This window comes from Trachurus trachurus (assembly GCF_905171665.1).
Source record: "Trachurus trachurus genome assembly, chromosome: 1".
Taxonomy (NCBI): Eukaryota; Metazoa; Chordata; class Actinopteri; order Carangiformes; family Carangidae; genus Trachurus; species Trachurus trachurus.
The window spans coordinates 17707025-17764068 of NC_139891.1; the positions used below are offsets into that span (position 1 = coordinate 17707025).

General features: G+C 41.0%; 1 protein-coding gene across 1 annotated transcript; it reads left to right on the top strand.

The window, feature by feature from the left end:
* Positions 1 to 724: 724 nt before the first annotated feature.
* tacr3a (tachykinin receptor 3a) lies at positions 725 to 29368 on the top strand (the record flags this gene model as incomplete). Its single annotated transcript, XM_083983404.1, has 5 exons — positions 725 to 1092; positions 7670 to 7858; positions 8417 to 8567; positions 24846 to 25042; positions 29035 to 29368. 5 exons carry the CDS (start codon positions 725 to 727, stop codon positions 29366 to 29368), a joined length of 1239 nt encoding a protein of 412 aa, XP_083839530.1.
* Between the last annotated feature and the right edge of the window lie 27676 nt (positions 29369 to 57044).

Here is a 57044-nt window from a genome sequence, read left to right on the forward strand (position 1 = left end):
GAGTCACACAGTCATCCTCTCACCTCTGTGCACTTCTACAGTATTCTCTGCTGCTCAGTGATGATGATTAGACCTTAATAACAGAAGCATTGATCCAACTGAAGATGATGAGTCACACACAATGAAAACTGACTTTATCAAATCTTTTGAGGGCAGAGGAAAAACACCCATTGTGCACACAGTGGATCCGACCTGAAATATTTCAATATCCTGTTTGTGGCTCATTTGAATTGCTACAAGATCATCTGGAGGGGCTGAGAAGATAAAGCTGCACAGTGCGCCTTGACTGATTATATAGCGCAGACAGTATCAGCGCGGCCCATCTGTTATTCATGAAGTTTAAAACAGCAGCTACAAGTATCAATCAATCTCTTTCACCATTTGTGCCACTTGCGCGTCACTGAGTGCGCACGGCTCCCTGCCTGTTGCTGCTGCTGCTGTTGGAGGAGGAAGAGGAGGAGAGGCTGTGCGCTCACACCCACATTCAACAGGCACTGGCGAGAGCTCACTTGTTTTACATGTAAGGTGTCACCGTGTTTTATTTCTTCAACTTGAACCTCTGAGGAAGATCTGGGCTTGTTAGAGGTGTTGCGCGCGCGATGGTGCCCATACGCAAATGCTTTCCCAGTACTCTGGCTTTGCGCCTCAGGAGGTAGAGCAGACTCTGAGACAACCAAGGCACTGACTACAGTCTCAGGGAGAGGAGAGGAGAGGAAAGGAAAGGATGGCTGCTCCACATAACGGATCCAACATCACAGCGAACTACACCAACCAGTTCGTGCAGCCGCCCTGGCGCGTCGCCCTCTGGTCCATCGCCTACAGCTCCGTGCTGGCGGTGGCGGTGTTCGGGAACCTGATCGTGATATGGATCATTCTTGCACACAAACGGATGAGGACAGTGACCAACTACTTTCTGTTGAACTTGGCGTTTTCGGACGCGTCGATGGCCGCGTTCAACACTTTGATAAACTTTGTGTACGCCGCCCACGGGGAGTGGTACTTCGGGGAAGCTTACTGCAAATTCCACAACTTCTTCCCGGTCACGTCCGTGTTTGCGAGCATCTACTCCATGACCGCGATAGCTGTGGACAGGTGAGTTCATAAAGTGCTGCTGTGAGCATCACAGTTAAAGAATGACAGATGATACGCCCCTATTAAACTTCCACTATCTGTCTCGCTATCAGCTCAATGTGTGGATACATCAATTATGCATTAGTATTATAATTATTATGGGAACAATAATTTAGATGTTAATTATTTCTCTCTGTGTGCTGGAAATCCCTTGATAGTCAACAGCAGTGTGTATCGGAGTAAAAATACACAAACGGTATAAAGATATTTGCTGTACCTCCACACAGCCATGGAGGTACAGTATACATAAATATACCATTTAAATTCAGACAACCTTCAGCACACCTTTATCATTAAATAAGCAATGTAACATCCAGAGAACACAGGCACACTTTATGAATATTTATAACTAGCTCCAGCATGTGTAAACATGCAGTCATCCAGCCACTTTAATCTCAGCTGTTTCATGCATGATGTTTTGGACATGGTATCTGATCTTTCCACATGGCTATGCTGGCTTCCACCAGCAGTGGCGGAAAATTGAATCTTGTGCTTAAGAAGGGGAAAAAAGAAGCTCTGATCAGTGTTATGTCTCGCTTGAAGACTGTGCTCCATTTGGTAAGAGTTATGCAATAAAATTTGATGTAGCTCCACTAACTTGTGCCCTCTTGCTCACAAGAGCTAACTTACACAGTATAGGGTCCCCATCAGTGACATTTAAACTGTACTGATGGCTTATATAATACAGGCCCATAAGCTTTGGCCCCACATTTCTTTGTGCCTCCTGATGATCTCAAAACATACATTTGCTTCTTTTTCACAGTGGTGGAAGAATGGGCAATTACTTATTCGTGATTTGCGTTATTATCCTCGTGGAGGGGCGGTACCCCAGCAGGGTGACTGCCATCTCGCACACCACAGGCCTGTTCCACACATTTATTTTTATGTTTCAGTTCCAGTGAATCATGGACTAAAGCGGTTGTCTTCCAGAAAGCCTGCACTGCAGTGAATTACTCTGTGTGCCAACACCCTAGAGAAGATCACTCGGTCGCCAATGCTTTCACGCTCTCTGACTTTCTTTCTTTCTGTCACATGCACTCACATTATTCATCTGCTTTTTCACACATTTGATTCTTTTCCCTCTGTACCTCCTCCACCTCTGCCTCTTTTCTTTCCCTGCTGTAGTTTCCATTAATGTGGTGATGGAGTCGTCACAAGCAGCCAGGCTTTGATACTGATCAGCGGACCGTCATACGTCATAATGTTTGAATAAAGGGATTAGACTGATGAAGGAGGCAGCCACAGGCCGGACATAATGAAAATAAAAAGCACGCAGGAGCTGTGTGCAGTCGCAGTGTGTGTCTCCAGCTCGTGTACGCACGTCACAGTGTGTTGTAGCATTGTGCGAGGTGTTTTCCTCCTCCAGTACTTCTCTTTGACACACAAAGGGGAACAACTGCATTTCCTCGGGCCTTGCTCATTTTGGCTCCTCTACAGAAACTTCCATGCGTTCGTATTTTTGGTTTGCAGTGTCCATTCGATTCTGTCAGCCGTGTACTGAGAAAGAGAACATCGCCATGACCTACATAATGTAGATGTAACCCCCGGTCATGCTTTCCCTAACCCCAGTATGGTGCTGTCTCCGCTCTGATGTCTTGAAATGGCATGAGGCCACAGTTCACGATCATCTGTGAATTTGTCCTTCCTGCTGACTCTCTGTGTTTCCTTGGGCACTGCAGAAAAATAAACTCAGGTTGCCGCGTGAACGGTAACTGGCCAAGCCTTACAGCTTTTTATGACGACACTGCTGGTGGCGGTTTTGGATTTCTCACACCTTTATGTTCTCACGTTGAGGCTGTGAATTAGGACAATACAGTCACATCATCAGTGTCATGACCACATACAACACTCTGCTACTTCACCATCCCATCTGTTGGTATAATAATATTTCAGTGTGTGTGTATTTGCAGCAGTAGTGTGTTACACGACCTTTGTGTATTATTGCTGCATGTAGACATCCATACCGCATGTGATAATGAAGACAGTGCTGCACGCTGACAGGTTCTCTGCACTGGAGTCACTCATTACAACAACAGCCAATCAAAAAATATTCACATTACAGTATGCACTGTGTATGGAATAGATTTGTAATGAATATGTTTAAAATCTTTTGTGACACTTTGTATGCACATACAGTATGCTGCATTATATGTTTTGGCACCGTTCCTCTATATGTCCACATGTCCCCATTACATTTGTCTCAGTGAGTTTTTCTATTTGAATCCCTCTCACGCTTCCTATCTGATCAGTCACCAGCAGTGGTGACGTTTACTCCCTTAGTGCAGAAAGAGCTGCAGGAGACAAATATCACTGATTACTGAGAATGAGTGCTGTGCTCTTTGAAGGATCTGTGCAACTTAACACATGCAGGTAGTTTCAATTGAATTTGTCAAGGCAGTGAGATATCCACCTCTGAGATTACAAGTCTATTAGAGTCTCCGTCCACCTGGGTAAAAAGGGAGATTGATGGGATTTCTTTGTTGCCCAACAGCAGCGAAAACCGTAACCATAAGCAGCAGTTTGCTCTCAGAAAAAACGTCCTCATCATCCCTTTGGGTGAGAGCAATTTGCAGACTTTGCTGTGAACTTTTTCCATTGCAGCTACCTTCCGGAGAAGAAGAGTCTATTTAGAAGGAGCTGACAGATCTGTGGTCTCTGGATTACCCAGTGTAATGATGGTATTGTCCCTAGGAGAAGATGTTGTTGATGTTGTTGAACTTTTAATCACTGCAGTTTCAAAGCAGTCAGCGACACAAACAAATATTTATTCCCTTTTATTATATTCTGGTGACAGCAGGAATCTCAAAGGTGGATGTAATCTAAAAACCTGCACAAATGAAAAAAACAATCTGTATGGCAAGATGCCACTGCTGGTACATGTAAGAGTAAATACTTCTCCGATTGTCTCCTAAGTGAGTGTGGCGAACATTAAACATAGCCTACTCCTCTCATCTGAGGAAACTGAAGCCAACACTTGACATTTAGCTGTATTATGTTTAGCTGCTTGCCCTGGAAGTCTCATCCAAAGTAATCTTTGCTAAATCAACACCAGGGGCCCGTTGTTCGAAACCTAGATAAGGGATTAAGCCGAATTTAGCCTCAAGTTATCCTGGTCAAGTTGGTGATTTATTCTCTGCAGCTAGCCTGCTCCAGACCAGGCTCACGGCCAGGCTTAGTTGATTCTGTTGTCTTTATCTGTGAAGTCAGCAGTCACTCTGATCAGAAATCACTGTGTTTCATACAGTTATTCCACGTTCTTCTGTATGTATTGGCCTGATTTTTAAAGGGATAGTTCAACATTTTGGCAAATTGGCCCATTGCCATGATCCCTATAGTTTTAGGAGTAGGTTCATTAATTGTCAGTGCAAGCTATTTTTAAAACCGGCGGAGCAGAGCTGCCAGCTGCTCAGAGCTACGCTACGGAGGCTAATGGGATTTCTTAGTTTCCCTCATCAAACTCATCAAATACACAATCCAACAACTCCAAAACGCTCCCGTGGACAAGTTGTGACCTGCACATTCACCACGCTGTGAGATATTGAACGTTATGAGACAGAGTTGTTTTCGAAGCAAATGCAGAGCTTGCTGAAAAACTGCCCCTGACAGGAACGTGCATCAGCTGTTTTGCATGAATTTACCTTGAAAACAACTCTGTCTCGTAACGTTCTGTTATTATCTCATAGCGTGGTGAATGTTTAGTTTATAAGTTTATTTGAAAACAGGGACAGTGCACATTAATAACATCACTGTAAATGCGCCAGAATTAGCCAAGAGGCTATTTTTCATCTGTAGTCCCCAGAATGTGCAGGTCACAACTTGTCCACAAGAGCGTTTTGGAGTTGTTGGATTGTGTATTTGATGAGTTTGATGAGGGAAACCAAGAAATTCCATTTGCCTCCTGATACATTTACATTTACAATAATCAAAAAGCATGAAACATTTACAATATTTATTAGGCATATTCTTGTTCATTATTAGGCCTATCCATGTGTTTCTTGATTTCCAGTTCCAATTTTCTTTAGTTTTATTTTTTATTTTTAATTGTCTAGCTATCCTGCAGTTTGTTCTTCTCACACTGAATCTTTGCATCTGCCAGTGCTGCCTGCTTCTTCAAATGCAGGGCAAATATCTAACGGTTTGTGAATTCTGTAAAACACATATCAAGCACAGAATTGTGGACACTGCGGATGTTCTTATATTTAATTAATGTTCACCTGTTATGCTTTTGGCCACTTGTATTTGTGGTGTATGAACTTTACTTTAGATTATAAGAAAAGAAATGTGCAATTAATCAATTTCCAATGTTCATCATTAAGGCAAAGTGCACAACTGCTTGTGAAAGGAACTTGAGTTGTGATTTTGAAGGATTATAGTTTTGGATTACTTTCACATTCAGTCAGTGGCGGTGTTTCCTTTACTTTCTTTCTTTTAAGAGGTGTGTCACTTTACGTCAGGATTAAGATCCGCTGTTCATTGGAGGACAGTAGCAACACCTGTCCTCTCATCTGTGAATCTGTCATCAATCTCTGTGGTCTACTGACGAGAGAATTAGTTACACCTGGCTTGACAAAGCCGCCCCTCCTCAGCCTGTTTTGGTGTTCGAACAACCAATGGGATCTTTGCACAGTTCCACTACTTCCTGAACTTAATGCTGCTCCTTCATTTCCTGTCTTACATTATTGGACAAACTGATTAATCCAGGTGTGTCTGACCATTGTGACTCCTCAGACACACCTGGATTAATCAGTTTGTCCAATAATGTAAGACAGGAAATGAAGGAGCAGCATTAAGTTCAGGAAATAGTGGAGCTGTGCAAAGAGCCCATTAAACCAGGATGGACTTATTAGACTTTGTCTAACCTGGCTTGTTCACTTATTCTGGATTTCTTTATTCTACTTTCGAACAACAGGCCCCAGGTGAAGTGAGTGTTTACTCAGTAATGTCACACCATGGGGACACGGTCTCCAAACAACACATTGTCCAAACGCTTTTCTCTTCATGACTGACTCCCAGGTCGACAAAGAAAAAAAGGAGATGATTCATTATTCTGCTGCTGTACTGTCTCCATGCCCAATCAAAGCCTCTGTGAGTGTGCTTTGATACTAAAAGAACGAGACGAGTCTGTGTGTGTGTGTGTGTGTGTGTGTGTGTGTGTGTGTGTGTGTGTGTGTGTGTGTGTGTGTGTGTGTGTGTGTGTGTGTGTGTGTGTGTGTGTGTGTGTGTGTGTGTGTGTGTGTGTGTGTGTGTGAATGAAAATCATAGAGAGGTGCTCATTCTGGAGGTCGGCTGTACCTTTGATTACAGTCTTGAGGAGGCCTTTCTGACCAAAGTACTGAAATACCAGCAGCTGAAGCAGACCATCTCTCAGCTGGGCTACAGATGTAAACTTCTAGTCTTTATATTTGGTAGTCTGGGGCATGTGCATAAGTTGGTTGTGAGGGGCCTTCAGATGGCCGGCCTCCCTAAAAGAAGAGCTAAACAGTTGGCCAGGTACTGCTCAGTCTCAGTTATTATTGGTAGCCGCTCAATCTGGAGGAGACGTTGTTTTTTGTATCCTTAAATGTCTGTTTTCTATCTGACCTGTGGGTCATTTTGTATGTAACTGTGTTCAGCCGCACAGGCGCTTTGTGTCTGACCGTCTTCCATTGTCAACTGCACTGGCAGTGTTTATGTCCCTTGTGCAAGAACCCTTGTACTTCTTTATATGTGGGCATAAATAAATATTTCAAATGTGTGTGTGCGTACGTACGTGCATGCCTGCGTGTGTGTGTGCATGTGTGTGTGTGTGTGTGATCCTGTTTAGCTTATTCAAGTGTTACTGGTGTTGCACTGTGGTGATTGATCAGTGGTTGCAAGTCTATTAGATCAGTGTGTGTTCAATCCCAAATAACTCGCACTGCTCTGGCATATACTTGATGGGACATCTAACAAGCTATTCTCATGCTGCCATACACACAGGGCAAGTGAAGACTCTTAGAATAAATGCCAAGCAATTACTGGTGAAAAGACGAGCCATCTTAGTTGTTGTCCCTCGGAGAGCTGCAGCCACTGAGGTGACAGGACATGGCCTATTCTTTACCATCGTATGAGGATTGAATTAGTGTCTCTAAGCCTGCCTTATCAGCTACTGAAAATCATGTAGCATCCTGAGTTGGGTTCATGTTCGGTTGGTAATCGCCTGCTGTTTCACTGTGTCATTCAAACAAAATCCCATCACAGCTTTTTGGAACAAATCATCCGTCAGTATCTAAGTCAAACAGAGTGTAATGGACTTTTATGGGGAAAAAAGGTTTGAATTATATGTTGATTTTTAGGTTGGAGAATTTCCATTCAGGTTTAATCACATGCTGCAGAGGTAGCAAAAATGAATCCAAGGGCTGACAAGGTGACTCTAGCAGTAGATGAAATACACAAAAACAAATATTTAGAGATTTTTCTATTACTTGGACGCAAAAAGATGAAATCTGGACAATTAGTAATTTGTTGAGGCTGTAAATAAGTGTGTTTTTTAACATATTTAATTCATTCTGTCCTATAGGTACATGGCCATCATCCACCCTCTGAAGCCTCGACTCTCAGCCAAAGCCACCACAGGAGTGATCGTCTGCATCTGGAGTCTGGCTGTAGTTCTGGCCTTTCCTCTCTGCTACTTCTCCACCACTAAAACTCTGCCTCGCAGGACTGTCTGCTATGTGGCCTGGCCCCGCATGGCTGACGACCCCTTCATGTGAGAAAAGTTGAATTATCTTTGATGCCAGTCTCGGCAGCTCAGGTCTGCTTCACTTGAGTAAACTGCTACAGCTCGCCTGAGTTCAAGTGTAGCTTGCTTTAACTGGTTGCTTCATAAAGGTTAATCACAAGGTTGCACTCAACAACCATTGAGCCATTAAATGTTTATCTAACCATTATAACGGTTCAGTTAGAAAGATGGTACAGACACAAATGTTGGAAGAGCCAAAGAAATGTCCTCTTGTATATATTTACACTTTTTGCATGTGACAGACTACAACCTTTTCCATTTATATTAACACCGACATACACACTCTTGATTGAACAACACATCACTGTTGCTTGCAACAAATGAGGATGTGAGTGTCTTGTAATGGAAAATTATGGGTCAGTGTTTTTCTAATTTATGGCGATACAGCGCTGTGATGTCTGATACAGCTGGTATCAGGAACACACAATCGCGACCTGTGTTATACGAGAACATAAAACACAGATGATGAGTGAATATTTTATAAATGTGAAGACCCTTCAGTGTTTTCCTTTCTTTTCTCCCAAGGTATCATATCATAGTGACAGTTCTGGTCTACCTACTGCCTTTAGTGGTGATGGGCATCACTTACACCATTGTAGGTGTGACGCTGTGGGGAGGGGAGATCCCAGGAGACTCATCCGATAACTATCACGGGCAGCTCCGGGCTAAAAGGAAGGTAAGGCATGCTTTAGGGGAAAGTAGTGCTCCATTCATTCAAGGATGCAGATATAACCTGTGGTGGTCCAAGTAGTAACTGTGAACATTACAATCTTTAAACGCTAGAAATCAGAGAACCAGGAATAATCAGTAATTTTCTGCCGCTGAGCAGCCGGTGGCTACAGGTAATTATTATCTCATTTCTATTTCATATTCTTACCGAAATAACCTAAATAAAAGAGGGACTGTTAGAGACATGTCAGTTTGATACTTATTCTCATTAAGAAATAATATTTCCCAGCATTCTGCTGCTGCACATCTAGTAGACCTGTAGGAATATGATTTAAACCTGTGTCTCTGATGATTCAGTCACTGTGGCTACAAGCATTTACTGTCAACTCAGGGAATCCCGGACAGACCAGCAAATCTAATTAATTGTTCTTTGACCTTTTCTGTGGTCTCTTTATATTCATGTTAATCTGTTGTTAAGTGTATGAACCCACATAACTCCCTGTGAACTTCTAGTTGTGGTTAATCTCTGGAATTAATATTAATTTTTTGAATATGATGTCTCTTGTTGGCACTGGACAGTAGCAGCAGTACAAACATAGAGAAATATATCTAATTCTTGCTGGTGAAATTAAAAATAAAATCATGTCTACTCAGCTCAACACTTAATGAGTTGTAGGTTATAATTTTCATTTTCAGCAACTGATAACAGTGAGGAAAAGTAAAAAGAGCAGCAACAGCACATTGAGCAAGAGTAATGACTTTTGTCTCAATTATGTCTGCGTGCCTGCGTGCGTGCATGCATGCGTGCCTGTGTGTGGAGGATAGACACACCTCAGTGAGAACATTGCAGGGAAGAAATCCTTGATTCCACACAACCTTTGTGGTTGTCACTTGTCCTCAGTCAGCTGCTTGTCTATGCCTCCAGACAGGCTCAAGCTCTGAAAACCAGCAGTGTCTTGGGGCATAATGCGTTTGCCCACACTCTGGTAGACATGGTGTCTCCTGAGTTTGGAGCTTATATGCAGTATCACTAAATAAAGATACTTGGCACAGGCAGGTTCATTTAACTACAACAGATGATATGATGTATTACACTTCTGTTTATCATTCATACTATAGTAAATGTATGTACAACTTCACTGATGCCATCCATCATTTTCCCACTGTGTTCATTTAAGTGGTATAATTGTTAATGACCTATTAATTACTAAAACCGGATGGAGGTGGTAGTGACTCATAATGGAAATGCAGAAATTTGGTCTCTTTTTCAGTAACTTAACATCAGACATCGGAGTTCAGATTTTCTATAGGTACTGTATGTTAGCACGTTTATAGCTCTAATAAGGTTTTGTTGTCAAGAGACCTCTGTGGTAATTATGACGGAAGCAAATGAGGACTTGAGTTGATGCCGTATAAAGACAGAATAAATGTACTAAAGGTCGACCACTCCCCAATCTGGAATCCAACAGTATATTCAAGTCCTCAGTCTCTCGAGATACCCTCAGCGAATCAAGAAGTACCTCCTGATGTGCATCTAGCCTTGTTTGGCAAACAATGAGATGAATGAATATCAGCACCACATTGATTTTCCCCCATGTGGTACCACAACCATAAAACCCACAGCGCAAGCCTACAAACCATTTAAAGGCCATTACTTCACCATAGTGGGAAGAAAAAACCAACTGCCTGCAGCTAAGAGAAACCAATGGACGACAAGATATGTAACAAAACAGAAATGCAAAAGGACCATGAAGTTATAAACACAGCCTGGAAGGTCCGGACGTTACCACACTCAAATCAGTGCATTGAAGTTATTTAAACGAGAGCCACTGGATTTTAAACAAAGTGCTTTGTAGCTAGATGCTGTGATGCAGCTTCCATTACGAGCTGCTGCAGCAGTGATTTATGTCAGAGGTCTGGGTGTTAGTGGGCAGGATGTGTTACTGGTAAACACACTTTGTAATAACCTCAGTTTGAAAGTCAATGTGTGTGTTCCCTTGTGCAGTTCACAGGGTGATGCAGCGGCAAATTCCTGCCCAGTGCTGCATAAAACCAGTGGTCTGTCAAACCCAAAGAGGACAGTGATATAACACTGTAGAAAACTGATATTGAAGCAGACATAGGTGTAGCTCCTAGCACTGACATCATGTCAATTGCTCTCCATGTCTTTTCTGGAAAATATTATTTTGCTGAGGTCTGACATCCCTCAGTTTGCCCCCTCGTAGGTGCTCATGAGACTCCCAAGTTCTTGTTCACCTATAGAGCTGTTGCCTGAGGGCAGGATCCAACATTTTTTGCCTCTCTCTCTCCGTATGCTGTCATGTTTTCCTAAAAACCTGTATTGGCTTCACTGTGGTGGTCATTATTTCTGAGTCCTCATGACAGAAAATGGTCTGCGGTGGGGTATCCTTCTCCCCAACAGCTGCTCAGATCAATAAGTGAACAGGAATGTCCAGTTGATTCCATGATTGCACTCAAAACAGACTGTTGCCACCTTCAAAAGCTGTTTGCATTGTGTGAGTGTTTATAGCATTTCAACATCACAGAGATAAAGTGTGCTTTCTAGTATATTTATGTTTCAACCCCTTTCATGTCCTTATCACCGCTCACGTGGTGCAGTGTCTTTTTCATGGGGATGAATGTCATGCGGGTTGAGGGTTTACTGCTCACAGGCTCTGGTCAGAACAGGTCGCAGAAAGGAGCAAACAGCCGAGGGCAAAACTCGTCGAGCAACACAGAACTAGGCTACCTCAAACAGTAATGTTTTTATTGTAGGAAAAACCCCAATAATCTAATCATATATTCAATGATTAATCGTATCCATCCTGTGATTATTTGCTAATTAATCCAGTTGTTTCAATAACAAGCAAGAGAGAAGCATATTATTTTTGGTACTGAACTGAAGCAATGAAGCAGGAAGTGGTAATTGTTTACAAAAAGCAATCTCTGAAGACTGTTATTTCTCTCAAGTGTTTTCTAGTGTTTCACCTTAATGACACATCCTGTGCAGCCATCTGTGAGGTAGCAATGACAGCTCAATCCTTCATCATCCTCATTGACACAAGATTCACTGGTCCATTGTACTGAGTAAATCCATTTTTCCGCAATCACTGTGTCACAAGTGGTCTATTCAGTTCTTACCGAGGGCTGTGCATTTGAAATGTCAGGCATAAGTGCAGGACCAAGTACAGTACCTGTCCTATGATTGACGTACAGCTCTTTAAGATAACCTGCGTTTGACTTGTGTTGAAAGCACCATCAATCATCTGGTACTTTGTGTGGGTGTCTGCCCATGTGGATGTATAAAGGATTGGGTTGGATTACGTGTACAAAATCAGATTTTTTCAGAAGTGAAGTACAACGGTGTTAAACCACAGTGGGATAATGTGACTGTTCTAATCCCAGCGGGGCAGATGTCAATAACTTCCTCTATCCTGAGAGAGACATGTAGGTGTGAACAGAAGAGAGCTCAGACTTGTTCCACAGTGAGAAACCACAGTAGAAGCCATTTTGAAGGGTCATCCAAAAGCCACATGTAATACAAATTGGCTGCTTTCCTTTGAAAGGCAGCTTTAAGTACCACGGCTACAGTCACATATCTCGTATGCACTCTCTACTTGTCAGTCATTGTTCAGACAAAATTTGAATCTATGTCTTTGTCACACTCTGACAAAGGTGCTTTTTGTTTGATATTGGTTAAGTTTCAGGAAAGATTTGATTCAAAGTAAATACCGTGTGTCTCAAGTCACTGTGCCTTCTGTAGAGTTGAGTGCTTCACAACTGGGTGTTCATAAAAAAAATATTAAGGAATCAAGTTTTGGATGTCATGAGTTAGTAATGAGAAGACAAATTAATCATGCCGTCAAAATTGCAGCATATTAACTTTGCTTTTTGAAAAACAACCCTCTCTTTATTATGTGGATAAAAAGGTGGTATTACATTTTTTCATAACACATTTATCTCGCAAAGTTGTGAATGAGGGATTTTTTTAATAGTTTTGTTTGTGAAGCAAAGACTCACTCCAGTACCGTACTACTTTGGATTTGTTTCTCTTTATTTCTCTATTTGTGTTTTTTGGTTTGTTTCATCAAAATCAGTTTCTCTTCTGTTAAGTCACTCTGTGATACAGCTTGCAAAGGTGTGTCATCATATAACATTTCCAATTGTTAGTGGTGGTAGCCTACTGCTAACTAATGGGGAGTCATTTACTGGATTAATGAAGGAACATAAATCAAGTGCAGGAGCAAGCCTGAAACTGCTTTGGTTGGTTGTAATTTAACTCAATATCCATTTTGTGCATTAAAAACCTCATTAGTGTGTTTCATTGTTTTCCCTCCAAAAGTAAATCAGCATCAAACTAATAGGTTGTCTGCATCTGCTTCCATTTGTTTCCCACTGCTCACTTTAGATGTGAAATACTGTGTTGGTGCAGATCTTGATAGCAAGGTACAACAGGTTTGTATTAAGTGTTTAGTGCAGTTTCTTTTAAGTAGTTTTTTTCATTGTTTTTACACCGCTCATTAGGCTCTGTCATTATGTTCCTTTAGCAACAGTATTAACACTTTAACATTCAAAAACATTAAAAACTCTTTGATGGCTGCCACTGGTGCTGTAAACTCAAGATGAGCAAATATTCACATACTGCTAATGGTTCATAAAGTTCAAGTGTAGGCCTGCATGAGGCATTTGTTAACTACACACTGAGGTGCTACTTTCACATGTAAAGGCCTCTGACTAAATAGTAAAACCACTGGATTTTGACTATTATGGTACCTCTGGTTTGGTCTTTGTGTATGTACAGTGTGTATCTCCCCCACTCTACTGTCTGTCTGTATCACATGGTAATCTCCTGTCATGCCGTACGGCAGTATAGTAGTATGGCTCCATCAACCTTCAGCCTTCGACCCAAAGTTGTAATCAGTCAAAATAACTCATAACTGTAATAACAACATAAACAATCCAAGGAGTATTTGGGACCTTAATAGCAAAGCAAAGCTTCCTCTCAACAATGCACCAAGAAAATCCCTAATAAAACCCTTCTCCCTTTTCATTCCCCTAAAGTAGTCTTTAGATTGCAAAGACATGTTCCTGTGGGCCAGTTTGGTGTAAATTGACATTGGTCTGTATCTGAGAAGTAGGACTGAACAGACTTGAGATTCTACTCAAGCTGATATTCAATGCAGGGCTTAGCCACCTGCACGCAGTTGTCGCTCCCAATTAAAGGAGTAGATATCCTCGAACAACAAAGAGCAGTGTACATTTTCCATGTCCATTTATGAGACATAGATGGATTAATCATATCGTTTTCCAGAGATTCTACCCGAGGCATCTCTCATCTGCTCTTGTGTCTGTTGCTCATATGAAAGCATAGCCATAAAAAATTGTCTTGTTAAAAACGATAGACTCACTCACTAACAAACTTACTCACTCACTCATCTTGTAGCACGTAATAGATTTGCAACAAGGAAAAGCTTTCAGCTGTTAAGAGGCTCTTTTTCTTTGCACGGCAATTTAGGATTTTACTGTGAACCAATGCAACATGTCAAATGTTTGTTGTTGTCAGTAACTGTGACTATCCAAGAGGCACAAATGAGCAAATCACATGCATAGACTTATGATTTGTTATTCAAAGATAACGGTTAGTCTTCTCAAAACAATGTTGGCTTGAACGGTTTTAAATTATCGAAAACCTGCTTATTTTTTCTTGTGCTGAGACTGATTAAGTAGATATGAAGCTACACCAGCAGCCTGTTAGCTTAGATTAGCATCAAACCATAAACCTTGCTCAATCAAAAAGAAACTAAATTGTTCGAGTAGCATCTCAAAAGTTCACTTAGTAACACATAACTTGGTGAATTAGTTTGTTTTTCAGCCAGTCATCTTGTGTAGAACAGCCTGAATGTGTTCAACAATAAGCTTGGCATCTAGAGGTTGACCTTGTCAACATCCAGATACCACACAGCAGTGAGAGGGATGCAACAATATAAACTTCTCCCTGAGATGCAGCTGTATATTCAGTTAAATAAACAGATAAATAAGAGACTGGCATCTTGTCTAACTCTCAGCTATGAGGTGAATAAGAATACTATTCAACATGTTGAAGACTTTCTTGAAACTACGTCACTGCACCAAAACCCCAAGAATCCCAAAATATCCTTTCATTGTTCTTGCAAGAATTTGATTTATATCTGTAGATTTTTTTCAAATATAATTTTACAATGCAGAGGATGACCAGTCCAGAATTCATCATATATGGTTTGAAGTTTAAAATATTGGGTGTCTCCAGATTGAGGATTTATTTTGTGTAAATAAGGGTTAGTGTGGGATTATTTTGTGTAGGTTGGGGTTTGTGTGGAATTATCTTGGTGGCCAGTTTTCTGCCAACAGTGAGAGATCTATCCTTTTCCTTCAAAATCTCCCACACGTTTTTTTTTCAACAGGACTCTGGGATCTAACAGCACATGTAAAACGATCACGAGTCTCTGCACAGACCTCGTAACTTTCATGGTTATATTACATTTCCTGTTGCCGTTTATATCTGAGCACCAGTGATCCTGCTCCATGGGACTGTTGGTCACGATACGATTACCATTACAATTCTTGTTATAAGACATTTGATTTTGTCCTTGCTGGCCTTTGTAGAATAGCAATCATGACACATCAAAGTGGTACAAAGAGATAACACATCACCCCTTTGAGGTCTGGTATGCCGTATGTAAATTTCCTTTATTTGCTCTTCACTCATCTCTTATTCTCTCTGCTCTGTCTGTGCCCATTTACTCTGGATTTTCGAGTCCAACCTAATAAGAAAACCACCCAAGATTGTCTGAAATTGCATACGGATATAGTCACACAAAAATCTGTATTCAACTGTGCACTGATTTTTTTAATGTAACTTCTCCTATTCTGTCATGTATTATAGTGTTTTGACTAAATGAAAGCTGATGTCGCTTTTATTGACTTTTATTCTCCTTTCATTTAGCTTATTGTGTTTTCCCCACTAATTGCATAGAGTGTTGATAATCTCTGATAGACAAACTATTTTTAAAACAAACAAATTCTGGCTTTATAATCAGTGCAAGCCTTATAGCAACCAAGAAAGTAGCCTAATCTTTCCAATATACCCTTCTCATATTTTCTAATCCACTACACACACAACAGCCTTTAAAGCCAGCAAGTTATGTTTGATAGATATGGATTATTTTTATTTAAGTGTCATGCACATTTTCATTTGTGCCCAGCCCACATGGGCTTATACTGTAAGACACTAAATATAAATACATACATTCAAGAATAGCTAGCGTGTCGTTCTAGAGGAGGGAAAAAGAGAATTACAAAATGAAACAAACAAACAAAAAAAAACAACAAAACATTTATATGGGATATACAGTATAATCCTCCCTGTCTCAATTTCCAAGCTCCGTCAGTGAATCTAGCTAGAGCATAAATCTCCTCTTTAAAAAACCAACACAGTATATCATGTTCAGACATCCAGAATAAGTCTGGGTTCTTCATCATGGGCTTTCTCATACATGGAATGTCTCAATTTATCATACAGAGGGCAATGAAACAGAAAATGCAACTCATCTTCAACAGTGCCAAGGTCACACAAAACACACAATCACTGCTCTTCTGGTATACCCTTGTACCTCCCTACTTCAATTGCTAAAGACAAAAGTGCCAAATCTCAGTTGTGCACACAGGGACCTCCGTCTCCTCCCCAAATTAACATCAAATAATGGTTCCGTACAATAATCTTCTTTGATTTGAACATAGTTTCTAAGTTTAGGTGAAATAAGTTCAAAAAGAGCTTCTTTTTTTGTAGATCCTTTCTGGTTGCCAGTCTGTTCACTAGCAGACCATTGCTGGATGTTTTAGATGCATGATGTGTATTCATGTGGATCTCTCAACAGTTAGGCCTCTCCTCATTTCTTTGTCTTCCAAAGAACTACATCCACATCAGACAAGGACTTGGAGAGTGCGATAATGACTTCTCAGGCCCACAGGACAAAACAAACTAGACACTCTTGAGGGAGAAGGTAGGGTACAGAATACCAAAGTGTGAAATTGTCATTATTATAACTGATTTACATTCTTTCTAATTATAATTAGGCAGATGTTTCACATGTTAAAAGAGGCATATCAAGTGCAATCAAGCGCCGCTCTCTCTCCCGTTAAAAGTTAATCTAGCTCACCCAGTGGACCTCTCTCTCTCTCTCTCTCTCTCTCTCTCTCTCTCTCTCTCTCTCTCTCTCTCTCTCTCTCTCTCTCTCTCTCTCCTGTTACTTATGTGTCCAAATGCACGAAAAGCCAAATCAAATCAGAAATGCGTAGCCCACATCTTTTTAACTCACAGACATTTATTTTCATAAAGTAATAAAATATCTGGACATTTTGCCATCGTTAACATTGAGACAAAAGGCTGCAGGAATGGAAGAATAATTCGGCAAATCATCTTATCACGCAAAAAGTCACAACAAACAGGTTTTGCACAATGGTTTGCACAGATAAGTCTTAAAATATGCAACACTTCTCATCACAATCCACGCCATCTACACGTTATCAGCTGTTATTAAAACCCAACTCATCAGGACGCGATGACCACCACTCACATTACACAACAAACCGTTAACAATTAATCCACACTCAAACCGAAGCAACAATAGTGTTAACTGTACTCAACAAGCTGTTATTACAAGGTTTACAACAGATATGACAGACTGTGTGTGTGAGTGTATAAAGAAAGAGAGGGAGGGAAGAGAAAGTATGTAACCTGCTAGCTGTTAGCTACCGTAGCTCAGGCGTCGGTCCGTTAGGTAAAAGCTGCCGTTTATTCCTCAAATGAAGCTCATGCAGTTATTCAGCCTCTCCGGTACAGTTATCCATCACTGCTGTTGAATTAGCCGCTAGACTGCTGGAAGCTAAAACCGAGGGGGCGACTGTTTGTTTACAATTCACGAAGGCAACGTGAACGTACGTGTCGCTCACACTCAGTAGAGTTACGTTAAGAGGCTGCGTAGCCTCAGCCTCCCTCGGCGTACAGAGGCAACGCACCACACTCGCTGCCTCTCCTCTGAAATACAACGAGACGGCTAGTGGTTTCTACGGCCGCTGCCTGACACATGCTGACACATTTAAACCTACGTAATGACGCAGGTAACCAGTCAAATACGACCGAAAATTCTAAATCTAAATCTAAATTTTCCATTTTATTATTTGTGATGATTTTTATTTTATTTTCTGTGACAATCTAGGGGAAGCTAAGCTTCCCCTAGCCTATTGATAGCGCCGCCTATGGTAACTATGCTACATTTTTACCTTAATTAAACAGTTTTGCAGTAACTGTGATGGTTTAATAAATAGCTTAACTTGTTACGAGGGAGAATGGAGACCTATGCCTTCCATGTGCGTGTCATTTATTGAATCTCTTAGCTGAAAAACAATTTTGCAAGATCAGCGCTGCCGCCCCGGTGTCCCAGCTCTCGTCTCTGCGCACTGCGACACAAACGCACCCCGTAACCCGTAATATCTTGTTTATGACAGATTAAACTAGACAAATATACATGTTGTAACATCATATATAAAACTACTGATTGATTTCTCGCCGGCTTGATTGTAAACAAATGCACATGGCCAGGACGAGGGTTAGCAAAACTACACTTAGTTCCTCTTTAAAGATATATGTTTGAAAAAAAATACTTATACAGTATATCCTTAAGGCCAGTTGAGTTGTGATTTAATCAGACTCAAAGCGAGATTGTAGCAGTCTAGAGAAATTCAAGCAGAAGGCATTCATCCATTTGTCCATGGTTTCTTCTATTATCTACACAATTTTCCTTGCTGAAAAGATGAGCTATTTCTCACTGTAGCTTTGTTGACAGACAGGCAGTGATCAGGATTTGACCTCAGGGGATAGCCTTCAGTTGAATTTTTCCCAAGACTCAAATTTTCTTCGATTCTATTTTATTATACTAACAATATAGAACATGAATGCTATTCTGTGTGTGTGTGTGTAGCATGTTGTCAGAATAAAGTGTTTCATTCAGGTAGTGCAATCTTTCAGAACGCCATAAAATACACATGTACAGAAAATAAATAATGCATGTGGAAAGAGACAAAAAACTAGAATTCTGGTCAACAGGCGCCTGTCACCTTCAATAAGAAGCTTTTATGTTGTGTTTGGAGAAAATAAATTGAAGGAGCACATTTAAAATCTTCTGGCAGGCAGTTCCAGCTCACAGGAGCGTGAGAACAAAAAGCTGCTTCTCCAAGTTTGGAGATGACTCTTGATATTTTAGGGCCAGCACCAGATGACCTGAGCAATTTGAAAAGTCGTGACTGATGATTACTTTATAAAACAGTGCGTTGTAGCAGAATATTGAAAGCTTTGTGTCTGAAAAAGAGCTGTTTAATAATCAAGACAAAGTTTTCCTGGAAAAGAGTGATGCAATTTAACAGCAGGAGTTGCGTTGTATTGAGGGCGTGTTCCTATCTCTTTGTGCAAGCGTAGTGTCATGCACTGCAGTGCATCTTTAGTCATCAGGCCTGTAAGATTCATTTATGATAATAATGTGATTTAATATGTTTTGCGCTTAGCTCTCATTATCATTGTAAATAAGCAGAACATTCACATCTTGTATCTGTTTGGCTTTTATGGCAAGTCAGACCATTAGTTCAGTGATCAGTGCATCTTTTATCCAGTTTCTAAAAGCTACCCATTCAAAATGTTAGGACTTTTTAATCAATTCATTAAAAAAAGATTAAGGGGATGAGGCTTCTAATCTCTCCACCATTTCCACTGCTTAACCGCCCACACAACCTCAACATCTAAGGAACAACATCCTGATCATAGGGGGACATTCCCACTTGTCTTTAACAAGATTTTAAAATTTTAAAATTACATATTATCTCCATAATCTATTAGTTCTTGCTCATATTCACTCAAGTATTGCCATCCACTGTGGAATCCTTGGTGAAAAAGAAAGAGAAAATTTTTTTTAATTCAAGGTCTATATAAAAACTTTAGTTGAAAAGTCCAAACTTATAATAATTTCAGTGAAATGATTTATTTTATGAACAACATTGATCATTAAATAATTCATCTGCTCTAATCATTGTGACTAATGACTTCTGTTTGCAGCTTATTACTGTTCCACTGTTTGATTTTACTCAGTCATTTTCCCCAACCCATCTATTTAAACTGAATAATGGGTTAGAGTTAAAGCAGAAGTAAGCGGAATATTTGTGTTAATATAAGTCTTAAATAGTTATATCTTCCGACGGCAATCACTTACATAGAGTGTTTGGTCCGAAACACGGGTCTGTCAGTCACTCTGCTCTGCTGTAAGCCGAGGAGAAAACGTCTTGTATACTTGTATCCTACAACCTTTATCCAATGAGGAGAGAGAACGGCATGAAGGGCTGTGTGTGCAGCCAAGGGTTGCGCGTGAATGTGGTGACGTAGGGACGAGGACCAATAGATTCATGACGAGGGCGGGGGCTGCTAACTAACGAAGTTAGCCAAAACGACCGGATTGCTTACTTCTGCTTTAAAATATGTGCTTTGACATTCCTCTTATCCCCCATGGTAAAAAGAAATGGACAGCTGAGAGGTCCGGATTTTCTACATCTCAGTATTTATTTAGATACGCTCCCAGCCCTTAAGAGGCTCGCACAATGTTTATAAACCACTGCATGAGCTCAGCTCCTGAAGCATAGGAGGTTCTATGCTTTACAGGATATACTTTCAATTTAGTTTATGTTGCTGTGCGAGGAAGAGACTATGGATTGTGTCTTCCTGTCACACCTATCCAAGACCCTGTGGACTGACTTTCCTTGGAAAAAGGTGCATGTTCTTGCTTGGCTGACATTTTCAGGACTACACTGAACCATGTGTGTGTTACTTAGCTACCTGATTTAGCTACCTTTAGCGACCTGATAAAGTATGGGGTGACCCCGAATAGTTGATGATTCGTTGATTTTATTCTCAACTTGTATCATTCCAAAATGTTGTTAAGAAAAAAATATTATACCATTCTGAGGGTGCTCAGTGCTGCTTAAAACCTATGTAGAGTAATAGGGCTGGGACTCGATTAAAAAAATTAATCGAATTAATCAGAGGCTTTGTAATTAATTAATCGCACTTAATTGCATTTTAATCGCATATAAATATTTGACCTGAGAACAGTGATTTTTCACATGGATTTTAGTATACCATTGAATGACTGAATACATAAGCTTAAGCATTCAAGGTGGTACTTAAAGCAGAAGTAAGTGGTCCGGTCGTTTTCGCTAATGCTGTGTTCCAGGCAGGCTTTTGAAATCGTAAATTACAGCTTCAAGTCACAACTTACGACTTTGTAGCGTTCCAGGCAACCCACTCGTGTTTTTCCGACCTGTTTTACCTGTGAAAGTCACTATAACGGCCACTCGTAACTTCCGACCGGTGAACTCGTACCAGATCGAACTGGTACCACTTCACGGTCGGAAAAATACGAGTTTCCTTGAACGCACCATAACAGTCCTCGTCCCTACGTCGCCACATTCACGGCGTTCCTTGGCTGCACACACAGCCCTGCATGCCGTTCTCTCTCCTCATTGGATAAAAACTGTAGGATACGATAAATGTTTTCTCCTCGGCTCAGAGCAGAGCAGAGTGACTGGGAGACCCATGTTTCAGACCAAACACTCTATAGAAGTGATTGCTGTCGGAAGATATAACTATTTAAGACTTATATTAACATAAATATATCACTTACTTCTGCTTTAACCAAGACCAACAGACTAGGGATGCAAATTTTCGATTAATTCATTAATCGATATTTGATACATACAGATTAAATGGTCTTTCCTTCCAATACACTATGATGATTACTGTAGTATTTAACTAGGCTACTTAAATCACAGAAGCATAAACTGATTTGTTGAACTCAGCCTGATGTAAACATTAATAAAAGTCAGTAACCAATCACACAGCTCCATGTTGTCCCTGTGTGATGTTCAGGGACAGGTCAGGACAGTCTGAAGACAGACAGCTCTGAGGGTGAAGTCCTATCATAATGAGATGAGCTGCACCTGTGACAGTGACAGGTCATAGATATAGCGCTGCAGCTGAGCAATTAGCGCGATATAGCGCATTTAGCGTGCGCCCGTGTCTGTGTATCTATGTGCAGGCAGAGATCAGAGATGGTGTTTTAAATAACCATGCTAGCGTTTCACCAGCTCTCATCTCTGCCAGTCAGCCTCTCAAACTGCCGCCTCTCTCGCATGCGGGCGCACCGCACGTAGACACACATGAGAAAAAAAAATAAAAAAATTTGAAAAAAAATAAATAATAATAATTATTTTTTAATAAGTGCGATTAAATGCGTTAATTTTTTTAACGCGTTAATTTTTGTGTAGTTAATTAATCGTAATTAATGCGTTAAAGTCCCGGCCCTAGTAATTACACTTGATCGATATGTGAAGTTGTTAAATGTCAAAACAATAGGTATCAAGTTGGGGACTGTGGTAAACCAGACACATACTTTAAATGTTTCAGGATCCAGCTTCATATCATGTGTGTACATATAGGATAAATGGATTGTATTGAAATCTCTGGCAGTCCAAATATGGATAAAAACCTAAGAGCAGCCTATTGAGAATCTTGACGTCTTTTATGCAACATACATTAAGAAAGTGAATTGACAAGAAACTAAAGAGTTTAACAACACTTGGTATCAGTCATATGAATTGATCCCACTAACAAAAATTGTCTACATATCCAATGCCAAAGCCAAATGTGCATTACAGCGCTGCTGGAAATAGTCCCTAACCACACAATTTTCCGCTGTTTGAGTGACATTTGCCACAACTTTACAAACCAGCTGTTTCGTTCAGGCCTTGAAAAAGAAAACCATATATTTGCAACCAAACAAGAGTGTACTTTAAATCAAGAATAACACTGAACCCTTCACCTTCCCTTCTGAGCACTCTGCTGCAGGTTACTGTGACACAATGAGGGTTCGTTGGTACAAAAATCACTTGTGCTGCACCATATAACAGTTTTTTGTCTTCTCATATCACTTTCAAATACTTCTCAATTACAGGAACTGAGTCTAAATTTAACATCCCAGTTGACATAAAATGAAAATGCTACCTGAACAGCTCACCACTTTTTAGCAGCTTGGACAGTTTACATGTTATGCCTTAACATCTTTGAAACATCGACTCAAAAAAACCTGGGTGCCAGGACAGCTGTTTAGATTTCAGGGGGGATGCAATGATGTCTGTTTTGTCTCTGGTAGCGTTTCTCTCCAGCTGCCTCTGAGAGGTCATGCAGCATTACAGATCATGTTCCCAGTTACCACCCAAAGACAAGCTCCAGCAGTTCATTCAGCTCACTTTAAAGAGAAATTGGAAAATAAATTGAGGGTTTTAAATTGTTAAAAACATATTTATCAGATGAATCTGCACCTCAGAATTTATATTCAAAACCAACAGGAGTAGTAGTGTACAAGATAATATTTAAGGTATGGTGCATGGGTTTCTCAATAGGTGTGGAGCAGCAGGTCAGCATTCAAACCCTGACACAAGCCTGCAATTACTGTTACCATAATTATTAAATCTCCCTACCTTAGCTATACCATAGATACAGCAGAACAATTGACAATTTAAATAATAATCACCTGGCAATATGGTGGATTAAATGATAACATCACCACTTTCACTGAGCTAACACTATTTTGTTTAGATGGAAAATTACATTTTTAAATTGTGGCTACAGTCATGGTCTAATAAGATCTGCAATTGTGATTCTAATTCTGCTGAATATATAATTAAAATATCTTTTAACCTTAATCTTTTTTGTTTGTACACTTTGGAAAATATAGGACACGTTTTTATCTAATTCTCAAATAGAAGTCCAGGCTTTCATTTACTTCAACTGCTGAACTAAGGAAACAGATTAAAGGAAAGAGGGAGGAAACAATAAACAGACAAGAGGAAGGCTAAATACAGACTGAACTAAGAGTGATGGGGAAAGGCCATGGTGAAGAGGTGGGTCTTGAGGGATGATTTGAAGATCTAGGACGCCGGTCTCCAGTAAAGGAGACCAGCATCTATTTGAGACTTGGCTTTTATTTGAGAATTTACAATATACATATGCTGTAGTTTCTTTAGACCAGGGGTGTCAAACGTACGGCCCGCAGGCCGGTACCGGCCCACCAGAGGGTCCAATCTGGCCCGTGGGACTAGTCGTCGCCAAATGTTAAGCCATATATGTATAGAGCGCCACTTCTCCTCTTCCCCCGCCCCTCCCTCACAAAGTTGCAGCGGACAACAAGAGACACAGAGCAGCCGACTCTTGCGTATTCACCACAACACAACAACAGCGGCGGCTCATTGCGTAGTGTAAACGTGGCACCGACATTAATCGTAAACAGAAACACGTCCTATATCGTCATTCAGTTAAAAAATCACGATATTACTTTTGGTCCATATCGCCCAGACCTAGTTAAAATTACATGTATGTTCATGATGTTTTGTAAAAAGGATAATTCATAAACTGTAAACATGTTAAAGGGACAACGAGGAGTTTGTATTTGGTTATAAAAAAGTCTCATATTAATGTGGATGAATCTACATTACCCACACTTGTTCACATTCTTGGCAAGACGTCCGTCTTGCGCCGGTCCAAGAATTTCACTGTGCGTGTGGAGGCTCATGGTAAATGTAGTGTGAAAACACTTCGCTTTCCAAAACTCCTCGTTGTCCCTTTAATAATGTACTTTGCACAAAGTACAAAGGGAAATACAAATTGGGCTGTATGTGGCCCCAGAACTAAAATTAGTTTGACACCCCTGGTTTAGACATAATGTTGCAGCGATGCTTAAATATTTTCTGGCAACATGCATCCATGTTTTGTCCATCTGGTTTTTAGTCAGATGTGGCCCCGCTGTAACATCTTTGGAACAACACCATGTCCTCCTGCTTCCCTTCCATTACAGTCTCATAATAATGTATCTCTCTGTTGCCCGCAGTGCCAGGTGCTACCAAAATGCTCCAGTTCGTAAATGGACTGAAATTGCATGCACTACATTCTTCCCTACGGATATTCATTATTTTCAGAAAGTGACAGAGGGTTGTCAGATGTGTTTTTTCTTTACTATATAATCTTCCCTGGCCAACGCTCAGCCATCTTTCGTTAAGCCTCTGTGAATGCTTTCAGGTGAATACACTGACAGCCTGTGAATGTTTCTCATCATCGTTCACTCCCTCTCTCTCTCTCTCTCTCTCTGCCCTGCAGGTGGTGAAGATGATGATCATCGTAGTGGTGACCTTTGCCCTCTGTTGGCTTCCGTATCATGTTTACTTCATTGTGACGGGTCTTAACAAGCCTTTGAGCAGGTGGAAGTACATCCAGCAGGTTTACCTGTCAGTGCTGTGGTTGGCCATGAGCTCCACCATGTACAACCCCATTATCTACTGCTGCCTCAACAGCAGGTGGGTAGTGTTGACAAGCTGAAAAACACTTGTCAAATACTCGCAAAAAACACTGTCACTGAAAGAGGAGACAGAAGAGGTATTAATTGTATTATTATATTGCATCATTTGATAAATAACCTATATTTGAGAATGTGAAGCAAGTTACATGTATTGATTGTTTATGTAAAGCAGGGGTAGGCAACCTTTGTGACATGGAGTGCCAATTTGAAATTTTCTTGTCAATGAGTGTGCCACTACAATAAAACAATGTGACACAAAATACAAAAACAACATGCCCGACCCAGTTATGTTGTTTTTGTATATATGGATAGATAAAATCATTTAATATAGCCCACATCTAATCATATTTTGAAGATATTTTCTCATTATTCACAACACTGCTTTTCAAAAACTTAGCCTATTATATTATATTGCAGTGGAAGGAAAATGCTGAAACAGAGACTACAGTGCATCCAGAATATCAGTCAGAATGAAACAGTCACAACATTTCACAGACCTGGCTGGACAATCTGGACACTGAGTGACAAACAAGCAGCCAATCATTTAACAGCTGTGTAGTTGGGTTGCAGCGTCATCGTCAGGTTTATTGATAACAGAACAGCTGGTGTGAGAACGTGAGGCTGAAGGAGAGGAGATTAAAAGGGGACACGTAGCTCGTCGGTACGGTAACAGTGCGTCTGGCCCAACAATAAAGCAGCGGCGGCATTAATGACGCAGCGTCAGGCCGCTCACCGTCACTGAAACACTTGATTGAATCTCTGATTAAATACGCAGAGCCGCAGGCGTCTTGCATTCCCCGCAGTAGCGACCCTGGGTTCGATTCCACCAGTGACGTGCGGTGAGCTCTAGGACAGGGGAGGCAGACGATCACAGACGACGGGGGGGACGGGGGTATTCGGCAAATCAGCTTATCACGCAAGAAAGTCACAACAAACAGGTTTTGCACAATGGTTTGCAAAATGTGTGCAACACCTTCTCATCACAATCCACGCCATCTAACGTTACAGTAACTTACACAGATCAGCTGTTATTAAAACACAACTCATCAATAACAGGATCACGACAATGGACCAGGACCACCACTCACATTACACAACAAACCGTTAAGAATGAATCCACACTCAAACCGAAGCAACAATAATGTTAACTGTACTCAACAGGCTATTATTACAAGGTTTACAACAGATTGACAGACAACCTGCAGTGTGTGTGCCTGTGTAAGAAAGAGAGGGAGGGAGGGAGAGAGAGAAAGTAACTACGTAAAACCTGCTAGTTGTTAGCTACCGTAGCTCAGGCGTTGGTCGCCCGTCAGGTAAAAGCTGCTGTTTATTCCTCAAATGAAGCTCATTGAGTTGTCCTCTCTGGTACAGTTATCCACCACCACTGCAGTTGAATTAGCCGCTAAACTGCTGGACGCCAAATCAGAGGGAGCCGTCTGTGTTTACAATTCATGAAAGCAACGTGAACGTACGTGCCACTCACACTTAGTAGAGTTACGCCAAGGGAGGCAGCGTAGCCTCTGCCTCCCTCCCCCTCCCTTGTCTCGCTCCAGCTGTCCTTTCAAAATAAAATGCGCAGAGGCCCGGGGAAAAAAAACAAACTCTGACTCGTGAGCTGGTAGCGGTGTGCCGGCGTGCCAATGATTATGCCGCCGCGTGCCAACCGTGGCACGCGTGCCTAGGGTTGCCGACCCCTGATGTAAAGACTCTAACAACTTGCTGCCTGTTTAATCGTCTAATTATGTTTAAGGGTCAAATTATTGACCATTGATCGCCTGGATTAAAAATGTCATCACTTCATTTTTACTTAATTTTAGTTAAAGCAGAAGTAAGCAGAATATTTGTGTTAATATAAGTCTAAAATAGTTATATCTTCCGACGGCAATCACTTCTATAGAGTGTAGGGCTGTCACTTTTTATTCGACATTCGAATATTCGTTCGAATGTGGGGGGAAAAGTTCGTATTCGAGCAGTAATGACCTGCTCGATATGCAGGCTGCAGCAAAGATACTCTATTTACCGTCTTTGGCTGCAGTGCCTGCATAGCGCCGCGGAACGTCCACCGGACGCGGAAGGGCCGCGAACAGCCGAGAAGCGGAGCCAGTTTACTTTCTGTGCCCATATTAACCGCTGGTGTGGTGTCGCGGCGTGCACCTCCGCGGCCGGCTCGCGCCGTGCAGCGTCTGGTCTATTTTGTGTGAGAGCCGCGAGCAATCGCGTCAAGCTGGGCAGGAAGTCAAACATGAAACAACGAGAGTATCCGGTCAATTTTCAAAATAAAACACTGCGACTGCTGCGGCAGCGGCGGGAATATATCCCTATATTCCTTGTATCCTACAACCTTTATCCAATGAGGAGAGAGAACGGCATAAAGGGGCGGTCCTCTCTGTGTGTGCAGCCAAGGGATGCGCGTGAATGTGGTGACGTAGGGACGAGGGCGGGGACTGCTAACTCCATCGGCTGACAAGAAGTTAGCCAAAACGACCGGATCGCTTACTTCTGCTTTAAATTATGAGATAACTTTCATTCTAAGAAAGCTTGAGTTTTGGCCAAAGGTCACAGTAAACTTGACCTACCAAAATCTGATCAGTAGGCCTACATCCTCGAGTTCAAATTAATGCTTGTGTCAAATGTGATGAAAAATGTCCCTGGACAGATGGACAAACTGATGAACAGACACATTATTTCTGGCTCTGACTGTCACTGGCATGAAGGCACAAAAACAAGACTGTCCCTGAATTTCACATTTGCCTGTAACTGATGATGTCTAAGTAAAGGGCAAATTTTCCAGAAGGATGTGATGTTCATATTCACTCCCTTGGAATAGTTCAATGTCCCTCTTCCTTTCCCTCTACAGCGAGCACAGAACAAAACTTCAGAAGAAGTTTCTAATTGACATAAGTTCACATCTTAACCTATGTTGACCTATTGTTGGTACATCAATGTTCTATCTTTTAGTCTAAGGGGGCTCTCACACTAGGCGTTTCGTACCGTGCCCAAGCACGTTTGCCCCCTAAAGTCCGGATTCTGTTGCTAGTGTGAGTGCAAGTGTGCCGTGCTTGAGTACGGTACACTTCCCTGGCCCGGTACGGTTGGGAGAGGTGTGCTGGAGCACGGTACACTTGGTCATGCAAGAGCTCAACGCGCTTCGGGTTCGTTCTTCATCACGTTTCTGCAACAATCACGCACCATGCGTCTGTAAACATCGCTAGCTAACATCGCTTTGAGTAAACTTCAAGAGAACCATGACAACCGGTCAAACAGTTAAAAGCGCATCCGCCGTGTTGGTAAACAAATAATCCCTCTAATCAACATGATGACATATGTGTCGGAGGCAACCGTGCTTGAGCACTTGGGTTCGAGGTAGTGTGAGTGCGGGCCAGCGGGGGACAGGGGAGGGGGGGCATTCGTGCTTCAGCACGGTACGGAACAACTGGCCCTAGTGAGTGCGTCTCCAAACTGACTCAGCAAAATAAGGCTTTTTTTGAAACTATCACAACAATCTGCAAATAAACGGCATCATCCTGTAAAATTGGCTCTGCTGATACTGCTGAGGCATTGCTCAATGGCGAGAAATAATATGGTTCTTAAAAAACAGATGGTTCTTTCAACTATCTAAAGCTGTGTGGCTATCAGGGAATAAATAGTTTAAAAGCCAAGATCTGAAGTTGGTTTACAGCTGTGTTCTCTCACTATAAATACTGCACTTTAACACCAATTGGCCTCCTATTCATCACTGTACAAACATTTAGACATGCAACCAGAGAGACAGTACAAACTCTTCTTAGATAGATTTATTTATTTGTCTTTTTCAGGAAAATTGTTTCCACCTTCCATACAGCCTCAAGAGTCAATACAGTATACAGTTATTTTATGTATATTAATAAAGAACCCTAACCCCTGTTAAAAGAGTCATTTTCTATGCACTTGGCAATTAGCTGTCCTTTGTTTGCCAACTTTACCTCTCTCTTTTCTCTAATATGACACCAGGTTTCGAGCTGGCTTCAAGCGAGCGTTTCGTTGGTGCCCGTTCATCAAAGTGTCCAGCTATGACGAGTTGGAACTACGCTCCACGCGGCTGCACCCAACACGCCAGAGCAGCATGTATACGCTGTCACGAATGGATACCACCATGGTGGTTGTATACGACCCAGCCGAGGGTGATGGCGGTGCAGGTGGCAGCTCTGGGAGGAAGCACTCCCTGTCCTCGAGGAAGAAGAGCTACGTCACGTCCCGCCACACTGACATCACCGGCTGCAACGGTAGCAGTGTTAAAAACCAAAATGGTGGCCCTCCAAACGCCCAACCTGAGGAGTTCTCTTGAAGAGCACTTGCACACACATGCAGACGACATATTACACACACATGGGATGTGCATGAATTTTATACACATGTATAATACACTGTACATATACAAACAGTGCACTGATTTAGCCATAGAGGCACTGTATCAATGTTGAAGTGAATTGTTTAAAAAAGGGTTATGAACAGCTGGATGTTGAGAGCATTGGATATTTTTCCTTCTTGGATTGTAAAAATTAATTTAACATATTCTGGAGCATTGGTGTATATCCAGAATGGGTATTCTGAGCACAGGCCAAGGTGCAAAGTCTAAAGTGGCTGTTATTACAGTTTGCAGGAATCTGCAAATATGAGTGTCATCCAGTATCTGAGTTCATTTTGTCTCTATATTTTAAAGCTTATTAATACAACAAAACAAATAATATAAGACATGCAAATAAAAAGTGTTTAAGTGCTCTAATTTGAAAAAACTATATAGGCCTTGACATAGAGATATAGTATAATGTATAGCACTATAGTATTTGGAGGAGAAATGTGTCAGTACTGCTGTGAGAGATCTGTACACTGTATCCTCATCAACAGTGTCAGTGTATATAAACCACTGAAGATCAGTGGGCAAAACACCTTAGCACCAAACATGGAATGAAGCTGACGACTGGGATTTACTGTGGGATTTGTCCTGCTAGCTACAATGAGGGTGCAGGGGTCTGTTGTCTAATAACCCATCCATACTCAGTAGCAGCCTTAACAAAGTGGACATCGGTTACTTTAAAGAGTGTGATCATCTAAATTTAAGATGATCACACTATTCAACAAGTTTTTCTCCTACTGTATCTAGTCAGGATAATTATGTTTTCATGAATTTAAATATATAATACATTAAATTAAGTGACAGCTCTGTCTTCTTCAACTAAACAGTCAGTCCACTGGTGTTTTGTTTATATCATTAAGGTCCCATCATTCAATTAATACATTGACGTATTTTTGGAAATATACTGTTTAGAAAAAATGCCAGAATGGCAAGAACCACTTATTGTACAAGTGAGGTATTCTGAAAACATGTCAGGTTGAATGTTGTTATGTAAGTCCTAATTTTAATTTCCATTTCATTTCTAACAGTGAACTTTATTTGATCCAGAGGATGCATTCTCCATCTATTTCTCCCTGAAGCCATGGACGGGTGGTTGCAAAGCGTTGAACTCTCTTTGGCTCTACAGTATATGTGGCTCTGAGTTTGGCTCTAAAAGTATTGGAATTGATTTTGGCTTTCAGTTATGTAACTGTAGTAAGGGACATGTTTCCTGCTAACTAGCAACACGCCAGAGGCAACATCCAGTATCAACTAACAAGCTGCAGGAGACTGAGTAGAATGAAAGTGAACTAAAAACAACCAGAAGCTCATGGATCACAGTCTCTACTTTAAATTTAAAGGGGGAAATTAAAGGGGAAACACATACACACATACAAATACTGTACAGGACAATGTACACAGTCAATACAGTCAATCTTTCTCTTACTGCTCTTTATAGGTCTTTCAAATGCGATCGTACATCAGGAACCAGTTCTGCCTGCTGACGGTGCCTCTGGTATGTTTGATCATGCTGTTGTCCTGGGTTAATTCAACCCATTGCTCAACTGCACATCAGGTGTTGAAAGTGCACCAAGCAATACTCTCACCTGTGACATGTTGGCTTTACAGTAGAATAAGTGGAACCACACTGTGACAGTACGGCTACCCGCTGCTTCATTACACAGCAACAGTAAAGGTGAAAAATGTTAATGCTTTTTTCACAGCTGGGACTTAAGCATAATATTCATTTTAGTTTTTTACCTTATTTAAAGATACCGCAGAGTATTTTTTAAAACAATGTATTGAACGTTGTTACTTGCAGTAAAAGCTAAATATGTTCACCAGTTTATGGTGGCAAGACTTTTACTCATGTAATAAACACAATTAAAGCTCAGATTTTTCAAAAATCAAGCAGAAATTGGAGCCAAGTTGTCAATAATTGTCTTAATTATTCTTTCAACCAGTTCTGAATGTTAGAAGACTTCATGAAAGTATTTACTCAAGAATGTGAAGACTAAAAAGTTGTTGTGTATCTCAGTGTCATGTACCTAAAAGCTGTTGTCTGTTTTGTCTTTTTGTTTAGAATATTTGTATGTTGTGATAAAGCTACTTTTCGTGTTTCTCTCTATAAATGTATGTGTTTTGTATGAATGTACAGTACAATGTGTGCCTCACTGTGTCAAGTGATGACTATATTCTCTGTATCTTTAAAGGATAACTACTTGATTTCAACCTGAGTCACATTTCTGTGTTCTTAACATGATGCAGAACATTTTTCTTGTTATCATTAATTAATTACATATTTTTGTCCCTTTTAACCCTTATTCCAAAACAGGACTCAAGTTGAAAATAACTAGAATTATCAAAAAGACATACAATTATTGTTGACAAAAGACAATTATTTTGGTTATTTGAGATGAGGAACTGTTATTGATGTTAAGTGACTTTACAATTCTATATCATGTTTCTCTTTGTAAGACCTCCAGAGAGTTTTTCATTGCTGCGCATTGGTCAGTAGTACTGATGTATCTGCTTCATGTAGCTTAATTGCAACAGTCCGCACAAGTGTTTACAGGTGACAGTACTGTACATGCTTATGATGAAAGCTGTGACTTGTTGCAAATGCAGTTAAATTGTAATGGAAAAAAAAATACTGAGCAATAGTGTTTAGTCTTGTGTTGGCTGTCTAAAACAATGCAGACTAATGTATTAATCCACAACTGTTAAATATTTAATCCCTACAAAGACAAGCTGCTTGCCCCATAGTTGCAAGCATCTTTATACTGAGATGTGCAGTAATTCAATATCAACCTTGACCCAGCTTGTTAAGCATTTAACCTGTCAACACAAAGTTCCTATGGGAAAATGTGTAGTCATACACCATACAACTTGTTGGATAAAAGCAGCATCAACATGTTTGCCTAAAAGACAAAGAAACACACAGCTACTAACAGACAAGAGGAGGAAACTAACCATTCACCTCTACTGCCTTTCAGAGATTAATCGCAAGATTAAAATTAATATTAGCAAATGTTTATGTAAAATCTTAAGCAGCCCTCCCTCTGTAGCAGGGCTGTGCAATGTATTGAAATCTCAGATTTTTTCACGAGAAATCCGATTCACGATTTACATAAATTTTTAAAATCAATCTGACAAAGAACTTGTTCAAAACAAGTTTTAACTTAATTTTGTTATTTCCTTATATGTTCAATCACAAGCCAAAAAGAAGAGATGGTAGCCCCTGCCTGCATAGGCGGCGCTAGGGCAGAAGGAATGGGGAAGCTACGGGACAAAAAAGAAAAAAAGAGTCTTTACCCAGGCAGATATAGCCTACTGTATATAGTTTTGATGTTCATCAAACTGAGATGCAGCGGAATGATTCCTTTCATTCTCTACTTGTTTTTTTTTTTTTTGCTGTTGCAGTAGCCCATAATTAACCTAATCAATGTTCTTACCATAAGCAGCATACGCCACGGGGCGTTTGTGTCATATTTCTCAACTATTTCTTCAGGTTTAAATCCTCTTAGTTGTCGCTCTCGATGTACAGAAGCAACAGAGTTGACAGTATCTGCTGTGCCATTGTCCTCATCCAGTTGCGCAACTGCTGTATCGCTGAGAATGTGCGCTCACACAGGTGTCCGGAGGTAGGCTGGTGACTGGAGGAGGGAGGCAGCAGGTGTCCGGGCGGTCGGGGCTGCTGTCTGGACGTAACTTAGGCCAGTGACTGGAGGAGGGTGTGTGCGCAGGTGTTCGGGGGGGGCGCGGCTGTCCGGAGGTAGACCGGTGACTCGCGGGCAGTGGCCGGTATCCGGGGGGGGGAGGCAGCCGGTGTCATGATGGAGGCCAGTGGGAGAAGGCGGCAGCCGGTCGTGGAAGCATCGTGGTCGGCTTCATTGCTGCTGCTTCATGGGACTCTCGGACTCGTTAATTTTGATTCAAAAACCTTCTAATGTCCGTTTTACCGGGCTTTTTTCTTTTAATTTCGCTGGACTGTCAGTGACTAGCATAGCGAGGCAAAGGGGTAAGCTTCTCCGCTGCGCGTTGTAGCTACGCCGTGTGTACGTAATGACGCAGGTAACCAGTCAAATACCACTGAAATAAAAAATAAATAAACCATCGACATAGATAATACTTTAAAAATGTGTGTTTTAATGTATTTCCCACCTCTTTCTAAAATATAATTTAAAACAACAACGAAAAAAAAACATTATTTTATTTTTTCATTTTATTATTTGTGATGATTTTATTTTATTTTCTGTGACAATCTAGGGGAAGCTAAGCTTCCCTTAGCCTATTGATAGCGCCGCCTATGCCTGCCTGGCACTGTAAACAACAGTAAAATTGTAACTTTTCAGTAAGTTTTCTCTATTTTCAAACTGACAGAGACACAACGCATACCACAAAGCTGATTTGCAAACTTTGTAAAAGAGTTGTCCATGTGAAAGACAGCGAGACAACAAACTTACCTCACCTGTAATAAAAAAAATTTAAAAAAAATTTAAAGGACGGCACCGCGCTCTCCAGCCGGCTCACATGCAGCTCATTTGCAGCTCGCACAGACGAGCTGTCAGAGGAGCACTCTTCCTCTCTCTTTAGCCTGGTGTTTGGCTGCTCTTTGTATAAAAATTGTTCAAAATTGGATGATCTAAAAGCCATCTGAGTGCTGATCAGCTGAGCCAGATCACAATGGGTGTTGCACTGCACAGCTGTAGCTTGTGTGTATGTGTTTTTATAACAGTCGCAGATGTTAAAGAGAAACTCAATTTTCATTCAAACAAATTGGCCTGAACTACAAATTCGAATTAATCGATAAAATCAATTTATTGCCCTACTCTGTAGACATTTTAAGTCACTTCCACTGAACTCCAAGTTTCTGCTCTCAAACCACTGTAATTCTGTGAAATACGACTGAGATCAACACAAATGTTGTGGGTTATAACATAAAATTGACCTTTGTAGAAGTGTCAGTGTGTGTTGTTGTTTCTGTTTTGCTGTACTGAATTGGTTAATAAACCATTACAAATTAAATGTAACAGTGTGAGCACTGAGCTGAATGTGTCCCCCTCAGGGAAACCATCTCAAGTCACACATCCTGGTCCATCCCACAATTTATGAAATACGTCAAAAAATATGTAAAATTGTACAAGAGGGCACATTTTAGCATTCTGTGTGAAGACAGCTATTGAGAAAACAGTGACACATCCACCTTATTCTGCTTTTCTGAGGATAACTATCCCAAATCTCATGTGCATTTTGAAAATTACAGACTAAATAAATATTCATGTCACTTCCTCCTTGACACATTATTAGAGCATGCCTCACTGAATCTGAGACCAAATGGTCTTAGGCCTTTTTACAAGGAAACAGAGCTTCACGCAAAATGATGTTTTTCTTAATCGTTTTGAAAAACACAGCAGAGTTTCTAGAAATATATGCGCAGATAGCATTAGGCTTTAACCCCCTAGGGCTTCTTGTCCTCAGATTTATAAACTGATACTTTGGTTGAAGGATGTGCAGGGAACCACGCAACAGTAATAAAAACCACAACGTTTGAGATTAAATACTTATTTTCACGAATCTGTGAGTAGCAAAAGGTCTCACACTCATCAATCAAGCATCTTCCCAGGAAATATCTTAAAATTAAGCTAATGATCAAAAACACAGCAGGCAGCATTTGGTATGTTGTTTCTAAGAGAAATTCTGTCATCAGTGACAATAGCCCTGTTCGGTTGAACTCCCGCTCATGTTATTAGAAGATGAGGGATAATTACTGGAGGTTGTTTACCCAAGGCATCCTGGGAAATGTAAGAAACGACTGAAGCTGTAACAGATGACAAAGGCTGAGAAGGGGAGAATAGGCACAATAAAAATCAAAAGATTAATTTTAAAAAAAAACAGCGGTCCAGCAGGAAGACATCCTGAACATGTCAGTCTTCTGATCTTCTCAAATTTGACACGGAGAGTAGGAAAACAAATGTTCCTTAGAGCACATTCAATCAGTAAAGCTATACAGGGGCGGGGGATGAAGTACTCCAGTACATAGAGCAGGAATATTAATTTCACAAGCTCATATTACCTAAGGTTTTTCAATTATTCATTGCAGTTACATTGAGCTATTATTTTACTCCACAGTGAGCAGCACTGAATTAAGCAAGGGATATGCAACAGCTTGTCTCTACTGCTCCTTTCTTTATAGTGTGGTCTGTTTGCCTGTGACAGTGCATTTTAAATATGTTGTATTTGAGTATTAAATCATAGCAATGTGTTTGTAACGAACGGAAATTTTAAATATTAAATACAGATTAGACCACAACAGCGTTGAATCAGTGCTGACACATGTTCACATCCCATTTCTGTCACTGTAGAAACATGTTTGCTGGTGAAGAAATCTGAGTATAACAAACACATGTATTCAACACAGTGTCTTGCTAAATAGCAGAGGAAGAAGTGCTAAGTCATGCTACAAAACAAGCATAGATCTGCACCACTAAATAAGGCAGTTCCTCCACAGTAATCCACACCACATACAGCTGAGGGGTCCTGGTCTGTGTCAGACAGCTTGGCAGGTGAGAGGTGTTTTTAGAGCAGCCTCTATCCGACCATAGCAGTGGAGAAGGGGAAGAGCATAAAGCTGTCAGTTTGCTTAGCACTGGTGCTACCAAACCACACACTTAATATCTGATTGTTAAAACTGTTTATCGCTCTTCTTAAAAGAACAGTGTTGTTGCTATGTATTTTTATCTTAACACTAAATAGATGTTTCAGGTAATTTAAACACTGTCAGAATATTCCTCTAATGGCAGCAATTAATTTCCTTCTTTTTTTCTTCCCATGGGTAAAACCTTTGACAGTGGATGTATTTTCTCCATCTGTATCAAATTACATTTGTATCTGCCATTATGAAGGAATATATTGTTTCACAGATGAAAGAACATTATGGGGTTTTTTTTCTTTACACTGTTCTAAGTATCGTCTGATGGCCATCCGAGTCAGGATTCAATCTGGAGCCAGCTGCTGGAGCCTCTGCACATGGGGCGCCTGCTCAGCACCCCTGCCTCATATTCAATATGCAGTTTCATTCACTGTGATCATCACATTTTCATTAAATCCTGCAATCTTTTGCCTTTTCATTTCGTAATGAATGCATGTTTTTTCCCCTCAAGATTAGCATACTGAATTCATTGCATGGGAATCTGATGATGGTGGATGTTAATTTGATGAGGATGCTGTGCTGAGCTTTTGTCAATGCTTAAAGACCGGGTAAACCAAGAGGGGTTTGGTCGTGACACTGTTCTACTTGTGGAGATAACCCAAAATTTAAAAGGCCTGCAATGAAGAAAATATAAGGCTAATATCTTTTGTATAGTTTTATTTATGAAGAAACACAATTCCTTTGCTGCTGTTTTACTGTAACTGTCAGCACCAACATAAAAATTAATTCCAACTGTGAGAAATGACTGATTACAAGCGTGATCATTGGTGGATGGAGGCTTCAGACGCACGTACACTCAGTCACATGGTTGCTCTGATCACGTCACAAAACCCGGCGATAATGTTTGGGAAATTATAATTAGGTGCTGTGAACGCGACTTTATAACCGTCAGTGCTGATGACATGGTTCGGCTGACGGTGGGTTGTGAGGTCGCAGTGGTAAAAAACAAAAAAAACTTCCGCTGTGGAGATCACCTGCACCTGAACAGGTATCACACCCGCGATGACTGATGTTTATCACGGTGATTACGTGAATACGTTAGCACTGTAAACTCGTTATATGAAGGAACAAGACAGTAGTGGTCTCCCCTGTGTGTGAACATGAATTACATTTAGTTAGCTGGCTGTTTCACCTTTTAGCTAGACTCAAAAGCAAGTGGAACGGAGGAAGACCACAGAAGATGGTTTGCTGAATGTATTTATACCTAGAGCGGAGCAGTGGGCGGGTTTATGGTAACTAGGGCCGCTTTACGTAAGTTTTTAGTACGTTTTAAACCCGCCCATTAAATCCTGTACACAGAGATGGTGAAACACAGCCTATAGCTCCACAATGAAATTATGAATGGCAAAAATACTTTTTACATGTTTTGAGGGACACATTTAAGACCTAATTAATATGTTAAGAAGAAAAATATTGAATTTGGTTTACCCGGTCTTTAATTTGACATTTGCCCTCATTTATCAAACTAGCATAGATTCTGGTGTAAATATAAGCGTGCGCCAAGTGTCACGTGTGATTTACTAAAAGTGTGTATGCTGCCGATTTCGGTGTAGAACCGGCATAGTGTCGATAAATCTGGCGGCTGAAAACGATCGTAATTTAAATGTCACGCCCCGATATATTCCTGTGGTTTTCAGTAAACTTAAATTATAAAACTAAACTGAGCATGGTGTCGTTTGGCAATATGAGCGTTGTACAGGTCCCGGGATGCAAAATACCTTTCCTAGACAAACAGACACAGCAAGATGTTAAACAGATTAATCAGTAACATACACTTAACAAAAATTCAATCCAATTCAATTCAATTCAAAAAGCTGTATTGTCTATCACAAGGACAGAAAATTGTCATCACTCCACAGGCCACAACTCTATGCGAAGGAGATGTGTTGCGCCCCGATATATTCCTGCTTTAGAGGCCTCACCCTGCCTACTTTACGACATGGAGACACGGAAGAGGGCCAAGAAGACGGGACTAGACTGACATTACCATGTTCAACATGGAGAGGGCTGTACCATTAAATATCTGGACATTAATAGAGTGATAGATTGTGATTGATAAACGCGTCATCACTGGTGGATGGAGGCTGCGGACGAATGTATCACATATCACGTTGGGAAACCCAGGGTTCTCATGTAATGCTCTTGCAGTTTACTAAACGTAAGTGTTTGAGAAATGAGAGCCTAATTACTGCCGTGAATGCGACTTTATAACCGTCAGCACTGATGCCATGGTTCGACTGATGGAGGGATGTGAAACACCAGCCTGACCCACAATCCTCTGTTTCTGTTTAACACAGCTGATTAATGAGCATCTGCCATATCATGGTTTTAAATACACCTACGTTGCTCAAAATAAAAGTCGAGTTAAGTTTTCAACACAGACTTGATGAATAGTTATATCGTATTTATTTATTTAACCAGTAAAAACAACAACAACAACATAAGGTCCACATCGCTGCATTAGTATGGTTTCATAATCATTCTGACACAGCAGCACTCGTTTCTGCATGTTCTGCGCTGGTTCAAATGTGCGTACACCTGGTCAGAGCTGGCGTGAGATTTGTACGTAACCTACGCTCACGTTCAGATTGTTAAATGCCAATCCTTGCGGTAGATTTGGTATCACGCTTGATAAATGTGTGATCTCATGAATCCATGTCTTCATGGTTACATCTCGTCCCTGAGCTTAATCTAAAACGTCAACTCGACACAGTGGACAAGTGGAAAGTTAATCGAATGACTGTGTGAGTACTGTATGTGCAGGCAAAACTAATTTGTTCAGAGTCTAGGTAAATCTGTGATAACTGAAGGATATTCTTTGTCACATTAATGGGCTATGTGGTATGGAGTCTGACATGTTTGATTAATGGCTATGGAGTGTCACTTTGAACAGCAACATGAAATCCATTATGTGACTTTTCCCACTCAAAGAGCTGGCTATGAAATATTTCAACGAGTTTCTTTCTCACAGCAAGTTTCATGACCCCACATTATCAAACAGTGGAGTTAATTATGCAGGACACAATGGTATGATTCACAAAAGTTTTCAATTCATTTGTTAACAAGCTTACTTCCTGCTCTTTTGCAAGTGATTCATATTGGATTAATATCATTATGAACCCTGTGTTGACCCATGCAGTGCACATGGTGTCAGGCTCAATATTTTCAGGACTTAAACATAGGCAGCAAATCAGCAGATGCAGTTTGAGGATCTTCTCAAACAAATAACAAAAGCTTGGAACTGAAACTGGAAAACCAAGGTAAGCAGTGAACAACAACTAAAGTCAAGAAAAGTCAAAGAAAAGAAAAATCTGATGCATAAAGAGGAGAATTAAGTGAGCTGAAAGGAAAATTGAAGGGACAGCGCAGGCACAAGGCAACACAGGGAAACTGACAAGACACCTGGCGAGCACTAAGACTGTACACAAGGGGACACAGGGATGATTGGACACAGGTGAAATACATTAGGGAGGCAAAGACCATCACAAAGGCAGGAAAAGAAAACAAAGACAGGAAATGAAATCATCATGATAAGCACCGTACCCTACAAAGGCTTCATGTTTGTAACTGTCATACAAACATGATGCCACAAACTGAAATCAACTGTGTGAGGCTTTATGCATTGTTCAAGCTACAGCTGCTCTGAACATTATCACAAAACACTGCACCTATCACCTAGCAGCTTGGACTAACTTTTTTCCCTAGGTGTTGAGGCCCTTAACCTTTGGGTTGTGACAGTTATACTGTAACAGTATCTGTTCAACTGGACTGAAACCCAATTCTTAACATTTAAGTGTACTGTATAATTCTCCGCTTCTCTGTCAGCATTATTTGCTGCCATATTATTTTCATTATCACAAGTGCAATGAATCCTGGGATAGGTTGGTCCTTGGTATTGACCAGTAAAACAAAGACTTGTTTCTGGGCTGCATCTGAAGTAGTAAGCCATCCAGTTTCCCAGCCAATATACTGTATATGGTCACTTTAAACAGAATTCATGCAGGTAAAAGTTAAATACAGAGAGAATCATTGTCCTGTCGGACCCTGGGAGTCGAACTGTGAAGGCAGCAGAGACGCCTCAGTTTCTAAACAAGGAACGAAGAGAGAGAAGAGATGATCTCTCTCTAAATGGCGTTTTTTTCTTGAAATAAACATGTGAATCAGTGGATCTAAATAAACTCTAGAGAATATGTGCAGTATAATAATGACTTCATTTTTTTTTTTACACTAATGGTGACACGTTTACAAGGAAATGTCAGTGATGCTTTTGCTTTCTCAAACAAAAATGTCTGCTGTGGAAAAGGCCTGTGAAGACATGCAGGAAAACACATGGAGATTACAAAGTTGCATGAGAGTGATACCAGGCAGAATGAGAGTAAGCGAGCCAACCTGACCTCCATCTCCGACATTAACAAAAGACCTATGGTGGGTTTTATTTATGAGTGATGATGATAAAAGCTGTTCCTCTTATTCCAGTGAAAATCTGATAAAGCCGTTTGTGGATCTCCTGTGGTTTTCAGTAAACTTAAATTATAAAACTAAACTGAGCATGGTGTCGTTTGGCAATATGAGCGTTGTACAGGTCCCGGGATGCAAAATACCTTTCCTAGACAGACACAGCAAGATGTCAAACAGATTAATCAGTAACATACACTTAACAAAAATTCAATCCAATTCAATTCAATTCAAAAAGCTGTATTGTCTATCACAAGGACAGAAAAGTGTCATCACTCCACAGGCCACAACTCTATGCGAAGGAGATGTGTTGCACTGCATGAGGAAAATGGTGGTCAGTCACACCAGATACGGACTGGTTTTCTGATTTCAGATTTAGACAGATTTGTGAACAATATTTGAGAGAAATAGACCTTTTGTGTACATAGATCTTTGAGTTCAGCTTGTGAAAAATGAGAGCAAAAACAAAAGTGTTGTGTTTATATTTTTGTTCAGTGTAAATAATGGCTCCATTCCTTTTAGGTGTTTTAGGTCCAGGGACAAAGCAATAATAATAGAGAAGTGTGAAGGGTGTCTGTATGTAATGAAGAGCATCAATTAAACTGTCTCTGTCTGCAAAAGATTGTTTGGCAAAAAGATACTTGTTGATGCGTTCATGGGTTTTAGCCCCAGGAAGAATGTTTAAGCTCAGCTGCATCGACTTGAAGCCCATGAGCACTTGATTTGAGAGTAGGAATGTAGAATAATGAGTCTTCAGTGCGAGTTAAATCTTGCGTGACGTGTCAGAAGCCTTTAAGTGTGGTGATTTCAGAAGTAATTACAGAGCAACGCTACGTAAAGCACATTTAGTGAGAAACACCAAAGGATGCAATTAGTGGTCGCTTGGACTCTGATGTTTATGCATATATTATCTATTCTGTTATGCTTGAAGGTGGAACCTTAAAAACTCCCTAATCACCCTTTGTTGAGTGCAATTTCTATTCTTGCATAAAGTTGTTATTATTCCAAGATAAATGCTGTAGGTGATTTAATAATTGTCTCCAATAATGTTAGCCTAAAGGACTTTTAAACAAAATCAAGATGCCAAACAATAACACTATATACAACCTAATGTGACAAACCCTGATACTCCTGACCTGACGCCTCCCTCTCCCAGCAAACATCATTCAGACTGCAGTTTGATATGTACAGGAAGTGTTGCAGTCTGTGGCATTGGACTGGCACGCAGCTATTTTCCAGGGGCAGTGTGTGTAACTCGATTTGAATCAAAAACTCATAGGGGGGAGTCTGTTTGTATGCACACATCTCTGAGAGTTGGCCTACAGTATACAGTTTTGATTAATGGCTACAAGGACAAATAAAGGGTCTCATGCTATCACACACAAACAAGATTTTAATTTAGTTCTGGCCAGCGCTAAATCTTTAGAACGTCAGTGGGGTTTATTTTTAGCTGCTGCACTCCATTCATCCAGACAAACTGGGCACTTTTGTCAAACATGTATTAAGTTCAGAGCATGGGGAGTGTAGGAGAAGGAGATGAAGTAGCATTAGGGCTGAAATGTAAGAGGTGCCAGCAGGGGGATAAACATGAACAGAGACAGTTCAGTCTGCTGCAGTGCACAAGAACAAAACACAACAGTTTATCTCTTCTTCTGGGAGCCAGCAGGAACACGGACCTGAGCCATTAAGGTAGACACTAACGGCAGCAGGCAAACTATCACTGAGGTGATTTTGTTGACTGCTATGTTGATGCCAACACAACGTCAGAGGGTGTGACTGTGAATATCATGTGTTTTAGTTTTGTTTGTTTAACTTTTTAAACGTTTTTTTTTTTTTTTTTAAGTATGTTGTGTTTATTTTACACTTCTGCACTGTTTAACATAATGGAAATGAAAATCATAATCCTTTTACCATGGATCCCTTATAGCACAGGTACCAGTGATTTTACACTTTCATTGCCCTTGTTTTTTAAACCAGCAATGACCAGCAATTATTATTAGCCAAGTAGAATTGATTTGATTTTAGTGGTCAGAGGTCAAGATCCGGTTACCTCACAAAAAATGATTTTGACCTTTTGAACACAACACCTTGGTGGAATTTCTTCACAGTAGATACATGTATGTTCCCTTGGACCCAAAGATGACCTGAGTACATGTTAGAGGTCAAAGGTCAGGTCACTGCAATTTCACAAAGAACCTTTTAGCTCTTACCCAAGACTTCGAACAGCAATTTTGACAAAATCTGACACAAGGAAACGAATGATCAGATGGAGCAGGAAAAAGAAAACCAAATAGAAAGTGAGGAGGAGGGTCTATAGGTGTAACGGATGTGCACTCACTCCACCCATAAAACACGTGCTAACCAACCTGCCAAGCGGTTGTCAACGTCTTGGCGAAGAGGTTAGCATCGTCGCCTCCGGTGCGGGAGGTCGTGGGATCGAACCCCACCTAGGGCAGGCCGTGAGAAACACAACGCAGAGGGCCAGATATGACATCGGCTACAGTGGTGCCGTGACCCGGATGCCCTGGGTGGAGTGAGTTCAGCGGGGGTGAGTGTAACGGATGTGCACTCACTCCACCCATAAAACACGTGCTAACCAACTTGCCAAGCGGTTGTCAATCTCTTGGCGAAGAGGTTAGCATCGTCGCCTCCGGTGCGGGAGGTCGTGGGATCGAACCCCACCTAGGGCAGGCCGTGAGAAACACAACGCAGAGGGCCAGATATGACATCGGCTACATAGGCTACTGACAGGAATAATTACTCACATACAGCACTGGTCCACGATTAGCCCCACTACTGATGAGGAAAAGAAGAGAAACAGTTGGTCTCCCTCAGAGCCAGAGGTGCAGCCATGTTCTTCCAACGTCTGGTCATCATTGGTTTGATCCCCAAAGTCCATTTGTGTACTACTCCAGTAGTTAACATTAGCAAGGAAGGAGGCTAACACTAGCAGCAGACTAGCATCCTAACGAGCTCTCGTGTAGTAGCCTACAATACTCAACACTTTTTGGCCTGTAAACACATACGGTAGTTAATTGTTGCACTTAACTACAGTGAGTCCCGCTCTGCTCTCTTTCTCTTCAACCTGCTGCACCTGTTAGTCCCACCTCTTAACCAATCACCGTTTTAGAAACGTAACATCTCTCTCTAAACATAAGCAGGTTAGTCTATCAGCTGTGGTGGCGTGCACATATCAAACAAACTACGGAAAAAATATGTTTTTAAAGTGACACAGTCTATTTATGAACGTGTCATTAAAACGTCATAGTGTCAGCCCTCACTGATGCATCTGTGTGGTTTCTACTGCTATTCACTGTTAGTTTAACTGTGCAACTTGTAAACAAATCAATGGAAACTTTATTAACCTTATCATATGGCATTCAGAATTATTAATTAAGGGTTAAATATGTAGTAGCTACATTATGTGAATAATCTCTGCATGCATTTATGTTACAGCACTGTCATAATTTTCCCAATGTGGTGTTTATCATTTTTTTCCAGACTCCTTGCATGGGTATCTGTGTTTTGTAATCGGTTTAAAATGGGTGTGACATTCACACAGAATCACAAGCACAGCTGAGATATGCAAGACCCACAACTTTGATCAATCATACAAGACATTTTTAAGAGCATTGGTAATAATTAAATCCATCAAGGTACTTTTCACAGCCTCATATGAGTCCAAAATTATTCTCAATGCAAGAGAATAGCCTACTGTAGTGCTGGTGCCCAGGGTGTTTATCAATATGAGTTTAAAAGTTTCAAACACTGACTGACAAAGCTTCTTGCAACATGATCTAAAAAGTGCATACATTATAGAGGAGATCCAGTATGTTTTAATAAGAGTCAGGGCAGCTTCTCCTTTTCTTTTCCTATTTCCAGTCTTATGGAGGTAAGAACCTAACCTCCTCAACCTGTCTGGGCTGTTGCCAAGCACAGGTAAACTTTCTGGTGACCTTGTTGACTTTATCATTCTCGCCTGCCTGGGCAGAATGGAGCTATTCTCTCATTCCCTTGTGTTTATTATTAGCAGGGCTTGTGCAGTAGAATGTGCTTGACACAGTAGGTGAAGGTCATAGAGGTGGTGGACAATGTGGCAAGGCCCAGGGGTAAGACGGGGAAAGATGAGTAGTTAAGGGGATGTGGTCGAGGTTGGGTGAAGCAAAAGGAATTTTTAATTAATTGTAGAAGGAATCAAGCTGGTGGATAATTTACGCCAGCTTTCATTTCCTCTGTGAATCCTTTTGTATTGAAGGAGGGGAATAGGAGTAGCCTAATAAAGCAGATCCATGAGCTGACTATCAATGATGGGCTACTATTTATGGTTAAACTTGCTAAACCCCACGCATCCCCCAATTGGGTGATTGGCGAGAGGGGTGGGGGTGGGGGGCAGACATCTAGAACAACCACAGAGCCTCCACTGCACTAATTATGTCATATTTTACATCAGACGCTGGCCCACAACGTGTAAAAACCATGTTTATATGACCCAAACACTACTCAAATAAATAACTAAACATCAAACTTCATGGAGCACCTCTGTGTGGACCCAGTCGCCACATTTCTGGCTGGTATAGCCCACTGTACATTATGCAAAACACAGCAGCTACAAAAGCCGGCTACAAAGATTGGAACAATAGCACCCTCGGCTACACAGAAGCACGGCAGAGAGAGAAGCCAAAAACGAGCAAAGTTGAGCAAACAGACACTGCTTGGCCAAAACATGGTTGTAAATTTCCTCTTACCTTTGCTGTTTTGCCGTGAAAAGTTTGTTTTATGGGTAAATCCCATAGACTGTAAAAGGTAAATCCACAATATTTCCAGTTGAACTTTGACCGGTGTTACATCTAAATCGGTCCGGACGGGCTTTAGGAGCGGCGGAACAGCCTGCACGTCACGTCACACATGTCAGGATTCTGCTGATTCTGATTGGCTGCCACTGCCAGTACTGTCAATCACATCAACGTGGGTATTGCAAGGGGGCAGTTGTCGGTCTGAGGAGTGAAGCTCACTTCCGCGTTCAAAAAGCTGCAATCCCCCCGGCTGTCGCTGGGGGCTGGCTCCAGAAGGGAGCAACTCCAATTGAGCCCCATGTTAAAATAGCCGATTTTACAGCTTAAAAAAACATATTTACAACCTGGTACATTTCATTTTTTTGGTCTCAACCGATAGTTTCTACCCCCGCACACACTCTGAGGGGGGTGAATTTTTTTAAAACTCTACCGTTTTACTGTTATTAGGTTTAAAGTTCTGGCCAATTAGAGCGCAGAACCGTTGAGTGACAGGTCCGGCGACCGCTGCTACGAGGCCAGTGGGCGGGCCCTCGGCCGGCCAACGGTCGCACCGCTCCAAATATGGCAAGTAGAATCCAACATGGCGCGGCTCAAACCCCCGTAGTAGCGGCACAAAACAGACTCCCCCAAACCAATGGGTGACGTCACGGACGCTACGTCCATTCTTTTTACAGTCTATGGTCCTCAATTAGAAAAAAGGCTCCATAGAAATGAACGAGACTCCAAGATTTATTTCGTGATCCGTTTGAATTGTGCCATGACAAAAAAATATGTCCTCTACCTGTTTAAAACATAATGTTTCATGCCGAGAAATCAGCAGTTCAACTGACAGGGACAGCTGACGGAGGTAGCTAAGCTAACACCAGGACGTCAGCTGTTAAAACCCTCCCGTTGTCGGACACGACATGAAACTACTCCAGTTAGCTCAGTTATGTTGGAACTCAGATATCCGCTGGAGAAAATATTTTTTCATGGACCGTTTATTGAGTCACTGAGTTATTAAAGTTAAACAGGTAGCTAACCATTAGCCCGGCTAATCTATGATAACCATGACTAATTACAAAAATGTGCACACGTAAATAGTAATGTTTGTCCAATCATTGGTTTTATAGACTTTACAAACATCAGATTAGTCTAAACGGCGATATAGTGACATGAAAAATTAGATATAGCGAAACTCTCGTCCGTCACTATTGTTCTCATGCTGGTTTTCTACCCGGAAGTAGTTGTAAACAACAAGGCGATTCGGTCTATAGTCTATATTGGCTCTAACGGTTCGAATGAGCTGTCAGTCACTTGAATCAACCAATCCGCTGCAGAGAAAAAAGCCAGGCGTAACTGCAGCAGATCAGTGCAGCTTTATGCAGAGGGACACAGAGGGTGTGTAGTTGTTATTTAGTCCCGGTTGATTCTTTTTCAGTTAGTTTATGCAAATTGTGTGAAAATAAAGTGGCAGGTGGTTCCAAGCTGTGCCAAAAATGGACATTTTGGAAAGCTCGCCTGAATATTTTGTAGTAAAATCTCAACCACTGCAAATATTAATTTTATTTAATTTTTTCTGTGTGCCATCTTCATTTACTCTTCACCAGTAACATGCTGAAATTTCTCATTTTTTTCCCTTTACTATGACACCAAAAGTATTCAGATAGACCTTGTGGTTGCAGAGATATACTCATTTTATTATGGATATGCAATTATGCAACTAGGCTTAACGTTACCTACATTGGTGACGAGATGTCAGTCATGTGTGATGGGATGTGTGATCAGGCCTATCACGTTTCATTCATAATCTCTCAAATTAATTATCCCGTTATCTCTGGAAAACTGAGGAAAATGATCTCGTTATCACAGGAAAACAGAGGAAATAAAATGTATGTATATGACCCTTTATAGGGCTTCCGTAGATATGGGCACCCAGTATCCGCAAAGATACTCTTTTTACCGTCTTTGGTATCAGTCTTCCTTCCTTCAAGAAAACACCCCAGTCTCCATATGAACACATTAGGTGAACTGCATTTTCTTGAGTAATTCATGTTTAAATCTCATTGAATCAGCAGATTTAATTTACTGCCTCTGTGCAGTTACGTAATTTATCAAGTGCGTTTTGACCAAAACACAAGGCAACAACAGGCTGTGTTTTCTGACAGTTATGTGCAGTATATCCTCATTATTAAAGGGATATTCTGGCATAAATTTAACCCATATGGTCCAACGCACCGTGCCACCGAGTTAGACCCCTCCTCGAGAGATGAAGTCTGCTGACCGCTATGTTGTAGCAACTTTAGCAAAGACCGCACCATAACAAACAGTGCAGTCTATTTCTCCACGCGCAAACCACGATCAAACAGCCACTCAGCCACAAATAATGCTCAGAACAGCACCAAACGTCATCAACAGTACAAACAGGGTCCCAGTACAAGGCATCAAACATCTGTTAGCTTTGCCTGGTTTCCATTGAAAAGAGACAAAAACAACTCACCCACTCTCCTGCAATAATACGTTATGCAGCAACTTTCCACGTCCAGGCACTGACAAAACACGTCCAAGTCCGACTGGCAGCACAAACATTCAGTTTCAGTGGCCACTGGCAGGCAGTGACCACACATTGCCACTCAACCCCCCCCAGGTCCAGCACATAGACTCCACCGCAGCTCTCCCTCTTTCACTTTTCTCCTCCATTTCCTTCAGCTCGTCTTCAGTAATTCAAAAAACTAGGTCTCAAACTGATAGGGCGCCCATCGAAATGAAACCAGTAGTCATTGTTCAACTTCTCAAACTGCATAAACTCAGCCGTGTTGTCCCTTCTGTGATGTCTGCTTCACTATGTCACATCTCATCTGGCAACAAACATCGTCCTGATTTCGCGTGTGACGTCGTTTTCTTTTCTTTTTGTTTTCTGTACCCCACCTGGTTCTAAACATCTTTGATTCTTGCTCTATGAGATTACCATCACAAGTCGTTTTCCCCATCAGAGGGCTGACACTGACAGACACAAAAAGAAAGAGAAGTGAAGTGCATTTTCACAGGTAGTGGTATTTAGCTGTTACTCAAGAACAAAGACTCCTGTATAATGAAGGGAATGTTGTAGTGCAGTAGCCTAATCAACCTTTGACACAATTAACAGGTTGTGAAGATGTCATTGGCACATATTACTTGTTTAAAGTGTTATGCTTCTGTCCACACAGTTACAGTTCAGAGGTCTTGCAGAAATAATTGCCACTGCTGACATGAAAACAGAGGCTGCATCCTATTTGACATTAAACTGTCCAGAGCTACTCTGCACTGAGCGGGGGAGTTGGATGGGGTGAGCATTCGCTCTAGCTGCGCTCCACACTTTTCCCCAGTTGTTGACCTGCCTGCAGTGCTTTGGAGAAACCTTTTTGCACAGTTCCACATCAGTGCAAAGCTGCACTGAGATTAACAGTGAGTCAATACCTAAATAATGACAGTAAATTAAATGTATAGCTCATTAATACTGTTAACGGTAAGATAAAACTGCTACATCTACAACATCTACAGCCTGTTTTTCAGTCACATGTTTATGTTGTGAAAAATTAATAATCTGATGCATAATTTGATTTAAACTACATTATGTAGGCAGTAATATAACGTGAGGAATAGCAGACACACAAATGTTAAACTAAAATACAATATCATTTGCTGGACAATATAACACATTTTTCTCAGGGACTTGTTGAGACAGACTTAAAATGACAGTGAAAATTATATTTACTTTCATCAGATCTATGCTGAAGCTGTTTGCTAATAGCTATGCGTATGCCACACATCGTAAACTGGTGACAGCTATAAATATCAGTTTATTTTAAGTTTTGCTGCTTCCTAGTGGTCACTGCATCCACAATTGCAGGTTTAGAACACATCATCACACTATAATCAAATAAGATGTGAGATTTTTTTCCCTCCCTGAAGTATACTGTATGCATACTGTAGATTACACTGAGCACTGTGTCCTTTATTCCTATTACCAATGCTTACCTTTGCCCTGCCGGGTATGAGAAGAAAAGGAGAGAGAGCAGCTTTGAACAGAGGCTTTGTGCCCAAGCCAGTTGTTTCCTGTAATAAATTATGCCAAAAGCATTTCCGTGAGTCGCAGACTGTATGCATTTTTCATGAAACTGGTGCGAGTTGGTTTGGTGGCCTTGCAATCAACTCAGAGATGTGTCAGCTCCAGCATGCCATTCTGTCAGCTTATGTTCCTGGAACCAAAGGGAAGGGGAAGTCTGTCAGCTCTGCATCATGATGCGGGAAGGTTTCCAGATATGGACTACTGTTCCTCCCCGGGTGCTGCCTTTAACGTGTGATTGTCAACTTCATTCATTAGCTAGTTAGACACATAATAATGCAGACTTGCCTATAGTGTTACAAATCTAAGAGTTGGCAGCACAAGGGCAGGAGGAGACACATGTTTTTATACTGTTACTGGATTATTTCATAGAGGAAATGCAATTATCTTTAACACATCAAACGAGGATATAATAGGAGTTCTCTTTTCACCAGAACACAAAATTTGCTTTCATTCCGTGTAGGATGCATTTTCAGAGGCTTCTTAAATGTAACACAGGCCATTCTGGATGACTGGTGTATGTAGTTAACAGCTGATGCGCTCTTGCTCAGTCAAGGAAAACTATTTTTAATGCAATGCAGCAATGGTAACTGTTAACCCTCGACTTAGAGGACAGTTGCAAATTATGGATTCTGCTCAGCTGCAGGACTTCCTGAGGAAAACACAGGTTTGCTCAGCTCCTCAGACTGAAACATTCAGTATGGATGTGAAATTCTGCTCTGCACCATAGTCCATGTACCATAATAGCCCATGCAGCATCATTTTTGCATGCTCTTCTGATCAGATTTGTTTGTCCGCTGAAGGAACATAGAGCTCCTTGGATTTTCATTTTGCCATTTGTCCCCATCTTTAAAAAAAAATATTCGACAGTGCAAGTCAGTTCACTAACAATAAGCGTAGCTGGATGAAAACTGAAAGTCAGTTTGAATTATTTCCTGATAAACTTGGTGTTGTTATTTTACATGGCGGTACTGACATGTTAAAGCGCCTTGATACATGTTAAGTCCATCCTTTGTTTTCTTCTGTTCAAAAACAACAGGAAGAAGTGTCAGTGGAAAACACAGAACATGGCCACCAAACTCTCAGAGATTTCCACACAGAATTTCAATTTTCAGTTTCAGTTCATTTTCAGTTTACTTTTTCCCTCGACATCCAGTTTAAAGAGCCATGAATGTGCTGCAGAGGGCAACAATTTGAATTTGGTATCAATCCAATGGGTTTTAAGCTGCACGTTTGTTTCCCGTTACACAGCTTTGTCCACTCTCTGCCTTTTAGAAAATGAAATTACTGTTGTCACAGAGAAATGTGTTTGCCTTATATTTATGTCAGAAAAAGTAGACTCCTATTCAACTGAGACAAACATGTGGTGAGATGTTTGACAGGTTATGATTAAAACCCTTTATCTGAAGTTTATGCAATTGAAAGCATGAGGGTAATTCCCACAGGAAAATAGCTACAGTATTTAGATTTATTTATAAAATATAAATAAAGCACAGGATCCTTGTCTGATTTTTCTGGTTTTGAGCAGTGTTTGGTGTGACAGAAATATAAATCACAACAGTTTTTCTAAGTGATAAGAATCAGTATGATAAATAGATGTATGGGGGGTACTGATTTTCACACAGAGTTCCTTAGAGACAGGAGAGACATCATGTAAAGGTTAAGTTTGCCAGCTGTTTAGGAGGTTTTCTACTTACTGTATTGAACAATGGTGTTTTTTACTTTCATTTCAAATCTACCTTTGTCAGGTTTAGGTGATTCAAGCACAAATGTTATTGTTACTGTAAAAGCTGCACATGTGACAAACCCTCTGACCTTGAGCTGCCTCCACTATTTTAGCCTGTTCACCAAAGCTCTTCAGGAAATGTTATGGGATGAGATCCTCACATCCAAAAAGCTCACAGAACAATTTCAAATAGAGTTTAGAGTCGGATATTGTAACAAGGTGTGTTAAAGCCAATGCCCCTCCACTGAGTGCCACTCTCAGAGGACAGTCTTGGAAGAAAAGTTGTCATATCTTCAAATTTCAACATTTGAGAATATATATAACATAAGAAAATATATAACATATTTTTTGTTCTAATCGTTAATTCTATCTGAAAATTATTGGCACACAAGCACCGCAGCTCTGACATTCGACATTCTCTCCATCTGTGTGCTCACAATACAACTGCTCTGTAACATTTGCCATGTGGATGTTGACATTTATTCATGTGCTGAGGGAAGAAGCAAACAGAACAGGAAAGAAGCATGAATGTGTGGCAGCTAGTGTAGCTACTGTAGCAGGCTGTACCAGCGTCCTACACAATTCCAGTGTTTTATCAGGCACTCCTACATTAAACATCTCTTGATGCATCATTAATGATCCATCATTGTGTCTTGTACCAGAAAGTGAGCCCACCATATCAGGCAAGTTCAACACTATTATAATTTCAGAAGCTTACTCCAGAAAATGCCCCTCATTTATAATCACTCATGCTCACAGGATCTATTTCTAGTACATGTTCTCAGGACTGATGCTGTTGCTGCAGTAATTACTGATCCTGCTGCGCCGCGGCAGTCTTCAAATATCACACCCTGTTTGTTCAGAATGATCTGTAGAGCAGACGGAAAGCTGACATGCTGACACCGACAGGGATCTTCAAGTGTTTCATTTGATGTCTTTATGATAACTTTTGTTATCTATTATATGTGCTCAAGTCTCACTTGTGAATAAGATCTTGATCTCAATGTGACTTCTGATTTAGTATATTAATCTATCCCAGTTCTTCATTTTGGATAATGGGGTGGTACAATTGGTTTGATGGCGGCTATATTCTACAACAGGCTGACTTGTGTTTTATATGAATATGATGTAGATTACAGTACATGTTCTCCCTCAATTTAATAATTTTGATGAATCCATTGTGGTCCTATTTGATGGTATACAGTAGCCTACACATGGATTTAAAATCAAGGAAGACAACACACAACACTGAAGAAAAAGAACAAGATGGTGAATAACAATAGCATCACTGCAACTGGGTAATGTTTGCCAAATGATTACAGCATCTCAGTCCCCACATCCCAGTTCTAGCTCCACAAATAATACCCTGACACCCTGAGAGTGCTAATTTATTATTAGATCAAACTTGCAAGGTAAATGTCCGTTTTTAAGTGAATTACACCTAAAGTAGCGGATTAGTTTGTAGTAGATTGTAGTAATGTTTTACTTCTTTGTCCCAACTCACCGCTTAAACAATGTAAAGGGATGAGCTTCACTGACATCTGGCTCACCACTCTCTGCAGTCCTACCTCTCTGTCTTCAAAGTGCTGAAGCAGATATGAGTGGCCCATCAAGTGTTAGTGCAACGAAAGCTTGTCAGACGACAGTTTGGGGGGAATAGAAAAGAAATTAAGGCCTCAATGCAACAGATGGGCTTATTTATTAAAGCTGGTTATACCTGTATATTTGTGCTTTGGCATCAAGTGGCATCCGTAGCCGGAAATCGAAATTTCTCACAATCCAAATGGGCAGGCACTGCTTGAAATAAGTCTGTGTAAACAGTAACGAAATTACATTTGGGTGGTAATTTTGGGGTAACAGGAGAAATACAAACAATCAATCTTTCCTCAGTCTTGTCATAGTCCTGCACTGATAGAATCCAACTCTGGCAGATTGGAAATTGTTGATGGGATTTTCCAGTAAATCTATAGCAATCAACATCAGTTGTCTGTCCAGGGGTGAGGCTGCTGCAGGATCGCTTTACTCAGCCATAAGCCACAGTACTTCTTACGTAAGCTGTCCTTTCTGAAACCTTTTAACAGCTGGGGTCATCTAAAATGGAAAGTTTCATGCCTCAAGTGACACAGACAAAAATGAAAACATTAAAAGCATAAAATGATGATGTCAACGTGTATTTCAGTGTGCATAACATGATTTATAGTTCATATTTTTAAATAAAAAAAACAGACCGTATATAAAATGTACAGGAAGTAGCATCAAAGCTGTCTCAATCAATATTTTTACTGTAACAATGGAGCTGATGACATAAAAAAAAAGGGCCATTGTTAATGATGAATCCACAAAGAATTATCCATAACTCAATAGGCACCTGTTTGCCAATACATTCACCAGCTTGTTGTGTTTCAGCAGGATTAAGCTATTTACTTTAAAGCAGAAGTAAGCGGAATGTTTGTGTTAAAGCAGAAGTAAGTGATATATTTGTGTTAATATAAGACTTAAATAGTTATATCTTCCGACAGCAATCACTTACATAGAGTGTTTGGTCTGAAACACGGGTCTCCCAGTCCCTCTGCTCTGCTCTGAGCCGAGGAGAAAACATTTATCGTATCCTACAGTTTTTATCCAATGAGGAGAGAGAACGGCATGCAGGGCTGTGTGTGCAGCCAAGGGACGCCGTGAATGTGGCGACGTAGGGACGAGGACTGTTATGGTGCGTTCAAGGAAACTCGTATTTTTTCCGACCGTGAAGTGGTACCAGTTCGATCTGGTACGAGTTCACCGGTCGGAAGTTACGAGTGGCCGTTAGTGCACTTTCACCGGTAAAACAGGTCGGAAAAACACGAGTGGGTTGCCTGGAACGCTACAAAGTCGTAAGTTGTGACTGGAAGCTGTGATTTACGATTTCAAAAGCCTGCCTGGAACGCAGCATTAGCGAAAACGACCGGACCACTTACTTCTGCTTTAATATAAGTTTTAAATAGTTATATCTTCTGACAGCAATCACTTATATAGAGTGTTTGGTCCGAAACACGGGTCTGTCAGTCACTCTGCTCTGCTGTAAGCCGAGGAGAAAACTTTCCTTGTATCCTACAACCTTTATCCAATGAGGAGAGAGAACGGCATAAAGGGGCGGTCCTCTCTGTGTGTGCAGCCAAAGGATGCGCGTGACTGTGGTGACGTAGGGACGAGGGCGGGGACTGCTAACTCCATCGGCTGACAAGAAGTTAGCCAAAACGACCGGATCGCTTATTTCTACTTTAAAGGAGCATTATCGCAAATCCAAATTCTTAATTCGGCCACTAGATGGAGCCAGGCGGAGCATATCAGATATAAACAAGCGGGCAGCTGTCAGAGAGAGAGAGGAGCCTCGTTTAGTCCTCCCCTTCTCCCCCTCCCCCCTCCTCCCTCCTCCTCCCTCACCAGGCTGAATGAACGTGCAATCGCGGGAAAGGAAAAAGAAAACTCGCTAGTGGAAGCGGCAGCTCTACTCGCGCACAACCACAACAACGGCAACAACAGCAACTGCAACTTCCTCCTACAAATGTATGATCGTTGGTGTGACGTGCAGACCGCAGTGGGACGATTCAGTGACTGTAAGCAGCCTAACACTGCTACAATACAATTTACTGTTGCATTTTTCCGGTTCGGAGGTTGGATTTACGAGTTCCGAGTGCAATTGAACGCAGCAAGCGCCGGGCCGGCTTGGATCATAACAAAGACAAATGCTGCATTTGCCCCACGGACACTACACTGTTGGCGATTTTTTTTGTAAATTTAGTTATGGCTCCCCCCGACCCATCTTTTGCATATTTCAGTTTGTTTTATGCTATTACTGCTGTATTTGCGATAATGCTCCTTTAACTACAGTACTACATTACATTTTGATGTGTATGTCTTACAAGAGTCTTTTTTTGCTGTAACATTTAAAAATTGCTCAAGATTAGATTGCATGCCATATTGCCAAAAGATCAATTACACTTGCAGAAAGAAAGAAGCTATTCTGCCCCCAGTGTAATGACTGTGTCTGTTCAAATTTATTTGTGGTTGGCTTTCCTGAGAAGGAGCATTAAAACAGAAGCAACACAGTAGATGTCAAAGAATGAACCAAGCCAACAACTAAAAGATTAAGAAGAAGGAATAGTGTGTCAGACATAGCCATGTTGATGAGTGGGATCTTCTCTGAGTTATAGAAAATGAATAGAAATTGCTGCATGAATGTTATAGAAAAGCAATTACAGACCTTACACTGACACAAAATGAGGTTTTTCACTGACATGATCAGGTCAAGATGTATGAACAGGCTCTTAAAGGAAAATGAATCATTAAAACAAGACACAACATGAGAGAGAGGGTAGAGGGATATTTATATTTCTGAGAAATAAAATATTCTTTGTCTACATGTGATATCCCAAAGTCCTGATTGCCACCAGAACGCTAATGATATCTGTGTCAACTTAGTCTATATTGGAATTAATTGGCATGTGACAACATGTCTAACATCTAGCCTACTGTAAATAGACATATTCTGTAAAGCAGAATTTAATTAATTTCCTCCATGCTGCTTCAGAGAACTGGATAGTGTGATCTGTGCTCATTCCATGAAGCCGTAGAAATAACCAAACAACAGATTTAAAGGAGAAAAAATATAGCTACACTGACCAAACTATTGACTGGAACTGTTTCACTAAATGTGGGACCCATAAGTACAGTTGTTTATGAAACATGGGCACCCCCCATCTGCATTTATTATTTATTTTAATTATTATATTCACCATTATTGTATTTCATATTTCACCATTATTTTATTCACAGTAGTTGGTCTGAATGTTGATGAATGTAACTGTAAGAGTGTGTGTGTTAATGTGAGGCAGAGAATAGAGATTAGTGCAGGCACTGTGGGCAGCCAGGGGTCCAGGTAGGGGTCCTCAGGACCAGGAATGCGTGTATGTGCCATGGATGTATTATATTAACGGTATGTGCCATAGCAAAGATATTCAATAAATATAAACCGTCTTTGGCCATAGTAAACAGAGCGCCGCAGTGAGCGACCACGTAACTTGCCGTGTCTGTATTCCTGTGTTATCAGGTGAGCATGTTGGTAAATTATCAAGAACAGTATTACACCTCATATTTCCACAGTGATAAGAGTTACATTACAGAGACCAGCTGAGTAAATGGTGTGTGAATGTGAAAGTAGTATGTGTGAGGAAGTTACGGTTTAAGTTAAAGGTTCATGAGGCAAGAAATTCACATGCGTTTTTACTGCTAATGGGCGATGAAGCGTTAAAAACCAAAAAGAATGAGCCCACTCGCGTATCTCTCCGTTGCCTTGAACAGGCTGTGTGCTGCATAATGCGCTGCAATTCTGGGTCCGAATTTCCCGCGCTGTCCGCGGATGTGACGTCAAATGACGCTGCATGCGCGTCCTCGACAGCTTCGGCTTTCCTCCGCTTGCGTCCAGCGGTCGGCGGATGTCTTGCAGCCTGAACAGTCATGTGAGCAGCGAGTATAGAAATAACGTCACTTTCTTACATTTTAATATTTTTTCATGCGAGAAAGTGACGGTTTAGATTCCCAATCTGTTGTCAGTTTATCCAAATAACGTCTGTAAGTACTAGATTTGCTCCGACATTTTTCGGAGGAGTGCAGAGCCACACACGCAGCAGCAGCAGCAGCGGCTCGTCACAGAGGCTGCAGCCGGGGAGCTGAGCTCATCGGCCGGGCAGCAGCTGTCCTCCTCCCAGGGAAGAAAACCAGCCGAGTAACTTCCCCACAGGTTTTTAGAGGTTTTCTGCCGGCTGGTTGAATTGTTTTTAGGAGATAAATGCTGGATGGAATCTAACAGTGGCACTGTGGCA